The sequence below is a fragment of the Rhinoderma darwinii genome, chromosome 6 (assembly GCF_050947455.1).
Source record: "Rhinoderma darwinii isolate aRhiDar2 chromosome 6, aRhiDar2.hap1, whole genome shotgun sequence".
Classification (NCBI taxonomy): Eukaryota; Metazoa; Chordata; class Amphibia; order Anura; family Rhinodermatidae; genus Rhinoderma; species Rhinoderma darwinii.
In genome coordinates, this window is record NC_134692.1 from 41107699 (window position 1) to 41179787 (window position 72089).

Below are 72089 nucleotides of genomic sequence, written 5' to 3' on the forward strand. Positions count from 1 at the left end.
TTGTTAACAACCCCCCACCCCTCGTGTAATGACATCTATATACCTTAGTAAGGCATATGGGGAGAAGTTGATTTCATGAGGGGACCCCTTTAGCATTTCTATAGAGGTATAGGATCTATACCGGTAACAAAAGATACTAGTTGTAAACCCATATATCTTCCAAATAGAAATATACAGGGTGGGCCATTTATATGGATACACCTAAATAAAATGGGAATGGTTGGTGATATTAACTTCCTGTTTGTCGCAAATTAGTATATGGGAGGGGGGAAACTTTTCAAGCTGGGTGTTGACCATGGCGGCCATTTTGTATCCAACTTTAGTTTTTTCAATGGGAAGAGGGTCATGTGACACATCAAACTTATCGAGAATTTCACAAGAAAAACAATGGTGTGCTTGGTTTTAACGTTACTTTATTCTTTCATGAGTTATTTACAAGTTTCTGATAAAGATAGTGGGGCCATTCTTCATCAATGGAAACCTCAAGGCCACGGGATATCTGAAATTGCTACATGATGATGTGTTTCCCTCTTTATGCACTGAAGCTAGCACGTTCCCTGAGTTTTTAGAGCAAGATGGTGCACCACCACATTATGGGTGTCAGGTCCGAGCATTCCTAGATGAACAGTTTCCTGGAAAGCGGATTGGTCATCGTGGGCCAGTTGAATGGCCCCCTAGGTCTCCAGATCTGACCCCCTTAGACTTTTATCTTTGGGGTCATCTGAAGGCAATTATCTATGCTGTGAAGATACGAGATGTGCAGCAACTGAAACTACGGATACTGGAAGCCTGTGCTAGCATTTCTTCTGCGGTGTTGCTATCAGTGTGTGAATATGGGAGAAGAGGGTTGCATTGACAATCCAACACAATGGGCAGCACTTTGAACACATTTTATAAGTGGTCAGAAACTTGTAAATAACTCATGAAAGACTAAAGTAACATTAAAACCAAGCACACCATTGTTTTTCTTGTGAAATTCTCGATAAGTTTGATGTGTCACATGACCCTCTTCCCATTGAAAAAACTAAAGTTGGATACAAAATGGCCAACTTCAAAATGGCCGCCATGGTCAACACCCAGCTTGAAAAGTTTCCCCCCTCCCATATACTAATGTGCCACAAACAGGAAGTTAATATCACCAACCATTCCCATTTAATTTAGGTGTATCCATATAAATGGCCCACCCTGTAGTATAAAAAATTACAATAAACAGGCATATTATGTATGTACAGTCAGTTAATGATTTACTAGAGCCTTCATTTACTTTAGCAGCTTTTCAAAAGCAAAATGTTTATTGTCTCCAATAAGGGTTACGATACAAGAAAAATTCATGCTGTGTAGCAATATTTTCAACTGAAATTTTAGACTATTTAGATAACCTTTTGCATTATTTTTTTTTCTCTAATGAATCTAAAACAAAAATTAAACAACTTTGAAAACATCTTCAATTAAAAATATTCTGTTTTGTGTCCACAGCTCTTATGTAAACCTTTGTGTCCTCATGATTGCAGACCACAAACAAATCTGTGTAGTCTGATTCTACAGTCCTGTTACTCCCTGCCATCAACCCATTTTTCTAAGGTACAGACAATAGAAGAGGGAGCAGATAGAAAGGAGTAACACATGACTGCTAAGTCAGACTACACAAGATTTTTTTGTAGTCTGTAACCATGGAGACATATAGCTCTGTATAGAAGATGTACACACAAAAGTGTAGATTATTTTAAGCTTCATTTTTTATTTTAGACGCATTGAAGCAATAAAAAATATTTGTTGCAAAAGTGCCTATATCCTTGAAAGCTTTTGATAAAGTATGATGTCCTTTGCAAGTTCTAAGACTTCATATCTCACAGTCTCATTAAAAATGTTAAGGACTTTACCACCTTGTGAGCCCCAAACGTTCATACAACATCAAACAGTGCATTTCTGGAATCAATTTGACTGTTTAGGAATTCCTCTTTTTAAAAGCCTGTAAAATGCATGTGTCCACCATATTATCACGGTATCCCATGATGTACACTTCTATGCAATGTCAATTATACCAGTCCCCAGGGATACCATGGCCACAGCAAAGAAAAAAAGAGAAAACTGTAAAGAGCTCCATAACCTCTAAAGTGACAATAATATGCAACATAGGAGCTTAATAGTATATTTATGTAGCAGATCTTTAATTTACAAACAAAAAAAACAATATCATGAAATTAATAACAAAAAGTCCTACAAGAGGACGGTTTTTGGATGTATACAAGCAAACATATTACTGTTTGCAGCATTCCAGAACATTTGTGGCATGCATTTTATCTATCATATATGGAGACGGAAGAAGTGTATAATTAGAAATCATGATGCATCCGGTTGCGCTCACACATACGGCAGTAGTAGAAAAAATTAAATACATGCCAAAGTGCCATTATACTGTTTATTTGCATATGAGTGTATATAAATGCTAAATGGGTACTTGATTGGATACACTTGGATACCTGCTTCTTCATGCAAATATGTAATGAACCAATCACGTGGCAGTAAGGTCCTGTTCAAATAACGTTTTATGTACATGTTTAGCGTGTATGTTGGGAAAACTCTTGACTTAGATGCCATAGGACTCCATTGTCAGATTGTATGGGTTATTATACTGCAAAAAAAAGGTATGCTATAGCGCAGTAGACAATGCTATTTCATCCCACAGCGTCCATAACTTTTTTTTTTTTAGCATGGTAGCCTATGGTTAATAGACGCCACTGTATAGCATCCTGCACAGGCATCCGTTAAACAAATATGTCATAAGCTTTTCAGTAACTTTTCATGCCGTATACGTTAAAAAGATACCATTATAGTCTAAGGGCAATAGATGCCTGTGACAGAAGCCTATCGGTGGCATCCGTCACCAATAGGCTATAATGCAATTCATTTAACATATACGTCATGAAATGGGTCATTAAAGGGTCACCGTTAAAAATATATCACTATATCCTATGGGTGACGGATGCCACTGTTAGGCATCCGACACAGCTTACGTTTAAGATATATCTACCGGCCTATATGTTATAAAACCAAAAAACGTGATGTAAATGTAGCATAGCTCAAGGCACAAAGGCGCGCATCATGGTCCAGAGATTCCGCGGCTATTCAGCTCAAACGCCAGAATGTAATGATATGGCTTCAATTGAGGTGATTTGAGAAGCAAGGACTGCAGGTTAAACAGACAATGGTGCACAAAATAAAAATATATAGTGAGCGCCAGTTTAGTGGGCAACCGGCAGTGAATTGAACAGAATGCGCCCGTGGAAAGGCCAGCAGCAAAAAAATACATTGGATGTCACTCTTGTCAGGGAAAATAGGGAGCTGATCGCCCCACTAACCTCCCCCCCATTACCTCCTAACCACCCCTTCTAACTCCCTTTACTCATTCCCTGCCTAAAACCCTGATCATGGTGGCCTCCCCCTATGGCCTTCTGCCGGGTCCGGCCTGTACTAGGTTGGAAAATGAATCGTGATTTCTACTGCACAATATATATGATAAGGTAAAAATTAGGCATATACCACATGAATCCATAGATGAGTCCTGCCTTGTGTACACAGTTTATGCAGGTGCTGCAATGTTGTGGGGACGGAGCATTGTTAAAATGCCACGATCTTTGTGAATATTGTTGCTGGCCACTTACATCCCTTTATGGCCACCGTCAACTAATCTTCTAAGGGATATTTCCAAAAGCATAACACACCATGTCATAAAGTACTTGTCATCTCAAGATGGTTCCACAAACATAACAATGAATCTAGTATCTTACAATGGCTGCAAAGTCACTGAACTCCATTTAATAGAGATCCTTTAAGAATCGCACAACTGTGCAGATGACAAATTACATTATTGCCTGTGCATGCAGAATGCCCTAACAGGCACTAATACTGGACGACTCCAGCAATTGCAGTGCCCGATCCCCCTCTCTTAGTTAGTGCAGCGATCAATACCGATTGTGCTGCACTAGGGGTTAAACGGCTGGGAATGGAGTTTTCTCCAATCTCAGCTATTATTGCTGGAGTGTGACTGTCAATCACAGCCACCCTCTACTGGTGATCACGTGGGCACAGCTGTCATGCCTGAGAAAACACATGAATGGCAGGTAGTATTCGGCAGTTAATGGTCCAGGAAAATTATCTGATTGCCATGTGCGATTAAGAAGAATTTTTTTCCCCCATAAGGTAAAACTGGCTCCCATTACCCAGGAGGTTTTGTTTTGCCTCCCTATGGATCAAACAGATACATCTGAGAAAGGTTGAACTTAATGTACATGTGTCTTTTCTCAACGTAAACGTTCTGTCCACCTTCAAAACCAAATTGTTTTATTGTCCAATGCATCTAAAATGAAACAACTTTGCAAACAGTCCTAATAATTAAAAATCTACAGTTTTGTGTCTACAGCTCCTGTGCAGACCTATATCTTACTATAGTAATATGGCAATATAGCAATTTTTTTTACTTCTATTCCCTAATATGTACTAATGACTGAAAATTCTCACTTTCAGAACCGAACGATCGTGATCGCACTGACCATACAGCTGCAAGAAGATATCGATAATCCTGCAATGCCTTTCATTTCTCATCTCTAAATATAGACTGTTATAAAACATGATGTACCTATAGTCAAAAGGAGGGACGACATGTATTTGTTTTGCACAGAATATACATAAAGGATAGGGGGGGGGGGCAAAGCAAAAGTAAAACTGTGCCCCCTTCCTTTTTCTGGTTCATGCCACCACCTCACTGCACCTTCCCTTGACCATCAGGCAGTTTTCCTTTACCTTTGTGTGCTAATGATTCAGTGTCTGTAGAGCAAGAGAGCCCCTATGTTCATACCACCTATGAAGATCCTGAGCTGGGCACCCCTTCCCATGGGCCCCATTGCAGCTGCCTAGGCTGCCTGTATGGTATGTAAATCCTTGTCTCTGTACACAGGCTGTCATAAAACAGTCTATTTAGCATAATCCTAGGTAGAGAGTCAATCACTGATTGTGGAAAACTGCATCCTGATCTAGAGGTGTAGTCACATACAATCTCTCCTACTCACGTTATCAATGTATGTAATGGTGTCCTGTTCTCATGCCTTTTATCAGACCACCCTCTGATAGTGTCACTATACAGGGCTACAAATCACACTGAACTAATCTCAATATAAAAAAGTATGCTACAAGAAATTACTCATGTGCAATTCTAATAGATCAAATATTCTACATCTAGAAACTGGCAAATGCCTACTTAGAAGCCAGGGCATTCTGTGTTTTTACGGATGTTGCCATCTTTATCTTGACTCTGATAACTTTCTGCAGCGTGATATCATACAACATAAGCCATTGAAAAGTCATTGAAAATTTCAAGATAAAGGATCTTAACACTGTGTATTTAACGCGTTAAAAGTCAAGATAAAGTCGGCTCCATCTGTAGTTCTACAACAATCCACAGTATAGGATTCACGACCCAGATTTTAGTCATTCTTTTTTCTTCATTTTTTTTTCTTCATTTTTCACAGGAAATAAAATCATTGTGGTATAAAAATATGACTTTTCTCATGTAAAAGAAAGGATTCTTTGGAAAACTCTTGCAGATCAAATACATTCCACTAGCATGAAGCGCTGAAGAGTTCCACACCCTTTAGTGGAGCCACAGTGCCACCCCATGGTAAGAGTTGTCATGGCACTTACATATAACATGCATGACTCCAAGGGGCTGACCTAAACTTGGCTAGAAAAAAAAATTGCACAGTTAGAGGGAGCTTGGGTGTAGGAAGGAAACTTTTCTGTCCTGAGAAGAAGGTCCTACTTCAAGCATCTGCTTCTCTCTTACTACAGAGAATGCACAGGTCCAACCAGCAGCTGACAGTATAGAAAACATTAGCTTTGTTACTATCTTTCAGGTAAGATTTCTAATGTTTTATGGAAAAAATTAAGGTTTTGCTTTGGGACATCAGCAAACAATACCAGGGATCAAACCTATATGTAACATAGTGGATGGTTGCTTTGGCATGCTTATAGTTAACAAAATCAGTTGTGAATATGTCAAGTAAATTGGGTTGAAACTTGCAGATTTTGGTTTTTTAGACTGATATTATTGGAATAAGAATCTGACCTGGCCAACACTCAGGGAAAATTGTTCCCATTGTAGCTATATACAACCCTCCTATTTCCTTTAATGGAGTCTTCTGTATCCATCATAGTTTACGTGTTAGAATTGTAGCAATAATGATGATCATATAACGGAAAAGATTTAACAAGTCCGATCATTTTCCAGTCTGATTGATGCGATGATAACCCCTATCGCTGGTCGTTTTGGTTGGATTCTAGAGAAAATCCTTTATGTGTGAGATCAGAAGGAACAGTATTTTTTCCACTATTGGGAAGGGATGACCACAACACATGCAGAGTAGAAGGTTTACAGTTTTATCAATTGAGCATGCAGCTTTTAAATAATGTTTTAGTATTTTTTTCAATTTCATAATGTAAAATTTGGATGACTATTGTGTATACTGTAGACCAGACCTGGAAATCCTATATAAAAAGTAGCTGTGGCTCCACAGTAACAGTGGGGATAATAGCATGTAAAAAAAACAACACATTATTTCTAAGATGTTACATTTCCATGCATTATACGCAGTGTTTCGGATTATCTGCAATATCCAACTGTAGCCTGTCAGAACACAGTGATTGGATGTTACCATGTGAGACCTACCCCATCAATCATTTGTTATCCCAAAAATGTTATATTGTTGATAAACTGTCATTCCAAATACTGAAATATAATGTAACAAGCTATTCTAGGTCTTCTGCCTGTGTGGTACTACAACTCCCAGTACATGTTGGCATTTGTAGTCTCACAACAGCTTAATAGCCTCAGGTTGGGAGTCAGGACCACTGGGCTATAACGTGTTGTCTAAAGGCTGACAAACAGAAATTGCCATTTTTAGATAACATAGTACATAGGACACAATTGTGGCAATAATCATTGGTACAATAATTAATCTGTGTGTATATATTGCCTTTATGTTTGCATTCCTGCTTCATTTCTACCTATATTTACCGTATATACTTTCAATTAATTTACTGACATTTGTGACATAAGATAAATGATACGCTTTGTCAGTAGCGGTGAGGTCTGCACTTCATCAGTATCAGTCAGTGGAACCATTTATAGAACACCATATCATTATGTTGGCCAACCAGCGATCACAATGGGTGGGACTAATGTTTCCCAAATCTTAAATTGAACGTTATTATAGCTCCCATAGTGGACATAGTGTTGTATGGTGAAACAATATCAGTAATACAATAGCAATACCTTGTAATTCCTTATTTTTTCCACATGTGATTAACATTCCCACAATTATCTACTGGTTAACTTAGTGTATTGCGATTTTGTTAGCGTGGCCATGCAAAAGAAGTAAAGTTGGAAGAAGTTGCAGGCCTTTTCTTCTGGGTGACCTCTTGCTCAATGACCAAATTTTTATATATCTCCAATGCATCTTGATTTAAAATATCCCACCTTTTTGTGTATACAGCCCCTAAGCAGATCAATGTGCCACCATGGTTACAGACTACAAACAAAGCCTGTGTGTAATCTGCTTCTGTAGTCATGCAGAACTACACTCCCTCTGCCCCTCTTCTTAATCTACAGACAGGAGAGGGGGCAAATGGAAGGGAGGACCATGAAGGCCGGATCAGACTACATACGGTTTGCTTGTAGTCTGTAACCATGGGGACACAAAGGAATACTTAAATGGGTTTTCCAGGGATACAAAATTTTTGTACTAATACTTTAGGTCAAAATTACATAAACTTCCAAATATGCATTGTGTCAAAAAATCGGAACACATTCGTTCTTATTCCCCTTACCTCTGGCCGGCCGGAAGTTCCGCTTTTCATTCTAGTGGTTTTTAGCTTCGACACACGCTCGTGCACAAGAGTTAATATGCAGACAGACCTGTGTCGATACCTCACTGAGTATGGACATAGGTCTGTCATTGAAGTATAAGCAAAGAATGAACGGCGCGGGCATTGAGGAGGCTGTGGACCAATAGGATGCCTCAAACCCGGGTGTACGTCAGAAGTCCCGGGTTTGAGGCATCCTATTGGTCCACAGCCTCCTCAATGCCCGCGCCGTTCATTCTTATCGACACAGGTCTGTCTGCATAATAACGCTTGTGCACAAGCGCGTGTCAAAGCAAAAAAAACAATAGAATGAAAAGCAGAACTTCCGGCCGGCCAGAGGTAGGGGGGAATAGGAACAGATGTGTTCCGATTTTTGACGCAAGGCATATTTGGAAGTTTATTTAATTTTGACATAAAGTATTAGTACAAAAATTTTGTATCCCTGGAAAACCCATTTAAGTATTCCTTTGTGTCCCCATGGTTATAGACTACAAGCAAACCGTATGTAGTCTGATCCGGCCTTCATGGTCATCCTTCCATTTTCCCCCTCTCCTGTCTGTAGATTAGGAAGAAGAGCGGCAGAGGGAGTATAGTTATGCATGAAAGCGGGACTTCTGACGTACACCCGGGTTTGAGGCATCCTATTGGTCCACAGCCTCCTCAACGCCTGCCCCGTTCATTCTTTGATTATGCTTCCATTCCCGCCCCATTTTCTTCATGTTTCTTTATATAACTCAGTCATGCACTGCCCACCGCAAAAAAAATTTGTCTTCCTGGAAAACCCCTTTACGAGCTGTATTCACCAATTGGCACAATATTTTTATTTTCAAAACAACTTTAAGCCCTGTTCACACAGGGTTTTTTTGCAGGCAGAAAAATATCTGCCCCAGAATTCCTGCAGGAATTTTGAGACAGATTTTGAGCTGCCTGCTCGTATTTTTCTGCATTTTTTGCCCGTGGCCATTGAAGCTAATAAAAGGACCACAGGCAGAAACGCCATGAAAAATGCTCATAAACGAGTGCCACAGGTTTTTCTGCCTCCCATTGATTCAATGGGAGGTCAAAGGCGAAAACCGCAGCAAGAAACAATATGCCGCTTTTTTTTCCCTGCGAGTAAAATCAATGGGGGCGATTTCTGAAGTTTTTTGGTGATGATTCCTATGTGGTTTCCACGTCAAAATCAGCGTAAGAAAACTCTGTGTGAACTGACCCTTGTAGAATTTTTGTCAGAAAATAAGTACCACATTTCGCTAAATAGAAGCCCCTCACAGGGGGGAGGCAACAATCATACAAAACATTCTCAAACAGTGAGGACTGGTGCAATATAAAAGTATTAGACTATAACAAAATAAACTAATCTGATGTGTGATCAGGTAGAAATATCCACACATAGATTTTTACAAGAAGTATACAGTAGTCAAAAACATAGACGAGCGGGGCCTCTCATGATCGAACCAATTATACAGCGGCTCTGATCTACAAATAGAAGGATATTTTTAAATAAGACCTTTTGAAAATTGCTTTATTTATGACATACAATATTAATATTAATTATTTGCAAAGGTATACAAAGGCTTTTAGGCTTGGTTTACCCAGCTACTGGTGAAGAAGAAAGCGACTACAACATCCAAAAAAACAGAAAGATAATTGTTAATATATGCAGTTTTGAAGGGAGTCTGTGAGCAGTTTTGAGCTCTCATATACAGGAGGTGGAGAGTAGCGGAACTATACCTTTGGCGTCAGTCTTGCAAGTTGCATGATTGAGAAGTATACGTTTAACTATCCCCGGCGCCGTAATCGCTAGTGACTCGGAGGTGCCACCTTCATATTCAGTGCACTAGGATCTCTTCACTGATCGCTGCCCCTCCCCTCTGCTTTGAGTCCATTTAGAAGACCACTAGAGCCGTCACTCAGAGCAATTGTGGCATGATGTCCTACATATAGCTCTGATAGAAGTTATGAAGGTTCAAAACTGCTAACAGATTCCCTTTAAATCAATCGGCAGCGTTGATTTTTAAAGGGCTATTCACATCTTAAGAAGTAATGGCGTATATATCGCTAGTATATTCCATCACTTCATGATTATGGGGGTCAAACCTCTGGGCTTCCTCTTGATCCTGAGAACAAAGGTGCAGTGTCTATGCATTGCACTACCCCATCCACTTGAGGTGCAGGAAACTGCCTCAGAGCTGTATTCAAGTTAATGGGGCGGTGTTGCATTTTCCTGCACAATGAGATGGGAGTAGCACTGTTATTGGAAAAACTATGAAGCACTTAATTAGTGGCCCCTTCATTCTGAGTATCGTGGGGGCCCGGCAGTCAGAACCTCACCGATCACAAAGTAATGGCATATCCAAACAATGTATCATTCATTACCTTTCCTTGTGGGGAAACCCCCTTTATAGAAACAGCTCTAGGAAATGTTGCGAGAACTACTTTTATGGGAAACCATAATTGTGATTTTATTTGCACTTTTCCCAGCCGCATTCCTTCCTTATTAAGGACAATACTCGAAAAAGCACACAAACCAAGCCAGTCATATGGCATGCTGCTGATAACAACAAATACAAACTCCTAAAGAAAAGTTAGTCCAAATATTGCTATGACCTATTGCTTACTCTACAGTATGTCTGTGTATTTCTCTACAGGGTGGCCATGGCCCAGCTACAAGTTCTGTGTTTGCTGCTCTGCTTTGCCTTTGGCTCCATCTCAGCGCAGACCGATGACAAAAAGACGTGTGAAGGTAACCTATTAATATATATAAAATGTTCTAAAAAACTGAAGGCAGGCAGACATGCCATTTTTATCCTGGTGTGGTAGCATATTACAATATATTTAGTTTGGAAATTTATTTTTCAGCCATTTTGAAATAATTTGCACAATAGTTTCTGCTACAACTTTTTGGGGTAGTGTGGGATTTTATTGAATCAAGGGGAACACACAGATCATATGGAACTTTTCTCACTCTGCTACATTGACTTTTTTGTCAACATTTCTTGTAGACAAGGCCAAATGTCCAATCAATGTGTACTTCATCATTGACACATCTGAGAGTGTAATCCTTCAGACCGCTCCTATCCAGAACTTGCTGGATCACATGAAAAAATTTATTCCTGCCTTCCTAGCAAAGTTGGAGAATGAGGCATACCTAGATCAGGTATATATGAACTGGCAATATGGAGGTCTACATTATTCAGATGAGGTCCAAATCTTCAGCCAACTCACAACTGACAAGAATGAATACATTTCAAAACTACGAGGAGTCCAGTATATTGGACGAGGCACCTTTACAGATTGTGCCATCTCTAACATGACCGCTCAGATAAAGGCACAGATACAGACCCAGGCTGGGCAAGGAGGACGTGAACCGGTGAATTTTGCTGTGGTGATCACTGATGGTCATGTGACTGGTAATCCATGTGGAGGAATGAAGATACAAGCAGACCGAGCACAACTTGCTGGTATCAAACTTTTCTCAGTAGCTGCAAGTCGTGATGTTTATGAATCTGGCTTACGAGAGATCGCTAACATGCCACATGAGCTGTTCAGAAATGCTTACTCAGTCACCAACCCTGATGACCAAACCGAGATTGATCAGAGAACCATTGATAAAATTATTCAAGTTATGGTAAGTACATAGAAAATGAATAAAGTTTAAAATAAAAAAATATTCCAAAAAATTCACATTACCATAAATGCTACACATGCCAAAATGAAGGGACTGGAACTAAAATACAACACTTATTTTTTAGTTTGTTATATTCTATGCTATGTATGAAAAAAAATCTCTATTACTGCCTGGAAACTGAATGTTCCAAGGATTTTTCTGGTTGACATTTAGGACCCCCTGCAAACTTACTTATTAACTCATAGGTTACAGGGCTATCAGGGTTTTCCTGTGTTAGGGATACATAAGGTATTCATATTAAGGAGCCTGGCTGAAAAAGGATCAAGGTAATAATGAGATAGAATTGGGCCAATTAGACCCATAGCCCATTCAGATCAGTAGAGTAAGATAAGTCAAAAGCAACTGCCTACTTGTTGATGGTTTCAAGGTAGAAATGGAAGATTTTGCCATTACTCACTACATAGACATGGTAGTCAAAGACAAAGCTTTGTTTTAAATAAATTGTACACACAATAATGAAATCCTAAGATTTAAAATAACTTTACTGCTGTCAGAAACTGTTCTACTTAAATTTTAACTCAACCTTAAAATGTATTTTTCACTTCAGTTTACTATAATATTACATTTTCCCAGGAATCTGGGATATGGAAATTAGTACGACAGGCCTGAAACTGCTGGTGGGCATGTGTAATTTGGTTTCATCAACAATATATTAGATCATTCTCTCAAGTCAAGTTTTTCACTGATCTATATTTGAAACATGAGAAGTTGGAAATTGCAGTCAAAGCTAGATTGTCACGTTTTTATCTTGCAAAACCAGCGTTCACATGAGAACGCTCATTCCCAAACATTGCCCTGGGCAGCGATCAGCAGAGAATATTATCATTGTCAGCAGCACATCTCCCTTTGTGAACAAGGAGATCTGCCGCAGACATGATAGAAATATATGAGGACGAGCGATCATAGTAACGATCGCTGGTCCCCAACCACAGCTCCTTGTGAAAGGATCAAACGAGCGCCGATCAACGAGCTATCTCATTGATCGGCGCTCGTTTACACGGCCCATATCCCGTGTAAGAGGACCCTAAGCGAGACAAGTTAACTAGACATATCTTAAAAATTGATTTATTGGAGGTCTAACTGCTGGGACCCTCACTCATCCTGACTGTAGACAGGTCCAACCAACATGCTTACATGTGTTATCTCTATGCAATTAATAGATGTGGAAACATCCAAATGAGTGACTACCGTAACCTCCATAAAACATGGAGGGGAAAACCAATCATTAGTTCCCTACTCAACACAAGAGATGGGAAGGCAGTAAAAGATGAACATGGGACAGGCCAGAGGACCCTATTTAAATTTTTGCAACGGGTCCAACAACAAATATTATAAATGTTTTTTAACATCCGTATCTAAACTAAAAATCAAGTTGCAGATAGGAGGAGAATTTGACACTACATCATGTTACTGGTTCTTCTATTTTACAGACTTCCATGTATAAATGTGATTTTATGGATACAGAAGTATTTGTACATACTATGTGCCTCATGTAAAAATTGTATATGTCTATGACTCCTAGGGTATGTTTACACGCTAGACTAAAAACGTCTGTAAAATACGAAGCTGTTTTCAAGGGAAAACAGCCTCTGATTTACAGCAGTTTTTTATACATGAAGCGTTTTTTGATGCGTTTTTTACGGCCGTTTTTGGAGCTGTTTTTCTATTGCTCAAGAAGTGACATGCACTTCTTTTTTACGGGGCGTTTTTGTTACGTGCCGTTTTTAAAAACGGCCATGTAAATAACACCCCCTGGGAACGGATGTTTGGAGGCATTCAGCCCCATATTTACAGCACGAAAAATGGCAGAACATATGCAGTGTGAACATACCCTTATAAACAACCATTTAATATCTTTATGTCTAACTACATTTTTACGTTTTTTTTTTTTCCACAGAAACATGAGGCCTATGGAGAGGTATGTAAACATTTATGTGACTTTGTCAGCTTTCATTAGATTAGAATTTATGACCGATTTTAAAACAAGACATCACTATTTGAACACTGGTCCCAAGACAAATAACCTTAAATAAGTTTTCTAACATTATTTATTCCAGCCATGTTTATAAATTAAATAGTCAATGCATAGGGATGTGGCGAGCGCACATACAGGCAGGACGCAATGTACTGCAGCTCTGCCACTGACCTAAGACATCCATAGCCATCCAAACCCTAAACGGATGAAAGATCCCCTGAGAGCACCCAAATCCGTTCCCAAAATTTCAGACTGCAAAACAGTTCACCGAGCTCTGCACCACATTGCCCGGGCTTCACAACCCATGGCTTTCAGCGAAGTAACCACCGACCTTTGCTCTCCTTGCTGAGGAGTGTAGCTTAGCCCTGTGTGGCATATACAGTATATGTTGCAGCCTACTTAAGTTTCCGGAGCCATGGCATTAATTATGTCCTGCGTACGGATGCCATCTTGCTTCCAGCGCTGAAGCACTGTTCTATAACACTGATCATCACCCCATCATACTGCACAGGATATTACCCAACCCCCGACTACAAGGGAATACCACTGTGACCGACAGCTGGATTAACAAAGAGAAATACAGTTACCCATACCATCTGGGCTCCTGAAGTACTGGCCTTCATTTTCTTAACTTCTCCTGTTACAGGTTAGTTTATCTATCACTCTCATTGGGACCCTATCATCTATAAGCTCCTACTACATAACAGAGGGACTTTGAAATACAGACATCTAGGGCTTGGTCACTTATCCTGCTAAAGGCCACTGACTTACCACCTATTTAGAGGGAACAGACCCAATATTCCCAGTGCTCACAACCAGTCTGTAGGAGAGCCAAAAGACACGGTCCTGACTAAGGGGGCTTGATAACGTATGAGGAGCGCGTCTGCCAGTTAAATCAGTGGTGACCCAATCTATTATATATTTTCGAAAGTTTGTTTGTTTGAAGCCCGATTTTTTATTGGTTTCAAATCAGGGAATAACATCACGTGTCCATACCCGTGTCTATGAGCTTCGTTACTAGCCGGCTTAGAATCTATTGAGCGTAGCTTGTAATTCATTGGTTGAGTGACACGTCAATCCTGTAAATTCCACCCCTTTTACGTAGCCAGAAATTTACTGTGTGTGTTAGTGTGTTTTTTTTATTATTCTCTACGCATTTCTAATTTTCAGCGACTTATTTATTTATTTCCTGCCCGTAAACTTAAATGACCCTAGGGAGTAACTGACAGCTGATCGGACCTATGGGAGTCCGTTATTGGAGTGACGTAATGCGGCAGGTCAGCCTATGGGAAGGGACGGCTGACAGGAGCAGCAGCAGGTAGATGAGGTCAGAAGAGCGGAGAGGATGTGCGGCCGAGGAGAGAGACAGAGGACGGCTCCCCCTACTGGCTGATCTATGCAGGACACTGTATAACCGCGATAATAATAACAATAGAAATATAGTGTAGTATTTCCCGCGCTTTTATCGTCATCACACTCTGACAGGAAAATTACAGGAATTGTCTCAGGTTTAGTCATCATCTTCATTCCTGGGACTAGCAGGGGTTATAATGAAATGTATGTGTCCTGAGGAATGTATAACTGTTATATATTTACTATATATATTTTCGAAAGTTTGTTGGTTTGAAGCCTCGGCGGTCACGTGCTGTGCATGTTAGCAACACCACTGTGGCCAGTAATTGGCTGCAGTGGTCATGTAATGATTGGCTGCAGTGGTCACGTAGATGAATGGCATATTATCGCTGCGCCAAAGTAAACAAAGACGGACGGGAACCACCGGAGCATCTGGGATGAATGCACGAAATAGTGAGCTTTTACTCTATCTATACCGTAAGTCAACCTCCCGAGCAACGCCGGGTATAAAAGCTAGTAGAGCTATAAATCAAAAACTTCATACACAATGGAGGGAGCACCACCCTATGATTGGTTATAAATGATTGTCGACAGAGGAAAGCAACTTTAAAAGCAGAACCTGCTGCAACTATCCATATGGTCAAAATAAGAAAATACTGGGGTACAAGTTCAGGACCCAGTACGACCAGCAACATCGCTCTCTCTTAGGGGGACTTGAACAAATACTTTACGGAACAACTTCGGGTTAACACAGATATGCCTTTAACTGCACGGAAAGGCACCTCAAATTGCTCTCCTCCTGTGCAAGTAGATATGAACAGTGAGAACGAAGAGGCGGCAACCAACAATGACCCCCCTATCTCATGTTCGTTTATTTCCCAGGCTCTATCTAAAGCCCTCCACCCAGTTCTAGATGAACTTGCAGATATCAAATGTGAAGTACGCTAAGTAGGCAGCAGAGTGGAATAGTTTGAGTATACGCAATCTGAAATTATCTCCTACACTAAAGCAGCCTCGGAAAATATTTCTAACGGCCACCATTATATTCATCGCCTCTGTGTTTACATAGAAGATAAAGACAACCGTGATAGGCGGAATAATCTACGAATCTGAGGTATCCCGTAATCAGTAGCTCAAGCCATTACCAAGGCATGTACGGAGATATGTCAAGACCCACAGGGCCGTCTTACACTGAACCATTGATAATTGAGAGAGCCCACAAAGCTGTACGCCGTGCTCTGAAAGCAGCTGACCCACCTAGATATTTAATGTGCAGCTTTTTAAACTTTCAGCAAAAAGAACATATTCTGAAGAAGGCAAGACAATCGGATGCTATCAAGTATACAGGAGAATCAATATCCCTTTTCCAAGACCCTTTTTCAAGCTCCTGCTACTCAAACAAACGCAAAGCACTTAAACATTTGACGAACTATCTAAGAAACAAAATAATTATCTTTCTAAGCTGTTTCCGTTTGGGATTCTCATTTGGTCTGCAGGACGTAAGTTAATCGTCAAATCACCCGCTGACCTCAAGTCTACAATGCGTTGGACATTGCTGATCTACATATTGTCAACTAGTCAGCTGTTAATGACGCACCGCCATTACCAGAAATAGAACCTTGAACGCCATGGAAACTGGCAAGCTTTACAAGTGCTCAAAAAATAAGAAGAAATCGGGCAAGCGTACACCTAAGAGGCTGATCACTGGGGACTGACTTTCAAGGTATGCAACCTTTTAGGTCACCAACAGTTTGCTAGCTCTTCCGGCTGGAAATTAAAACAGACCACCTAGGCATCATTGGATAATACTAGCAGTCTGTCTTTACTTTAAGGGCTTCTATATGTTCTGCTGTATGCTTAATGCTTTGGTAGTTTGCAACGTTGTCGATTTGTGTAGTGGATACTTCGATAATTAATTGGTGGGCTGCGGGCCCACTATGACGATGGCCTAGTCAGTGAGGTGAGATAGCATTTGTATTTTACCTGATGAAGGGGCCGCTCCGGCCTCGAAACACGTACTAAATAAAACAATATCTGATATTACATTTGCTTGTTTTAAATCCTCACTACTCAAGAAGGGTTTTACCAGTTAGCGATGCTAGGGAAAATCCATTTTTTCCTCAAACTTCTCAAATTACTAGTCAGTGAGGTAGCCCTGCATCTGTTAGGTTATCTGTTAGGTTATCCAACTCTGAGAGTACAATTTCAAACCTATTTTAAGGTGTTATACAGTAAAGTACGAGCCTCTTCCTTTTACTCAGTTACTCATCAACTGATATATTCTTCTCTGTATTAGTAATGTTTCCTCTGTTGACTTTAATAAATTGTTCTCTTCAACCGCACCGGTTTTCAACGAGAAGCACATTCTCATTTTTGGTATACTCATCCCGGACTCTTTCAGGGTTACTTCACCTAAGACACTTCCCAGTACCCACCTGTTTATTACATATGCCTCTGAGTTTAATTTCCAGCCTACTCCTGGCCAGCCACGCAAAAACCTTGCCTTCTGCTCTATCCAACATGTGCGATTCTATTAACAATGCCTAGCTGAACCAACAATCTTCCCGTTTCTACAAAATTTATTATGCCTCCAATATGTATAGTGACATATAATGCGAGGGGCTTGAACTCACCATCTAAAAGAGGTCAAATATTGTATTGTTTCCAGAAGGAGAAGACACAAATAAGCTTCTTACAAGTAACACACTTTAAACACAACCAGTGCAGATTCTAGCTTTTCTGCTGCCTGAGGGGAAAATTGAAATGGTGTCCCCCAGATCTTGATTGACATCCCCCTGGCTGGTCTACATCACTAGCAGCCTCCTCCAATTCTTGCAGATGCATCTTTGCCTTGTACTCCCCTGGCATGTACGGTGCAGCGATGAAGCCGGGTAGAGTACACCTCGCTGCACGGTGTGTGCCCAAGTAGTACAAGGCAATGCTGCATCCAAGAAAGTTGGAGGAGACTGAAAGTGATGTATAACAGCCAGGGGGATGTCAATCAAGCATGGAAAGGTGGGTTTGGAGGCAAGACGATGTGACTCTTTAGGATAGCGGCACCGCCCCATGACCCTTTAATGAATAATTAGCATAAAGCACATGCCATTTTAGAAGTTTATTTTATAGATTTTGCTGCATCTGAAAAAAACATACAGGGGAATGTTTGGAAATATTGTCAGGCCACCTCTGGGACCCGCACCTACCTCTAGAACGGGGCCCCCTAAACCCCGTTTCTATCAGGCATAATAAGCTTCCCCCTTAGAATTTCTAGATCAAGAGGGCTCCCTACCTTTACTTTCAAAAGCAAAATATATTTTTAACGTCTTATAACACAGTTATATGTGCAAACATATACATGCTTATCTCCCACCCACAGGTCAACTTAGAGAATTGTCATGGTTTGAGAAACTTTGGACACAGGCGCAGCACCTAAGAAACTGAAATAAGCTACTAGATTATACAACTTGATACTTTATACACGCCATCATTTCTAAAAGAGTGGGAGAGGGATCTCATACAGTTTTCTGCCACAGACATAACCACAATGTTAAAAACTCCCTAGTCAATCTCTAGATGTATCAAAATCCAGGAGAATGCTTTTATGGTACTTTCCAGGTGGTACTTAAAAAGGCTCTGTCACCAGATTATAAGTGCCTACTTTGGTAAAGTTTCTGTGAATGACAGCACAGAGTGATCTTGTGAGATCACGCTGTGCTGTGTGACTAAGTCCCCAAAAAATTTACCGAAGTGTCGGGAATGTGAACAGACATCGCGTCCTGGCTGGAGGTGATATCTATTCACTCTCAAGACACTTCGGTAAAGTTAATGTGGGAATATGTGACTGCACAGCATGATCTCGCGAGATCACGCTGTGTTGCGAGTACTGCTAAAAATGAATTGAGAGAAGTGTATGACGCTGATTGGTCAGCATAATACACTTCTCTTTACAACGCCCAGCTGGTAAAAAAAGTAAAAACACGCCTATTAAGAAAGACATTAGCATAAATCTAAAATAGGTCATAACTTGGTCAAAATTTATCGTTTTTCTAAATAAAAACCACTGCTGTTATCTACATTTCAGCGCCGATCACATTATGTAGAAGATAGGCCACTTATAATGCGGTGACAGAGCCTCTTTAACTTGGTTCCTAGTGATGTACCTAAGAGATCTCTGAAACTGATAATGGTATTATTAGCTGCCGCCTGTCTGCTGATTCCATTACACTGGAAGTGGACAGAATCTCCCTCAATCCTGCATTGGCTGAATAAAGTTGAACAAATTGGTAGACTTGAAGAGCTTTCGCACTGGGAGCTTAGAACACACCACAACTTTTCTCAAATTTGGAATAGATGGCTCGTGAATAAATCTAGAGAATCTATGAGATCCCTAGTGGTTAGTTCTTGCATGTGAAGTCTGCAGCTACATCTGACACATTTAGGTATCAACTGGTACATAGGAGTACGCACCTATCTTGTTACTAGGCCCTTCCTACCACCCCGCCCCCCATTATACTCTTTGTTATAAATATTGTTATATGTATGATATACTGTTGCAATGATCCGTATATAAGATTTTTCGGTCTGTTATATACAATTGGTCTGATATGCAACCAATATACTTGCTCAGTACCATGTGTTGCCTCAAGTTCTTGACTCACTTGTACATTTATTTGCTGCCATTTTGGCAGTATTAAACATGTATGTTCTTTTAAAACTTAATGTACTCTTAAAACTTAATAAAAATATATTTAAAAGAAAATAAATAGTCAATGCATTACAATTTCAAAGATGGGATTTGCTGTTCCTCTTTGTCTAGTATCATACTAAGCAAAGCATGTAAGTGCATTTTCTCTACAAAAAATAAAATATTGTGAAAAAATGTGCCAAGGTGCAGGTGTGGCGAACAAATTCAAACTCAATAACGGTTGTACATATTGACAACCTTTTACAACTTTCCGAAATTGTGGAAGGGTTTTTGATAGAGGTCATTCTTTGGATATAGAAAGGTTCATTGGAATCATTTCTCATTTCTGGACATTTTTCGACAATCGAGGTTTAATACATTTATATGGCTGTAGACATGTAGGAAAGTTAAGATGCCTAGACATAGAGGTCTCGATAAAATTGTAGGAACTACAGTATATATGAATGTAGAAAAGAATCATAGCTATAAACTTAATGTTGTACAATTGTTTATTATTACATCTAACCTGCATTTATTAATGTTTGATTTCTTACAGTGTTACAAACTGAGCTGTTTGGAGATTCCAGGACCTCCTGGTCTGCATGGTCAGAGAGGACAAAAGGTGAGTGAAAATTGTTTAACTCTGTGATACTATTATACACAGAGCTGTATTTATATCAGATGATGCCCTGAACACTATAGGTACATACATCTTAAATGTTCTATTGACACCTCAACATACATATAACCATTTACCAGTCACATCCTCAGAAAACGTAGCACTGACTAAATATTTCTGTTGTTCAACCTGATTCCCATTTTTTCAATAATATAATGTTGTACCACTTAATAATTTTGGACGTGTTGTTTTTGTTGTTGACAAGAAAACAAAATTGGTTTCGCAAGTGGAATTTCAAAATGGGCTAATGTTTCACAATTGGCCAATTGCAAATATAGTTAGGAACTATATGTAAAAAAAATCAAACAATGCTTAAGAATAAAATACATTTACAGATCTGATTAACTATTAACAGATGAACATAATAATTCAAATAATTAAAATAATAACAACAAGGCCCTGTTCACACGGCGTGTATTTGACGTAAAACACGTCAAAATACACATGATTAAAGCTTCCCATTGACATCAATGCGAAAGCACAAAAAATGCTTTTTTTACACGCACGTGTCTAAAAAACACGTCGCTTAAAAGAAGCGTCAGTGCACTGCTTTAACGCGTAAAATGCGTCGAAAACACGCTAATTCCCATAATCAGAGTCCTAGTTATGTTCCAAGAAAAGGCAACAAAAAAGCGTCAAAAACGCCATTAGTTTACACGTCGTTTTTTATGAGCGCCGTGTAAACAAGGCCTAATAATAATATTACAGTTTGATAACAGCAGATGCAGCATCTCCATACACCCTTCAGTCTCTAAAATAACCAGAAACACATATGTAAATACATACACTACCGTTCAAAAGTTTAGGGTCACTTAGAAATTTCCTTTTTTTTTAAAGAAAAGCACAGTTTTTTTAAATGAAGATAACATGAAATTAATCAGAAATACACTCTATACATTGTTAATGTGCTAAATCACTATTCTAGCTGCAAACGTCTGTTTTTTAATGCAATATCTACATAGGTGTACAGAGGCCCATTTCCAGCAACCATCACTCCAGTGTTCTAATGGTACATTGTGTTTGCAAACTGTGTTAGAAGGCTAATGGATGATTAGAAAACACTTGAAAACCCTTGTGCAATTATGTTAGCACCGCTGTAAACAGTTTTGCAGTTTAGAGGAGCAATAAAACTGACCTTCCTTTGAGCTAGTTGAGAATCTGGAGCATTACATTTGTGGGTTCGATTAAACTCTCAAAATGGCTAGAAAAAGAGAGCTATCATGTGAAACTCGACAGTCTATTCTTGTTCTTAGAAATGAAGGCTATTCCATGCGAGAAATTGCCAAGAAACTGAAGATTTCCTACAACGGTGTGTACTACTCCCTTCAGAGGACAGCACAAACAGGCTCTAACCAGAGTAGAAAGAGAAGTGGGAGGCCCCGCTGCACAACTGAGCAACAAGACAAGTACATTAGAGTCTCTAGTTTGAGAAATAGACGCCTCACAGGTCCTCAACTGGCAACTTCATTAAATAGTACCCGCAAAACGCCAGTGTCAACGTCTACAGTGAAGAGGCGACTCCGGGATGCTGGCATTCAGGGCAGAGTGGCAAAGAAAAAGCCATATCTGAGACTGGCTAATAAAAGGAAAAGATTAATATGGGCAAAAGCACACAGACATTGGACAGAGGAAGATTGGAAAAAAGTGTTATGGACAGACAAATCAAAGTTTGAGGTGTTTGGATCACACAGAAGAACATTTGTGAGACGCAGAACAACTGAAAAGATGCTGGAAGAGTGCCTTACACCATCTGTCAAGCATGGTAGAGGCAATGTGATGGTCTGGGGTTGCTTTGGTGCTGGTAAAGTGGTAGATTTGTAAAAGGTAAAAGGGATTTTGAATAAGGAAGGCTATCCCTCCATTTTGCAATGCCATGCCATACCCTGTGGACAGCGCTTGATTGGAGCCAATTTCATCCTACAACAGGACAATGACCCAAAGCACACCTCCAAATTATGCAAGAACTATTTAGGGAAGAAGCAGGCAGCTGGTATTCTATCTGTAATGGAGTGGCCAGCGCAGTCACCAGATCTCAACCCCATAGAGCTGTTGTGGGAGCAGCTTGACCGTATGGTACGCAAGAAGTGCCCATCAAGCCAATCCAACTTGTGGGAGGGCGTTCTGGAAGCATGGGGTGAAATTTCTCCCGATTACCTCAGCAAATTAACAGCTAGAATGCCAAAGGTCTGCAATGCTGTAATTGCTGCAAATGGAGCATTCTTTGACGAAAGCAAAGTTTGAAGGAGAAAATTATTATTTCAAATAAAAATCATTATTTCTAACCTTGTCAATGTCTTGACTATATTTTCTAGTCATTTTGCAACTCATTTGATAAATATAAGTGTGAGTTTTCATGGAAAACACAAAATTGTCTGGGTGACCCCAAACTTTTGAACGGTAGTGTATATAAAGTTAATACAATCAGTCACATTAAACTATATCATGAATAATAAATAATAATACATACAAAATAATGGGACAAAGTACCAAACAGATAAATAAAATAGAGTTACACATTTGATATAGCGACATCACCGGAGTGGGGAATACAGGATAAGCACATGTCCAAAGCAAAATGGATACAGCTGATATATAAAGTGCAACGTGCTAAGTGCTATGTTAATGCATAGACAGATGTACCAAACATGCTATAAGTAATCTTAAAGAAGTTACAAAATGCGTAAGGACATAGGCAAGAAACTTGATGTAAGCACTAGTGCTAAATACAAAATAAGTACAAAGAAATGCAGCATCTGATGTATCATGCCTCAATACATACCCATCTGTATGACACACAACCGGGGTTGTGCCAACACCAAACTATACATTAAACTATATAGAAGACGATAAAGAAGGTGATTGATCCTCCCTGACCCAAAAATTTCTCCATTTGATTTTAATTCTTGCTGTATTTCAGGGCGCCAAAGGTAATGCTGGTGTACCTGGAGATCTTGGACTCAAGGGACGGCAGGTGAGCAGTGTTGCTTAGTATATAATTTGTCCTCCAAATAACTTTTTGTTTAAAGATCTCACACTCATGTTTTATTTTCAGGGAGATCCTGGAATTGAGGGACCAATTGGATATCCTGGACCTAAGGTCTGTGGTAATTTGGCGAAGTATACATAGCCAATATGTTGTTTCTTCTTACATTACTCAACGGTGTCATACTTTATTTAACCTCTTTCTCACTTGTATTTTAGGGTGTTCCTGGTGGTAAAGGTGAAAAGGTAACTACCTAATCTGTGGACAGTCATATGTGATTTGGCATCCATATTTGCTCTCCACTAAACATCTTGCTTTTGTTCTCTAGGGAGATTATGGTGCAGATGGAAGGAAGGTAAGTTGGATTTGTAATGTATCTATATACTTGTTTTCAATTGAATTGTAAACTAACTGCTGTATCTCTCTTTATGCCAGGGTTTATCCGGTATTCATGGAAGAAATGGAACACATGGGCAAAAGGTATGTTAAATGGATATATTCATAGTTAGACTTCCATCACTTAATAGGCGTAAATCATATTGAGAAATATTTAATTAAAAGATGCCATGTTACATCTCTATAAACTCTCTGAACATGCAGTACATTGTATTGGGAAAGGTTAGACAGCTCTTTTATAAACAGTTTAATTTCCAGGTGGTTGATGTCAAATTAATATCGCATTAAGGCCCCCTTCACACAGAATTTTTATAGCATTTGTTTTGGGCTTGAAAAAAACGCCATGAATTTTATGCATTTTTAGAAATGTTGTGGCGTGTTACATTTCAAGCCTTTTGGAAATGCAAGAAAAAATGCTGAGGAGCCCAAAAACGTGGCACAAGTGAAGAAAAATGCCACAAAAAAAACAAAACAACATTATGGGGTTTTCCCACGGTAGATATTTATGACATATTCACAGTATATGACATAAATGTCTGTTAGACGTATGTCTCACCTATAAAACCCCTATCAATTGAGGCAACAGGGATCCCATAACCCCCGTTCTGCCATGGTAAAGCTTTCACATCCAGGCAGACAATGAATGGAGCGGTAGCCACGCATCTGCGTGTCTTTCTGCACCAATTTGTTTGGGAGTAATGGAAACAGCCAATCATACCTTTAAAAACAACTTCCCCCTATATATACGTCCTTGTTTTCCTCTTCTATCTTATTGTTAAATATTCTATTCAGCCTCTTAGTTATATTGTTTGCTGGTCAACATGGCATTGTTATTGTCACCCAGCTTTATCAGATACCTGGTTACGCATCAGCACTGAGACAGGGGATTTGTCACTGTGTAGATTTAACAGGACAGTTTAATGATTTATTTTTACCACTGGGGGAAAATAAACTTTAAAGGGTAACTAAACCTTCAACAAACTTCTGACATGTCACAGTGACATGTCAGAGGTTTTGATTGGTGAGGTTCCGAGCACTGAGACTCCCACCATTCGCTAGAACCAAGCGGGAGAAGCACCCGAGTGAGTACTGAGCCGCTTTGTTTTTGATTGGCTCTTTTCGAAAAGCCGATGTAGTGGTGTACGTGCCCATAGACTTTCTGTTGAGTCTGTACACCGCTACATCGGCTTTCGCTTCTGCCGCTTCGTTCTAGCGATCGGTGGGTGTCTGAGTGCTAGGACCCTCACGATCAAAACTTCTGACATGTCACTATGATGAGTCAGAAGTTTGTTGAAAGTTTAGTCACCCTTTAAATCTTTATAAGTTTAACTTTGAATTGCTAATTGAAATATTGATGACAAATAGCAAACTTTCGATACTACTTAGGTTTCTTCATCAGGCAAACTTTTTTAGACAAAATCCCACTTTTGCATATAATGTAAATCCCCTTTGTGAGCCCTATCATTTCCGATGGGCATCCATTCCAGAGTAAGTTACCCTACCCAACAACATTCTTCTGCTGGTTGGAATGCAAAGCGCCACCAACTTTGATTAAAGGGTCACTATCATTTAAATTGTTTTTTTACAATTGAACTGCATATTTTCAATATGATAACTTACTAATGTAGTATATTTACAAACTATGGCTTAGTACCTACTTTCTTTTACTCTCTATCCCCCGTTGCTAAGTGGCAATCTACAAGTAAACAAAACCTCAGTTGACCATTGCTATGCAAAATCCGGGTGAAAAAAAAACAAAAAACAGGGAGACAAAGTAAAAAAAAAAACCTACACGGAATTTATTGTATCCCGTTTTAACACAGTAAGAGGTTTTTTTTTAAGTGGGGGAATGATAGGTACAGTGGAGTAATAGTGGAGTAATATTTTGATGTTTCTTTACAAGTTCGTATTCCAATATTTTCTTCCTTCTGTGTCGGGTGTTCATTCACACAAATTGTTTGTCTCTGTTACATATGTTTCAATAAAATATCTAATAAATTAAATGAAATAAGAAAAAATATGATAATATACATATTCTATGTCTTCATTTATAGGGTAGAACAGGCCGGATTGGTGCTCCTGGATGTAAAGGAGATCCTGGAGAGAAGGTAAAGTTTCCCTATGGTTCTGTTGATGACCATGGTCTTGAAAGAAGCAATGTTAGTACTAACTGTCTTGCAGTGGAGGCACATATGGTAGTATCATTCATTCCCCAGTTAAACATATAGTGCCCAGAAATACATTGCATTTAATTCCTAGATAAACAGTGTATACTGTGTCAAGATAGTGCCCAAATAAGTAATTCCACACAGTGCCCATATGGTATGAACAGTGTATACAGTGCACTGATGAAGTTGACCATATAGTGTTGCACAGTACCAAGATAATTAATACCTATAGTGCCCAGATAATTAGTGCATACAATCTCCAGATGGATAGCTTTATACATACAGTGCCCAGATAAATACCATCATAAGGTACCCAGATAATTTTTGTCATATTGTTCCAAATGAATATAGTAATACAGTGGATAGTGAGAGTGTAGCCTTACTCTCACTACCCACAGCCTGTGGGCTAGTGCCAGCTGGTTGAGTCTCCATGTGTATATCTAGTCATACAGTACAATAGTATCATATAGTACTAAGTTGAATCGTGTAATGTAGAACCTAGATAAATAGTGTGTAAAGTGACAATAATTACACATATAGTACACAAATAAATAGTGCATACAGTGCCTATGAAAACAGTTTATACAGTGCCCAGATAAGGAGCTACAAGCAGGTACCTAGTTAAGCAATTGTATGCAGGTGCCTCGTTAAGTAGCTGCATGCAGGTGCCCAGATAAGTAGTGCAAAAAGTTGTCCAGATAAGTATAACAAACTGTGTCCAGATATGTAGTACAGACAGTAGACAGATGACTAGTGCATTCAGTGAAAGCCCTCCATGCCGCTTCTAATATTACCAAGGGTTTTACAGTACTACAAAAAGAAGGAATTAATATTTGAATCTTACAAATAATAGTATCAATTGCTACTAATGCAGTGAATCGTGATAGAGGTATATAGTCAGCATTATTACTCTGACTGTTATATGTAGATACAGAGTTTCAACTTTTCAATTAGCAGATGACCTGTGAACAACATAACACATTTAACATTAACACAAGTTTGACATTTTGAGTCCATTGTTTTTTTTTTTGTTATTAATCTTCAGTATGTAAAAGCTTTATTTTTATTTATGGTGTAACTGTGTGCTGAATACAGCCGTATTTTATGGTAATTTATTTTTCAGGGTCCTGATGGCTATCCAGGAGATGCAGGAGACAGAGGAGAAGATGGAGACAGTGGAATTAAAGTATGAAGCTTTAATTTAGTACTAATAATTAGTGTCTAATAATATAGAATTTTTCCAAAATTAAATGTAAAGATCGCTTAGTAGATGGACAAATGGAGAATGATCCCACAATTTCAATTTTGTAAAGTACAGTATAGATGCAAATGTTGCATAGGGTGGAGAGTTACATTTATCTTGAATTATTTAGCCATGTTCTGTAACTATAATTTTAGAAGTAAATCATCCCCTTCCGCCATAGTCATTTAAAAGTAATTTATAATTGACTATTGGGCCTCTGACTACACACTGCTGTAAAATAACCAGTGTTTGTAGTCAGTAGGGTAAGGGCAACCAGGGAGGAATTTAAAAATAAAACATTTTCTCACTGGCCAGTACAGTATAGTACAGGTCAGTAGAGGGATCAAGCTGATGTCATAAAATGTAAAAATTATTACTAGGAAATTCTGTAAAAGTTGTGGAGCTACATGTAATATTCTAGCTGGTAGAAATTCAAAAAAGTTATCCATCTCATATTAATTGAGGCGATTCTATGTACTGTGAAGGTAGCCATTGTGTGGGCTTGACTAGTGTTGACCTATAATTAATTTATAAACCAGAGACAGTAATGATACTGTAGAGTTAAAATATTGGATCTGCCTACGAAGTGACTGCAGCAGTGATGTAATCACTCAGGATTTCTAACGTGAAATGTAAAATTCTACTTGTAACATCATTGTAGTATTGTATTACTTTAGAATAGGTATATAATAAAATCACCTGAATTATTTTTATTTTAGGGTGACCCTGGCCGTCCTGGATCTAGTGGACCAGCTGGGTCTTTTGGAGAGAAAGGAGATAAGGTAATAAACATAGTAAAAAAATTCTTAGGCTCTGTTCACACCGGATTTGTGGACGAAACATCTGCAGAGAAATGCAGTAGCAGCAAAGTGGATAAGATTTGATCAGATGTCATCCACATGCTGTGGAAATTTCCCACACAGAAATTGACCTGCTGTGTGGATCTTTAAATCCGCAGCATCTCAATTTCTGTTGCGCAAAGTGCACAAATTTGTTGTGGATATTCCTTGTGGAATTCAATGGGGAAGTAGAAATCCGCTAGAAAAATCCTCAAGTCCAGATAGTTTAAAATATAATAAAAATTATTCTCACCTCTCCTGGTGCTGCCATGGCAACGCTTCCCTGTTACTCGCCTTTCTTTTTATACCTGGCCTCAAGCGATGACTTGTCGTGTTGACACATTACCGCTTCAGTCAATCACGAGCTGCAGTGGTCATATGTGACCACACGTCAACGCTGGAGTTTGGGTATACAGAGACCGCGGGGACCAGGGAAGAGTTGCCATTGAAGCGCCAGGGGAGGTGAGCAGGGAAATAGGCACAATTCACTGTTGTAATTTTCTGTAGCAAATAAAGCGTCTGTCCCCTCTAATTACTTAGATAATAATTCATTGATGTTGATGTGTAGGAATTGCAGTAAAATGATACACAAGTTACACCTCCACAAATGTCAACATTGGCCAAGGATTCTGTGTCTTGGCGTTAAGTTTTTTACATGTTCTCTCTCTCTCTATATATATATAATATATTAAAATTCCTTCGTCTCCATTACTCTCAAGATTCCATTAACATTCATTAATTGTTCTATATGTATCTCCACCCTGACCCTCTCTTTTCTATTGTTAGGGTCCTTCAGGAAATATTGGAGCTCCTGGGTCTCCAGGTGAGAAAGGGAATAAAGGAGGACTCGGAACCGCAGGACCAAAAGGGGAGCCAGTAAGAAACCATTTGTCTTTATCACCATATGTTTCTTTGCTTCTGGTTTACATACGTGTTTGTATGATTTTGCTACTAACACTTACAGTATGTTATCTATTTTCTCTGGCTTATACTATAGCTACCTTAATATACATGGTCTATGATAACCTATTGTACTCTTTTGGTCACTTGGACACTTTTTTAGAATTTGTTTTCATTTAGGGTCGTAGAGGAGATCCTGGTATAAAAGGAGGTGCAGGAACTGATGGTTCCAAAGGTGAAAAGGTAAAAAAAATTGATGTCTTCAACCTCTTTGTTTATTCTGTTGATTCAGAATAGTTTTATCTCTCTTGATGGTTCTGTTTACTAATCTGTTGTTTTTGTATTCAGGGTGATCCTGGGCCAGAGGGTCCACGAGGTCTTGGTGGAGAAGCTGGTGTGAAAGGAGGAAAGGTAAAATCAAAACGATTATTGGGGTTACCATTTGACCTATAGTTACCAAACATACACACACTAATAACCAACCTTTAATCAAGATAACACACTGATTGAGTTACCATCCAGAGATGAAGCCCAGTATCAAAGTATATTTATATTGTACAAGCTATACGGTTTTTGTGATCTTATAGTACAATATAACCCTTATTCACTATCAGGCTTAATTTCATGAACATTAGGCTTTGTTCAACTTTAGAAATTATGTAATTTTGTATTGACCGACTATTGTTCCTAAAGGGTGATCGTGGATCTCCAGGTCCAAGAGGAGTTCAAGGAACTGTTGGGGTGCCCGGTAGGAATGTAAGTTTATCCATTAGTATTTTGTTTTTTTAATCCATTCTCTTTGGGATCTAATACCTAACAGTATAATAATAAAATCCAAATACCAGCATGCGGACTGCACCTGGCCCCCAAAACAGTACACACTCTCCTTTTGGCCATAGTAATTCTCTTTGGGGTCCTCCACAAAGTTACTTATATTTTTTGTAGCATATTGGGGCAGATTTATTAATACTGTCTTATATTCAGACAGCTTAGAATTAAACTAAGGGGGAATTGATTAAACTTTCTACGCCAGTTTTCTGGCTTAGAAAAGTTGCAAGAGAGCCCAAAAGTCGCAATTTCCGGTGCAAATTGTGACTTTTGTCCTTTTTACGTCACCCTCATCACTTTTGTGGAAAGGGGACATATCTCTACAAAAGGGGGCAGGCTTACAGTGGCCTGACAAATGTATTATAATTTACGCTAGCTCCTAGTAAGGTAAAGTCTCATGTTGGGCTTCGTGCCTTGCCCTCCGTTCCCAAATCAGACTACCCCCAAAAAATATGCTCATCGTTTCTCTTCTCCCCTTTGTTTAGCCTCAGCATGATGTGGCTTATACAACATACTGACGCTGGGCAGCGTCAGGACGTTTTATGTGACACATTACTTATGACAGCTGTCAGTTTTACTCTTCAAGTAATTTTGATGAAGGGAAAATTAAATGAGAAATTTGCTCTCTACCTTGATTTTCTCTTTACTTGCCCTACAGGGGTTGTCCCAGAATCTAGAATAATCACCTATCCACAGGATAGGGGATAATTGTCTGATCGCTAGGGGCCACGCAGCTGAGACCCCCACCAATTGCAAGAGCAGGGGGTTCCAAACCCGCAGATCCTCCTCCCTGCGCCCTCTGCAGTGAGAAGAATCTGGGGGTTTTGGACCCTCCACAGTGGGGAGCAGCTTGTATGAAGCAGCAATCGAGCATGCACCCGCCACTCCATTAAATGTCTATAGGACTGACGTCTCTGTCATTCCCATATACTTCAAATAGAGCAGCAGCGCGCATTCTTGTCCGCTGCTCTATTTAATGTCCTCTTCAATGTGGTCGAGAAAAGAGAAGGAACTGGGGGTTTGGAACCCCCATTCTCGTGAAGGGTGAGGATCTCAGCGCGTGGGGCCAAAAGTGATTAGACAATTATGACGTATCCTGTGTCCTACCTTGACTTTCGAATAATATTGCTTATTTTTGCTTTTACATAGAAAATGATTATGGCATGGTAACATGAGGGAATTTGTATTTCTATTTGTTGTGGAATTATCCTCAATCCAGACATTAAAGGGTTGTCCAGTTTAGAAACCCCATTTTTATATATCCTATTAGGGAACTCTGAGTTAATAAAACTGGAACTTTTGTTCAGGACCCTCATCTTTTAGCCAAAATGGAGATCAGTTACATAGAGCATCTCTTACTCTGTAGGACCTATCCTGTCCTGTATTACACAGATAACCTATTAATTTAAATAGGATTTGTGTAATACTGCTCTGGTGGCGCTGCAGGGAAATTGAATACTCACTGCCAGGTTTCCCCACAGATTATGCCTGATTGCTGGGGGTCACAGCTTGGGGACATTATATTTAATGACAAGGCACACGTCTAAGAAGATTGTCCAAAGTAGATAACTTTCTTAAGTTCTTTGCTTTTCATTGCAGGGGTCACGAGGAGACCCAGGTGACATGGGAGAAAGAGGAAATCCAGGTTTAGCCGGACCTAAGGTAAATAAGTGTTATAACATGATTTTTTCAGGATTCTTTCATTTTAAGTCTTTTTCTATTAATCTTTTAATAAATTAGTTAAAAGCATATATTTTTATTTGTTCTTGGCATTTGTAAATTATCTAAAAAATTTTATACAAGAATTTTCTTCCAATAATACAATTTAAAAAGTTGTTTTTTTTTTGACGGACATACACAATTTTTGCATAGAGTATTCTACATAAATGAATTGTATTAATGTTATGCTGTTTTCTTACAGGGAGACAGGGGGAGACCTGGTATTAGTTACCCAGGACCACGGGGGACTTCAGTGAGTACAATATCAAGGTTTTAAAAAACTGAAGTTGAAGTAGTGGCAGATTATTTTTTATTTTATTATTTATTATTCTAGGGTGATAAGGGAGACCAGGGACTTCCAGGACCACAGGTGAGACACCATATATTCTTTAAACAGTAATACCATCTTTAACGGAAAATTCTGTTTTGTAAAATTAATATTTCTGCCTGTGATCCCTTTGTCTGGATCTTCACTGTTGTCTTAATGCAAACAGTAACAGGTATTCTTCAAGGCACATTGACCCATTCAGTGACGGTGAAATATTTCAGTAAATTCCACGCTGTGTTTGTATGACAGCTACAGGCTTACTGATGGATTATACAACCAACTAGGGTAATATTTGTTTATTCTCATAGATGACCCTTCTTCATATTTTTTTTGCAGGGAGGACGAGGGGACTTTGGTTTTAAAGGAACAGCAGGAACAAAGGGACTAAAAGGAGAGCCCGTAAGTCGCCATTGATCTAAGTATGATTACCTTAGCAATCTCACTATTCTGTTACATTATCTGCGCTCTCTTTTTATAGAAAATAGAAATATAGTACAATTACAGCATTATAGTCATAATGTACTTATGTTCTGAACTTTCTCTTGTACAGGGTGACCCAGGACCTCTAGGAGAACCAGGCCCTCGTGGACCAACTGGAGGATCTGGACTTCCGGTATATTTGTCCTTTATAGCTATATACGTCTTTTGTGTTCGCCATTTATAAGTACTGGTGTAACCAACTTGATGGTGACTGGTGTAACCAACATAGCATGGTATGTCTCATGCTATGAAAATTGCTTAACTTATGACATCTTGTTTTCTTCTTTATTAGGGTGATTTAGGCCCTTCTGGTGACCCTGCACTAACAGTGAGTATTGCATGATCTTACTCTAGTGAAATGGATTATTTATGTTGTAATTATGTAATAATAAGCATGTAATAGTACCACAATTTGAAACTATTGGAATGTTTTACAGAAGACTTGTTGTACTGCAATAATATGACACAATAAACTATCCTTAATTCAACTATTTTTTTTCCCTAGGAATGTGATGTAATGAGCTACGTTCGCGAGACATGTGGATGCTGTGGTTAGTTATAAAATATAAAAATGCTACTTATTATTATTATACCTGGAATTTATATTTTTTAGGAATATCAAATTCTTAAAGGGTTATACTTATCGCAGAAACTCTGAAGTAAGTAATTAAGTAAGTGGGGCTGCGTTCCCTGCAGCAGCACTGTGGCCCCTTCAATCTCAGGATCGGTAGGAGTCCTGGCAGTCGGTCCCCTATCGATCAGAAAGAGATGGGATATCCTAGCTATATGCCATCACTTTCTGTGATTCGAATAACCCTTTTAAGGCATAATCAGTTCAGTATGATAAAGATGGTCACATCAACACGTAGTTTTGTTTTTTATATTGCTTTTGGTGAAACTTTATTTTTAACTTCTAAAAGTGAATCTGTATTGTAACTGCTTCATTGCATGACATTAGCTTTACATGAACTAATCAGGTTACAACATGAAGTAAGGGTTCTCAACTTTGGTTAAAGGCTTCATCAGCCTGATTCAATGGTTGATAATGATTACCAAGTTCTAGTTTATTCTGTTGTTACATGTAATTTAGTACATACATGATTATAATGTTGGTGTTTTATCTATTGCATGGCATTAACACTCTCATTTGCTCCACTGCAGACTGCGAGAAGCGTTGTGGTGCTCTGGATATTGTGTTTATTATTGACAGCTCTGAAAGTATTGGCTATACAAATTTTACTCTAGAGAAGAACTTTGTTATCAATGTTGTGAGCAAAATTGGATCTATTGCTAAAGATCCAAACTCTGATATAGGTAAGTTATAGTTCTACATGTAAGAAACAATTTAGGTACCCAAACTAAATTGGATTTGTCTGTTTGCCAAGTGTCTAAATGCTGTGATTTTTTTTTAAGCCTCTTAATGCATTAAGAGACAAGATTTCATAATTGGCACTGAAAGCGTACATAACTTTTCCTTTTCCTTTTCAGAATAAGTTGACATATGTGTGTACATGAGGAATAACACTATTTCTGGCCCCTATATGACTTGTATTCTGCATTTTTTAGCAGCTTTTCCCTCTTCAGGATCTCTCTCTATTTCTCAGTTCTCTCTGAGCTGATGGAGCCTAACTGCTATCACGTCTGCCATATACTGCACAGATAGTGCAGAGAAAATTCTGCTCCTCTATCTATCTATCTATCTATCTATCTATCTATCTATCTATCTATATATCCATCTTCTGCACATCTGTGTGGGCCTGTGTCTCTCACTTTGCTCCCTCCTCCTGCTCCTCCTCCCCTCTCCATAGACTTCTATTCGCAGCATGTACGTGTGTCTTGCTCTCTCTCACTCTGTATTTCGTCTCTCCCTCCCCTCTCCATAGGCTTCTATGGGCAGCAGTGTCTGTGTCTTCCTCACTTTGCTCCCTCCTCCTGTTCCCACCTCCCCTCTCCATTGATTTCTATAGACAGCATGTCTGTGTGTGTGTGTGTGTGTGTGTGTGTGTGTGTCTCTCTCATGCTCTGCTCCCTCCTCCTGCTCCTGCTTCCCCTCTCCATAGACCTTTATGGGAAGCAGTGTCTGTGTCTTTCTCTTACTCTGCTCCCACCTCCCCTTTCCATAGTCTTCTATAAGAAGCATGTCTGTGTCTCTCTCTCACTCTGCTCCCTCCTCCTGCTCCCCCTCCCCTCTTCATAGATTTCTATGGGCAGCATGTCCGTGTCTTTCCCTGCCTGCTTCCTCCTCCTGCTCACCCTCCCCTGTTTATAGACTTTTATTGGCAGGCAGTAAAGAGGCACCCCCGCCCCCACTTCCTGCAGTCCGTATCCTCTGCTTTGTTACTAGGCACAAATTTTGTTTGACAACAGGAGGTTTACAGTAGATTACAGGATAGGAGACACTTATTGGCAGTTAATTCACACAGTATTTGCATGCATAAATCAAATATATTTTAACAGTAAGCAAATTATAACGTTTTTCTATATCAGATATACAATTAGATGAACATAAATTGTTTGAAAAGTTAGGATTCAAGTTAATTTACTGTTGCAGTTGTTGCAACAGGGGCTAATGTTTATATTTGCCTAGTAACCATACAACTAAGGCTTTATGCACACGACCATAGTTTTTAGATCCATATTTGTGGTAGGCAAAAAGCACTACGGTCGTGTGCATGGGGGCCTATGTACCATATATTAAAAATATACAGTTCCTTTTTTGCTATTTTAAGCCCTTACCATTGCAGCCAGTTTGATGCTGCATTCGTTTTTGATTGCAGCATCTTCGGGGTAAAATGGTCAGGGTCGGGGGTAACTGCTGCAGTGGGATGTCGACTATATGTTACTGCCGGCACCCACTGCGGATGGGGCAGGCACAGCTTTGTGATCACGCAATCCCATGGACATAACTGTATGCTCATTTGCAGCGAATGTTACATCAATTTTCTGGAAGGGGTTAAAGGACCTTAGCAAGGAGACATAAAGTCCCCTTTTATTACCCCCAATCATCAACCATCATACACAACCCTCTTCCAAATGGCAGAAAGAAATCACCTACAGTAGTAATCCACACTTCAATTCTTGAGAATATTGGCTATCTGCTTGATTTAGCTGCTGGATCAATGAAGTTACCAATAGTCTTTCTCCAACGAAGTGAGTAACAAAGCGGGATTTCCACAGGAGTATGGAGGTCCAGTCATGTCAACCACTGGTAGCAGCAGCTGTGACTTAACAATGATGGGTCATAATAGTACATTAGGCAGTCTGAAGGTCTCCTAAATCAATATCTACAATAAGAAACAAGAACATTTTCTGATTTTAAAACTTTGGCTACTTTTTGTTTTCTGTTTTTGTTTTTTTGTTTTCTTAATAAATATTCAGAGAAATCTGAAAATGTAAAAATGCATCAGTTGACCAAGGAAGATTTTATCCTGCAGGTACTCGAGTTGGTGTTGTTCAGTACAGTCATGAAGGCACATTTGAGGCCATTCATATGAATGACCCCCGCATTGACTCTCTATCAAGCTTCAAGGAGGCAGTTAAGCGCCTTGAGTGGATTGCTGGGGGAACATGGACCCCATCTGCTTTGCAGTTTGCATACAACCAGCTGATTAAGGAGACAAGACGAGACAAAGCTAAAGTCTTTGCTGTGGTGATTACTGATGGACGTCATGATCCCAGAGACCCTGATGATCGTCTACAGTCACTGTGTAACCGCAATGTCATAGTAAATGCTATTGGTATTGGTGATATGTTTAACAAAGTTGATGACTCTGAAACCCTGACGTCCATCGCCTGTGACAATAAGCAGCAAGTCCAGAAGATGAAACACTTCTCTGAACTCGTAGCTGATGAGTTTATCGACAACATGGAACAACTTCTGTGCCCAGGTACATGACATGTCTTAGGAATTGTCTGTATAGCTATAGTTTACTGCTATATGTATAACGATAGTTTTGAAATGTAATGTAGAACAGACTTGTATATCAATAGAATAATTGAGCTTTAATAAATGGTGTCACTGCTGCCTACATTTTGGACAAAAATGTCAAACTGCATATAACATATACCCTCAACTTATAGTATTTGTATTGCTGAATATAATTACTTAACTCTTTACTCTTGTCTTCTTTTCAGACCCTCAGGTTGTATGTCCGGATCTGCCATGTCAAGCAGGTAATGCGTTTTACAGTTGTCATTATAGTTGTAGTAACGGTTGATTCTGGAAACACATGTTCTTGTGTGTATGTGTGTAAGCCATTGTCTTATGTCCTTTGATTGTATTTCAAATTTTGGCTTTATATGTTCCTTTGCTTTGCTGCAACTTGTGAATGGGATACCAAGTCTATTACATGGCAGTTCTATAGACCAGTATATCTATAGACCACTCTTCCTTTTATGATCTTTCACACTTCCAGCCATAAGTTAGTCCAACTTTACTTGAGGTACTTAGTTTTGAGTAACTCTTTTTAAGAACAGTTTTCCAAAATTAAAAAGGGCCATTTATGAACTACAAAAAATTATTAATACCCACCTAGCATATATCAAGATGCTTATACTTTAGCTTAACCGCATTTATTCATTCATTTAATCATTAATTTATTCATTAATTAATTTATGATTCCAACAATTTACCTTAATTTCTCAAATAAAAGGAATCTCTCAGCAGGACAAACCTCTTTAAATTAGGGTCTACTTATGAACAGTATATGCACATGACCTGCCACCTTTTACTGAGCACATTTAGCCATATTTTGGGTGGTGTGAACTCATGCTGTCCCTCTATCTACTCTAGATATCAGGTAGAATGAGATGGCAGAAGAAAAGTTACAATAGTTACAGCATAGTATAGCTGCATACACAGTTCTTTTACATTTCTGGTCATTCCATCTGTTCCTAAAATTCCACAAATTTCTACTGCATGTTATTGTGAGCTACATTAAGTTTCCTACCGTTTCCGATATTATTGATACCTATTTGATCTGGGTAGTTTGAATAAGCAGAAATGACAAACTAAACACATAGTGGGCAAGGATGATATTATAAGGAAGGGCAGAAGGGACTTCTTTATTTAATAATCCATTTAATGTTTATTGTCTCAGGGGAAAGGGAACCCTGACCCTGTCCTTCTGGCACTCACTTGCAGGTGGGAGGGGACATAACCCCGAAACTATCGTTAATTACGACCTTAACGAAGAGGGTGTGGAGATCGCCTTTCCTAAAACCTTCCCTCAGGTTGCTGAATTCCTTGTGTCTCAGAAGGCGAGTTCCGAGCCCCCAACGCAGTCCCAGCTCATTGCTATGATGGTTTATACGGCTGAGAAAGCCAAATTCTCCAGCGGAGAGGAGAGGCAGAACTGGACCGAGCTGTTTGTTGATGCTTTTAGAAGGGTTCATACAGATATTGTAGGCGATGCGAAGGCACTGACTGGATTTTGTTAAAGCAGTGTTCGTATTTCCCATTTGTCATAGAGGCAGTGTGTACCTGTTACAGGTTTAACAGGCGTATATGATGAGGTTTATGAGTTTTCTCAGTGTAAAGCTTAAAGAGGCTCTGTCACCAGATTTTGCAACCCCTATCTGCTATTGCAGCAGATAGGCGCTGCAGTGAAGATTACAGTAACGTTTTTATTTTTAAAAAACGAGCATTTTTGGCCAAGTTATGACCATTTTTGTAATTATGCAAATGAGGCTTGCAAAAGTCCAAGTGGGTGTGTTTAAAAGTACAAGTCCAAGTGGGTGTGTATTATGTGCGTACATCGGGGCGTTTTTAATACTTTCACTAGCTGGGCGCTCTGATGAGAAGTAACATCCTCTTCTCTTCAGAACGCCCAGCTTGTGACAGTGCAGATCTGTGACGTCACTCACAGGTCCTGCATCGTGACGGCCACATCGGCAGCAGAGGCTACAGTTGATTCTGCAGCAGCATCAGCGTTTGCAGGTAAGATCGACTTACCTGCAAACGCTGATGCTGCTGCAGAATCAGCTGTAGCCTCTGGTGCCGATGTGGCCGTCACGATGCAGGACCTGTGAGTGACGTCACAGATCTGCACTGTCACAAGCTGGGCGTTCTGAAGAGAAGAGGATGTTACTTCTCATCAGAGCGCCCAGCTAGTGAAAGTATTAAAAACGCCCCGATGTACGCACATAATACACACCCACTTGGACTTGTACTTTTAAACACACCCACTTGGACTTTTGCAAGCCTCATTTGCATAACTACAAAAATGGTCATAACTTGGCCAAAAATGCTCGTTTTTTTAAAATAAAAACGTTACTGTAATCTACATTGCAGCGCCTATCTGCTGCAATAGCAGATAGGGGTTGCAAAATCTGGTGACAGAGCCTCTTTAATAATGAAGTAGATGTACATACAAAGTACAAAAATATAAAGTTATATCCCAGACAGGACTCTGGTATAATCACATAAATAATAAAAAAAAATATACAGTATATTACATTTTCTGTAATGTAATTTATTACACTTACATAAAATATAATATAGTTACAAATGAAAGGTTTAGTGAAAAAGCTATTTATTTAACCAGTGCATTTATTCTCTGTTCCATAAAGAGGCTCTGTCACCAGATTTTCAAACCCCTATCTCCTATTGCAGCAGATCGGCGCTGCAATGTAGTTAACAGTAACGTTTAGTTTTTTTCAAAAACAAGCATTTTTGGCCAAGTTATGACCATTTTTATATTTATGCAAATGAGCCTTTCTTTAGTACAACTGGGCGTGTTTAAAGTTATGTACAAGTGGGCGTGTATTGTGTGTGTACATCTGGGCATTTTTACTTGTTTTACTAGCTGGGCGTTGTGAATGGAAGTGTATGATGCTGACGAATCAGCATCATCCACTTCTCTTCGTTAACACCCAGCTTCTGGCAGTGCACAGACACACAGCGTGTTCTCCAGAGATCACGCTGTGACGTCACTTCCTGCCCCAGGTCCTGCATCGTGTCGGACGAGCGAGGACACATCGGCACCAGGCGACAGAGGCTACATCGACTTACCTGCAAACGCCGATGCTGCTGAAGAATCAACTGTAGCCTCTGTCGCCTGGTGCCGATGTGTCCTCGCTCGTCCGACACGATGCAGGACCTGGGGCAGGAAGTGACATAACAGCGTGATCTCGCGAGGACACGCTGTGTGTCTGTGCACTGCCAGAAGCTGGGTGGTAATGAAGAGAAGTGGATGATGCTGATTCGTCAGCATCATACACTTCCATTCACAATGCCCAGCTAGTAAAACAAGTAAAAACGCCCAGATGTTACACACAATACACGCCCACTTGTACATAACTTTAAACACGCCCAGTTGTACTTAAGAAAGGCTAATTTGCATAAATATAAAAATGGTCATAACTTGGCCAAAAATGCTCGTTTTTGAAAAAAACAAAACGTTACTGTAATCTACATTGCAGCGCCTATCTGCTGCAATACGAGATAGGGGTTTGAAAATCTGATGACAGAGCCTCTTTAATCCTGAACTCCACTCAATATCTGAAAATTAAGGTTTCAACGCAGGTAACCTTAATGTAGCACTCTCCTTTCCTTTCAAAATAATGTTCATGGGGCTTCAGGAAGCTGAGGAATTTAATGGTGTTTGCATGGTTTTTGAACTGAATGGCTGCCTCAGCTCTGTCTGTCTGTGACATTCAGGAATATTGGTGCTTTTCTTTCTGTCCCTAAAAAATTGGGACAGGCAAAGGGACAGCTAAAGAAGCTATCAAGTTCTAGAACCTTGCAAAAACCTCCACATATTTCAGATTCCTATTAACCTGTGTTAAATATTTGTGTGGAGTTAAGCCTCTAAACAGGTTGTCTAATAAAGACAACGCCTTTGAAAATAGAATATGGCCCAGCAATCAGCTAATCACCCCTGATCTGGCTTCTCTAACCCCTGGCGATCAGCTGTTATCACCGGACAAAGCCGCATATGGCTATACATTTGCACTGCAGGGCAAATGGACTATTACATGATGGCCAAATGAATGGCCAACCATGTAATACATGGGAAGGGCGGGCTGCCAGAGCGAGAGCTGCTCTTTGTGAATGGCTGTTCGCTCCGTCTCATAGTGGAGTGGACCCCTCTCCTATGAAGTTCATGTGCCTTAATAGGCCATATGGAAATAGGTTGTTGTCATGACTATTCACTATTTGCTTTCCAACAACAAACCCACGTTTACCAACCAATTTGTATCATTAAAACTGTTATTGTAATACTAATTAATTAATAAATAAAGAAACATTGTGGTGCAAATAATTTTTTGATTTAAAAAGACATAAAACTGTCACCTCCTTTGTTATTCCATTCTCTGTAATTATTCGTTAAAGTACACAACTTATCACTATAAATCTCAATGATGAATTTCACCTTTTGCACAGATTAATGTTCATCTGGACTCTCGTTCTAGGTCAATATATCATTACGACCTCTACAAAAATCCTGTTATTAGCGTGTAAACAATAGCGGCCGCATACTATCTATATACACTTGTTAACAAAGTGACAGTTTCAGCTAATTAAAACTAAGAATGCTCAATCTCCCCGACATGTTTCGCCAGTGCTCCGGCGTCCTCAGAGGTACATGAGGCTACAGAAAATTACAGAGAATGGAACCAAAAAAACTTATTTGCACCACATTATTTCTTTATTTATTAATTAGTATTACAATGAAAGTTACATTTTAACAATACGGATTGGTTGATAAAAGAGAATGTTTGTTGCTTGAAAGAGAATAGGGAATAATTTACATTTGTTCCCTTAACCAACCAATAGGGCTCATTATTATTTATAGTAATTATCATACGTCAACCCTTTTAATTTAAAATGAATAATTTAATTTTAAAACAAAAGCGTCTATTTGACTAAGTGTAATCTATAAAATGTATAAACAACAGTCTTTTCGTCCAAACTTTTAGATCTGTTTCTTAGTAAGAAACCTTCATTATCTACTTTTTTTTTTTTGCTTTTGTCATGTCGTTTTGTCTTCATCTCACTGCTCTATGAAATGTTTTAATGCTTGCATGTGCGCGTGTGTGAATGTGTACAAAGAAATACAGTTTGCTAATTGCAACATACACAGAAAAGGCCATTCATACAGTTATCATTTTACTCTGTGGTACGCCCGTATAGTTCTGTTGCAATCCACTCACATTATTGGCTATAAATATAGGGATGTTCACAGAGGGAAAATATGGCAGTGTGAATGGCGCGTGTAATATTATAGCATTACACATTTCTGTGTGTTTTATGTAGCCGTCATAAACATTGTCACAAATGGCTGCTGGCCTACTATTGCCGCAACCTCCTATGGTATGTTATAAACAGTGCTGTCATAATTTAGTTAACATCTTTTCCTACATTGGTATAAAAGGGCATTGCATTAATATTATCAGAATAACCTTATAGGTAAGAGCAATTCTTAGGGTATGTTCACATGCTGTGTTTTCAGGTGTATTTTGTGGCGTAAACGCCGCTGTTTTAAAAAACGGCACGTAAAATTACACTCCGTAAAAAGTAGGGTATGTTCACACGCTGAGTCAAAAATGGCTGAAAATTACGGAGCTGTTTCCAGAGAAAACAGCCTCTGACTTTCGGTCGTTTTTGAAGCTGAAAACTTATTTTCAGGCGTTTTATGGAGACATTTTTTAAGCTGTTTTTCTATTGACACAATAAAAAACAGCTCCAAAAACGGCTCAAGAAGTGACATTCTACTTCTTTCTACGGGGCATTTTTTTACACGCTGTTTTTTAAAATGGCCGCATGAAAAACGCCCCGTCTGAGCGAAACGCCGCTTTTTTACATTGAATTCAATGAGCAGATGTTTGTAGGATTTCAGCTACCGTTTTTATGGGCGTATATGCCTGAAAACACAGCGTGTGAACATACCCGTAGTATGTCACTTCTTGAGGCGTTTTTTGGAGCTGATTTTCCATTGAACACTATGAAAAACACCTCAAAAAACACCTCAAATTAAGCCTCAAAAGAAGCTTCAAATTAAAAGAAACTTAATTTTCAGCTTCAAAAATTGCAGAAAATCAGAGGCTGTTTTCCCTTGAAAACAGCTCCGTAATTTTCAGCTATTTTTGACTTTGCGTGTAAACATACCCTTAGGCTATGTTCACACGCTACAGTAAAAACGGCTGTAAAATACGGAGCTGTTTTCAAGGGAAAACAGCCTCTGATTTTCAGCCGTTTTTAAAGCATCAAACGTTTTTTGATGCGTTTTATTAGAGCTGTTTTTCTATTGACACAATGAAAAACGGCTCCAAAAACGACTCACGAAGTGACATGCACTTCTGAACAGAACGCCGTTTTTCCCATTGAAATCAATGGGCAGATGTTTGGAGACGATCAGCTTCCGTTTTTTTCAGGCGTTTACGCCCTTTAAAATGGCTGAAAACACAGCGCACGACCATACCCTTATAGGTAAGAGCAGTTCTGAGGAAATCATACTTGCAAGGGATTCCCTGCAGCGTGAAAGCTTGTATCTGCTGTGCCAGTGTGGCTTTTTTAGGCTGCCCAAAAAAACTTTCTACAACAGCGAGGAATATGACTTCCCCTCCACTGCCATTCTCTTATCAAAATAACTCCCATTAATATAAATACTCTGCTACAAGATGTTTATTACGGAAATATTGTAAATGCAATTCCCTGAAAATAACCGAACCAACACTTTAAGTGAGCTATATACATGCATGCAGGTTTAATTAGTATATTTAGTGAGTATATCATCTGTATACATAGTATATGTACACCTTTTTCCCACAGAACTTGCAGTTGCTCAATGCACTCAGCGCCCAGTGGATGTTGTCTTCCTTCTGGATAGCTCTGAACGTATTGGAAAGCAAAACTTCAGACAAGCAGCAACATTTGTCGAGGAGGTATCTAGACGCCTGTCTCTGTCAAGGACTGACGATGACTCCAACAATGCCCGTGTGGCCCTATTACAGTATGGTGGAAAGGATGAGCAAGCTGTGGTATTTCCACTTACCTATAATCTAACAGAGATTTACCAAGGTTTATCACGTCTTACTTACTATGACTCGTCCTCCAATATTGGAAATGCCATTTTGTATGCCATCAATAATATCCTGGAGACCCGCACTAAAGGTGCAAGAAAGTTTGCAGAAACCTCATTTATCCTAATCACTGATGGTGTTACTGGTCAGGAGGGTCTGGAGGAGTCTGTGACAGCCATGAAAAAACATAACGTTGTGTCTACTTTGGTGTCTGTTGGATCAGACCTTGATGCACAGGTGCTAAAGAAGCTCAGTTTAGGTGAGGGAGCCGCCATTTTTAAAGAGAGGGATTATGGAAGACTTACTGAAAATTCATTTATGGACAGATTTGTGCATTGGGTTTGTTAAACACAAGCCTAGATTTATCAAGAAATGAGAAAACATGGATCTTCCTACATGATCCCATTTATCAGTACACACTGCTATTGAGATTGACGGTAATTGTACGACAGTGGCGTCTAGAGGACCACTGAGTCAAATGAAGTTTCTGTAACAGAAAAATATCAGTGTCCTGTGAGCTTTTTGTACTGTGTAAATTGGCCCCATGCTAGAAGATTCCTTTGGAAATATCTTTAGTTACTTTGAAACTTTACAAATCAGAATTCCTAGAACCATGCAAATAGTAATGGAAAAAAAAGTTCTCATGTCTCGATAAATCATGACCCATATTTCAAATTTCACACTAGAAACACATAGATATACACCACTACATACATGAACAGGCAGACACAGGCTTCAACAAATTGGGGGTATATTTCTTCCAAAGTGAATAGTGAAACACAATGGGGGTTGGGAAATGTACACGTATACATATACATTCATAGCAGGTTAATGGGTATCATTATTGTTGTTTCTAAAATTGGAATCTTTTGTGTTGTAACTGTCTAACAACAGGAAAACATGTGTGTGACATGGATCTCCTACTGTACAACAGCATAATTCATTGTCTCATGCGCAAGCGTGGTCAGTGTCACATTCATGCGGTGCTAACTGCAGGTCACATGTCGTGGTGTCCTGAATCTTAAACCTGTGGCAGGGGAGTCAATAGGGCAGAAGGGTTGGTAACATAGAAGTGTATTTTTGTAAATCCACAAGAGGAGATCTCGCCCTCACAACAGTTTGATGTCAAATGATATAGCAACCCAGGAATGTTTTTGTTTGTCCTGGAATATCCTGCTGTAAAGACAATAAAATGTTCTCCTGTCATGTTGTGTCTTCCTTTATTCATGAAGTACTGTATTTTTAATAAACAACAGTTGAAATAAAAATGTTTTATAGGTTTGTAAAGTTTAAAACGACCCCCCAGTCCAAAAAAATAAATGGACTATACTTTGGAAATGTATACACAACTTACTTGCTGCCCTGCACTAGAGTTATCCGGTCTCCGTTCCTGTGTTTCGTCCTCCCATTTTCCATTCTCCAAGATGGCCACCGCAGTCTCAGATATCATTATGGAGATCTTCTTTGGAAGTCTGATACACGCCATCAACCCCTCTACTGCCCTCCACTGGATGAGCACTGATGACGTCGGCGCTGCAGCGACGAAACATGCCGATGTCATTAGCGCCCGCCCATCGGAGGGCAGTGGAGAGGGTGTCTCTGACTTCCAAAGAAGATGTGTATAATGAAGTCTCAGACTGTGGTGGCCATCTTGGAGAAGCGGAAAACGGGGGGAACGGAGGCCAGATCATTCAGAAGCGGACAGCAGGTTGGTTGACTATACATTCAAAATGTATAGTCATTGTTTTGGGGAATTGAGAGTCACTCTAAGGGGGCACATGGGAATTAAACTGTACCTACTGTTTTTAGGTAGCCAGTATAATTTACTACCTAGGAGTGGCATTACAGTAGTCCCTCAAGTTACAATATTAAGTTATTCCATTGTAACTTGAAAATATTGTAACTTGAGACCATCTGTAATCTGATAATTGGTTCCAACCCCTTAAAAGGCAACCTAAAATAGGAAAAAAATGGAGATTATAGGAAAATTTGCAGATAACTAATACAGATAAGGCAAGCCCTTATATATAAAAGTCACTTAAGCTGCTTAAAGCTGGTGAATCCCTTTCTATATTGAGGACTTGACCATTTTCATGTTCCTGTGTACAGTAAAAACCTTATCTTTTGTCCAAAGGAGCAGCTCCTTCTGGCACGTGTAGACCGCCAAATATATAGCATTGTACTTTTCTGCAGAGAAGCGCTAGTTCCCACTAATTGGCTTTACCTGCCCCTAATAGAATTCTCTGACGCTCACAGGCGTTTTACCAGTAACGTGCCCATGCTGACAGGGTGGATTTCCGATACAATGGCCTAAGAAACACCATTGTATGCTGAAAATCTTGTAACTTGAGGAATCACTCCAATTCCTTAATATACTTTTATTTGCTTAATTGCTCCTGCTACATGCAGTCTACAGACTTTTGCAAACCATTGAAGAATTGCAGGGAAGCCACTGAGAATTTGGTTCGCCTGTAGATATCTTACTGTAGCTGCACATAGTTCTGCTCATATAAAAGAATGATTTATGTAATGAAAATATATTATAGTGCATTAGAAGACCCAAAATCAGAGGTACACATTAAGCTGAATTAGATCATTGCTGATAAAGTGGAGCATGTGCTCTTAATCCCCACAGCACCATTTCAGGAGCATCCAAATGTGTTTGAGACCAAAAATAAGTGGTAATATAAAGCAAGGAGCAAGGGCTATTCCTAGCCCCAGAGTGTTAACAGGCTGTGCTGACCAACCGACCAGCTAGAGTCTTTTTTTTCTCATATGGGTGCACCCTATTCCTTTTTTTCACGATCTCTTATGGTGTCTGAATGGGCACCCTTGTTCCAAACTGTTTGGGTTAATTCTATACCCCCTATTATTACATTGTCCTGTTGGTATTTAAGACATGACCTTCTATTGAGCATATCTCATTAAAATACTACACACAGACTTAAAAATTCAGGTTTGAAAGCTAGTCCTACTTTTTTGTTCCTTCATCATCATATCCATATACCCGCCAACATTTAGTAATAAAAAAAAATACCCTTTTTAGAGGCCCCAAAGTTTCAGAAAATAAGTCACATATGCCTTTATAACAGTGTGTCAGTCACAGATGGCCCCATAAGAGTGTGTCTGTCATAGATGGCGCCGTAAGTACCTACCAAAGGCCCCCACAAAAAGTGTCAACCACAGATGCCCCAAGAAAGTTTTTCAGTGGAGTGATACCTTTTGTGACAGCAGCATATGGATATTCTACATCAGGATCTCTTGACGTCTCGACTTTCTGGCATGCCACTGTTCAGGACTTCCAGCATTTGCGTTTTATTTATTTTTTTTAAAAATCTGAGATTTAGGTAGGAGTGGATTTTGGCTTTAAAGACCAAATAAATTGGCAACTGTAAGAAAAGAGTTAATATGTCTGTATGTGATTGGTTAATTTCTTGAGTAAGGACAACAAACACATGTTATTAGCCAAAATGGCCAGGAATGGGCAGGAACTTTTATTGAAGTTATGGATTAACTGGACCATGGATTATAGCAGTGCACAGAGGGCTTGTCACTTGGAGAAGACAATGGGGCAGATTTACTATTCAAAATGCTAAAATTGAGCCAAGATTCTGGTGCACATGCTATGCACAGTGGCGTGTTAAGTAGACCAAAGTTCCTGGGCTGTTCCCCAAACTTGGGCCCCCCCTTCTCCACCGCCATTCTGTGTCTATAGTTATTACCACCTTCGTGTCCCGAGCATTGATAAGTATTACGATTACACTTTTCAAAGGGCTATGTCCCTACATACTGACAATAGTCTCCAACCATTGCTGACAGCATCACACTGTGTAGGGACACATCCTCCTGAGAAGGGGAATGGCAACACCAATTTCTCTATTAGTCCTGGACTACACAAAGACTTTTTTTTTAGTACGAGAATTTCCTATAACAGACATGTCAGGAGCAGTGACATCTCCATTTTCTTATGTGTATTTCGGCACGTGCAAGGCGCCAAAATACACGTCAAATACAAAGCCGTGTGAACGGGGGCCTTAATTATTTTGGCTGGGATGCACTCGACTAGGGGGCGTGTTAGCGGGAAAGATGGTGTGGTCTAGTGAAAAGGAGACATAATTTTAAATATGCCAATGTGCACTAATATTGCACAAAAATTTTTATGTAAAAAACTGGCATTAACTAAGCTAACCAAGAGGTGGTACAAAGAAGAAAAATGTGTCTAACATGTCTAGCAAGATATGCAGCAACCAGGGGGAGTGCAGTTTGACCCAGAGAGACAGCTGGCAGCCAGGACGCTGGGAGTAGTAGCCCCCTATCACGGTTTGGTCACGGTGGCAGGACCCATTTCCACTAAACCTTCCAGTCTTCGATGTGAGGCCCAGGGAAAACTTCTCCTCGCATACTGTTCCTCTGTGCTCCTCAGCCCATCTTAAACTGAACTCACACTGGACAAGGAGGGGACAAGCCCATGCTATTTTAGCTCTGCCCCCTTTCAGAACCATCCAGAGATGCTCAATAGAAAAGAATGGGACCTACTCCAGCCGCAGCAATTCATACCCTAAACATCTTAAAAGTACATTACAGTATTTCTCAATTAATAAAGTTCGACAGTGCAAATAACATTGGAAACAACACTTGACTGGCAACCTTCAGACACTTACCTCTAAATTCATAAATATGTAGAATCATGTAAAACAGTTTCAAACATTAACCATTTATCCAATAGTAGTGTCCTAGTGGGACACCACAGAAGTGCCAAATTTATCATACAGCATGCAACACTTGCTGTACACTGACTCCCTGGTCTAGGTTTACACTGTTTTCAACTTACACAATATTTGAAAATCTGCCTCATAGTGTTAAGCCTGGCCTGTGCAAACTTCAAAAGATGGGCAAATGGACATCCCCTCATTAAGACTAGGGAATCATAGTAAGGGCTTATTTAGACGAACGGGATATACGTCCGTGCAACGCACGTGATTTTCACGCGCGTCTCATGAACCTATATTAGCCTATGGGGCCGTGCAGACAGTTGCGTGATTCTTACGCAGCGTGAGTCCGCTGCGAAAAACTCACGACATGTCCGTTCTTTGTGCGTATTTCACGGATCATGCACCCATTGAAGTCAATGGGTGCGTGAAAATCACGCATGCCACACGGAAGCAATTGCGTGGGACGAGCGTGATTCGCCCAACAGCTGTCAAACTATGAATGTAAACAGAAAAGCACCACGTGCTTTTCTGTTTACAAACATCCAAACGGAGTGTCATAATGATGGCGGCTGCGTGAAAACCACGCAGCCGCGCATCATTCGGGGCTGACACACGGAGCTGTTAAGTGCGAATCCGGCCTTAGGTGAATAATAGTTTACTGACCTATTTAATATGATATTTTACCCTCATTAAATCACTGTCCATCACAAATACCTAATTGGCCTAATCAGCTGGTGGGTAGCAGTGGAAACCTGACCCAGTGACTAAGGCTATAAAATATGACTAAATAGTGGATTGCATGCTGAAGGTCAGATTCCAGTCTCAGGCGTGCAACCTTTGTTCTTTCCTAACCTTATAGGGGTTGTTATAAGGGTCCCTTGACATTTATCAGATCACAAAATGTCTCCCTGTTGGGCCACCCAACAATCAGTTGTTATCTGTGGGAAGACCAGGCAGTGAGTGTTTAATTTACGCTACAGTGCAACTGCAGGGGAAATTAAGCATTGCACAGTGCCTATGCAAATCTATAGATTGTCTGTATAATGCAGGACAGGACAGAGTAAATTCTCTCCACTCTGGCCAAGAGATGATCCTGAACAGAGGACCCTTCTCTATTAAATCAGATATCCCTAACAGTATATATGAAAAAGGTTTTTCTAAACTGGAAAACCCCTTTATGGCTTTCTCTGTCTGGGACGTATTTCATAGGAAGCACTTCAGTAGCAAAGTAGCCTAACATCTGATACATCCTTGCTACTAAATTCTCCAGCTCAAGCTAGATAATAACTAGAGTTGCAATCTTGGTCTTGTTTTATACTTGCAGTTCTCAAGCTCTCATTTGAGCTAGTGTAGAGGAGAAGAGGGGGACAGTGGGGAATGTGCTGGCAGCATGTAAAGAGAGGAGGAAGATCTGTGATCCTTCGCCTGTCCCTGTATGGCTGTAGATGACTCCAGAAGAAGGAGTAAAATTTTGTTCATGTTATCACTCCCCTTATCAATCAGAGTGCATACTTGCTTGTCACATATGGGGGGGTCTTTTTTTCCATTAAAGGAATAAGAAGATGAGCACTTGCTTATCTAATCACCCCTCTGTGACTAATTGGTCGATTTTTTTATGTTTAGCAGCGTCTGGATCGTGGCGTCCACTGACTGCTTTTCTAGCAATACCCGCAATAATATGCTACAATTATCACTAGAGGTGGGGGCACATGTATAATCGCTGGATGTGATAGGTCAGCACCGTGGGTGATGTAATAGGTTAGCACCGTGGGCGGACAAGGTGTGTCGACAGCTGTCGATACGCTAGCCGCTGCTGATCACAGTGTCCTCATTATGCCGCATATGTAACTGATTGGGATGAGGGGATACTTAAGGGTAGGTTGGCGGGTAGGACACCACCCCCTGACGAAGCCTCTGCGAAACGCGCATCGGGTCAGCAGTGGTGTCCCCGGTCTTAGTTTCCCAGCTATCGTTGTATCCTGCACGTCTGAACATGCCCTATAGCTAAAAATAAACTTCCTTATAATTGTTCTGTCTATCTGCAATATGTGGTCCTAACAATTGTCATATAAAGTAAAGGAGTATTCTGTGTGCTGTAAAAATATTGATTTTGGTAACATAGTAGCTGTTTAGTGTGTGCACTATATATTGTTATCACATAGGCTGATGATGTCCAAATATTGCAAGGACTCTGTTTCAGCATTTTGAGAGCACAAGCTCTTGTTGATGTAAATGCTTGTGGCATTTATGAACTTTGCACACCTTGATCTATAATTTTTACAATGTTCTTGTGTATAAACCTCGGACTGAATGTGAGTTTTAGGCGGAAATGTAAGATTTTAATATTTTTTCTCTGTTTGTCACAATGTTACGTGAAGGTGGACTGGGCTGTCAACAGTACGTCAAGAGACAACTGCAAAGGTCAGACTGTCTGCTTTCGGGAAATATATAGGCTTTGGAGGCACACTATTTAGGGCATTTAATCCTCGTGATTTATAAAATTGTTACTTTAAAATAAAAAAAAAATTCATTTCTTCAGTTATGGTGGTTTTATGAAGATATGTGCATGTAGACATAGACATAAGGCCGGATTCACATGAGCGTGTGCGTTTTGCGCGCGCAAAAACGCAGCGTTTTGCGCACGCAAAAGGTACTTAACAGCTCCGTGTGTCAGCCCCGTATGATGTGATTTTCGCGCAGCCGCCATCATTATGACACTCCGTTTGGATATTTGTAAACAGAAAAACACGTGGTGCTTTTCTATTTACATTCATAGTTTGACAGCTGTTGCGCGAATCACGCTCGTCCAATGGAAGTGCTTCCGTGTGGTGCGCGTGATTTTCCTGCACCCATTGACTTCAATGGGTGCGTGATGCGCGAAATATGCACAAAGAACGGACATGTCGTGAGTTTTTCGCAGCGGACTCACGCTGCGTAAAAATCACGCAACTGTCTGCACGGCCCCGTAGACTAATATAGGTCCGTGCGACGCGCGTGAAAATCACCCGCGTTGCACGGACGTATATCCCGTTCGTCTGAATAAGCCCTAAGTGACATGTACAGTATAAACTATGCACATCATAAACTTTTATTTTTAGGAGGTGTTGTGCATCTAATTTTCTGCTTTGGTCAGACTTTTAGCCAAAAATGTTGTGCATTTTTTTAGTGAACAATTTTAATTTGACGCAAAATTGCATGAAGGTTCCTGTGTGTATAAAGTATGGAGTGGCATGCTAGGTTAAAGCCTATGTACACCATAACTTAGATGTGATTGATAACTGCTTGATCATGCGTGTCAGGGATACGCAGGACCCGCTGTCACTGAACCCGTCAGTCCTGCGGACCTGACGAATTCAGGTCTCAGCACACGATACAGCTGCTCTTTATACAGAATACAAAGCAGCTGTATCTCAAAAAGTAAAAATAATTTTTAATAAAAACTAATTATAAAATTGCTCCAAACAAACGGATACACATTTTTTTTTTTTTTTTTTACGTTTTCAAAGGTATATACAGCCTTTAATTTTGATAAACTTTATCAATGGTGGTCTAGGACGGTTTATGGGTTAATATCTAATAACTTTGGAGGTCTGGTGCTCTTTAGCGGTTACCACTTACTATTATTATATATTTAACTCATTGTTTTCTCTCAAAATACTCAGAGGGGGGGTTTTCAGGTAACTTTGCACAAGTTTTCTTCTGCCAAATTTATAATTGTGTCCCATTATCTTTAGGGTATGTTCACACGCACTGTTTTCAGACGTAATTCGGGCGTTTTACGCCTCGAATTACGCCTGAAAAAACGTCTGCATTACGCCTACAAACATCTGCCCATTGCTTTCAATGGGTTTTACAATGTTCTGTTCCCACGAGGTGTTTTTTTACGCGTTGCTGTCAAAAGACGGCGCGCAAAAAGACACCCGCGAAAAAGAATTGCATGTCACTTCTTGGGACGTTTTCAGAGACGTTTTTCATTGACTCCATTGAAAAACAGCTCCAATAACGTCCGTAAAATACGGAGCGAAAGACGCGAGTCGCTACAAAAACGTCTGAAAATCAGGAGCTTTTTCGCCTGAAAACAGCTCCGTATTTTCAAACGTATTTTGCTACTGCGTGTGAACATACCCTTACTGGAAATGTATACTAAACAGCAGTAAAGTGCTATATCAATACATTTCCCGTGTACATGATAAGTATGAGCAACATGTAACTATGAAGTGAAGGGATTAAACTGTCTCTCTCTCTCTCCATTCACTTCTATAGGGCCTAGTGAAATAGCCGGGCACGCTGTATGGCACTGTAATTTGGGTACCATACTCACTTATAATTACAAACTGTAAGATATAGTTATTTTCACACCGTATTAGGCGGGATTCACACGACCGGGTCCCGCCCGAGGCCGAGTGTCGGCCGGTAAAATCGCCCATTTTGCCCGACCGGTTTGAATAAAGTTTTGCATCCATTCCGTGCCGGGCAGATCTGGACAGTGACATCAGCGGCAACTCCTGAAGGGGAATCCCCATGTGTTCGGGGATTCCGCTTCAGGAGTTTCCCCTGATGTCACTGCCCAGATATGGACAGAGACATCAAGCGCTCTGTCCAGGAGCGGAATCCCCGAAAACACGGGGATTCCGCTCCTTCAAGGAGCTAAAGTGGGGCTAGCACATAGCAGAGCGGGGAGATACCTCCCTGCTCAGCTATAGTGGCGTCGCTACAGTAGTAGCAGCCGCAGCAGCAGCAGCTGCTAGCGGCGCCATGGAAGGTGTCGCCGGGCCAGGGCGCTTTTAACAAGCAGGGGAAGGGAGCCAGCGCAGCGCTCCCTTCCACCTGCTGTACACCCCGGCCCTGCCACACAGTGTACAGCGATGCCATTCGTCCAAATGGCATCAACTCCTCCTCCTCACATGCACTCTGCGCTGTGAGGAGGAGGAGATAGAGCGCAAGCCACGGAAAACCCGGCCATCACTCGGGACACATTCCGGTGATGGCCGTGTATTACCCGGCCCCATAGACTTCTATGGGAGCCGGGCGGCTGGGTACCCGGCCGAAAATAGAGCATGCCCTATTTTTTGACGGCCGGTTTTCCCGGCCGTCAAAAAATCGGTCGTGTGAATAGCCCCATTAGGGGTCTATTATTCCTAATGCAGCCGGGTGCCGGCCGATTTATGAACGGCCGGCACCCGGCCGGGAAACCCTGTCGTGTGAATGAGGCCTTACAGTACACCATATGAGGGGGGGCATCAAATGAAGGTACCATACAGTATATCATTGAATGTAAGGACGGCCCTGTCCCTCTCCTTGCTAAACAGTGAAATGAAAAACTAAAGATATCTGGAAATAATGGTTGGAGGAAGGAAAAGAGAATGCTATATATAAAAAGGCATCTCACACACCTCAGCGGTACTATGAGTTATGAGAAAGGAATGCCAGTATGAAAATAGAAGCGCGTAGAGGAGATGTTATCAAAGGGTTACTATCAACGTTCTTAGCTCACTGGTCTATATACGGAAAAATGTACAATTATACCAAATGGAGGCGCTTCTCTTAATAATAAGTCATCAGAGAGTAATTGATTGATCAGTTTGTTTTTAAGGGTGTATTCACACATGCTGGATTTGTGGCACAATTTTATTCATGTATTTACAGACTTTTATTTGTAGTTATTGCAATAATACATTTATTATATCAAAACTACAATTGAATTTATACATCACAATCAATGTAGCCTAACAACCTCCTTGCATGTTGTTGGCATGAATATTTTCCTTCCACTTCAGCTCTGCAAATACAAACATGAAATAATACGTGTAAGTGCAGAAGATAATTTAATAAATAAATAATTTAATAAATTACTAAAAGAGACTCTGTCACCACATTATAAGTGCCCTATCTCCTATATAAGGAGATCGGCGCTATAATGTAGGTGACAGCAGTGCTTTTTATTTAGAAAAACAATCTATTTTAAACCATTTTATGAGCGATTTTTCGCTTTATGCTAATGAGTTTCTTAATGCCCAAGTGGGCGAGTTTTACTTTAGACCAAGTGGGCGTTGTACAGAGGAGTGTATGACGCTGACCAATCAGTGACCAATCAGCGTCATACACTTCTCTCGATTCATTTACACTGCACTAGCGATAGTTATATCGTTATGTGCAGCTACATACACAGACACTAACATTACTACAGTGTCCTGACAATGAATATACATCACTACCAGCCTGGACGTGATGTTTATTCAGAATCCTGACATGTCTGTAGCGTCTCTGTGAGATTTACAGCAAGGCAAGCGTAATCTCGTTTGAAATGAAAGGTTACATCGTAATATCGCGAGATTACGCTTGCCTTGCTGTAAATCTCACATAGACGCTACAGAAGTGACAGGATTCTGAATACACATCACGTCCTGGCTGGAGGTAATGTATATTCATTAACAGGACACTGTAGTAATGTTAGGGCTTGTGTATGAGGCTACACATAACGATATAACTATATTGCTAGTGCAGTGTAAATGAATGGAGAGAAGTGCATGACGCTGATTGGTCAGCGTCATACACTCCTCTGTACAACGCCCACTTGGTCTAAAGTAAAACTCGCCCACTTGGACATTAAGAAACTCATTAGCATAAAGCTAAAAATCGCTCATAAAGTGGTTTAAAATAGATCGTTTTTCGAAATAAAAAGCCTCTTTAATCTGAGTTATCCCAAACATGAAAAAATAGCCAAGCAAGACACAGGTTTTTAAATGATCGAATTTACAGCAAAAATGCACCAAATGTTATTCCTTTTCATGCAATTTAATTATGTAAATCACAATTTCAATAATTGCAAAATTCACTATTAGGGGAGATTCACACGAACGTTGCGTTTTTGCGCGCGCAAACAACGCAGCGTTTTGCGAGCGCAAAAACCATTTGACAGCTGCGTGTGTCATGCGTGTCTGATGCGCGGCTGCGTGATTTTCGCGCAGCCGGCATCATAGAGATGAGGCTTGTCAACGCCCGTCACTGTCCAAGGTGCTGAAAGAGCTAAATCTTTCAGCACCCTCGACAGTGAATGCCGAACACAACAGCGAAAAACCTGTAAAAAAAAAAGATAAAGTTCCTACTTACCGAGAACTTCCCGGCCGTTGCCTTGGTGACGCGTCCTTGGTGACGCGTCCTTGGTGACGCGCCTCTCTTGACATCGGGCCCCACCTCCCTGGATGACGCAGCAGTCCAAGTGACCGCTGCAGCCTGTGATTGGCTGCAGCCTGTGCTTGGCCTGTGATTGGCTGGAGCTGTCACTTGAACTGAAGTGTCATCCCGGGAGGTCGGACTGCAGGAAGGAGACAGGAGTAATCGGTAAGTTAGAACTTCGTTTTTTTTTTACAGGTTAATGTATTTTGGGATCGCAAGTCACTGTCCATGGTGCTGAAACAGTTTAACTCTTTCAGCACCATGGACAGTGACTATCTCCTGACGTCGCGTACCGATAATTTTTTTGCCGGGATCGGCCAAAACGAGTTTGGCCGAACCCGGTGAAGTTCGGTACGCTTGTCCGGCTTCGCTAATCGCAAAGACACTCCGTTTGGATGTTCGGAAACAGAAAAGCACGTGGTGCTTTTCGGTTTTCATTCATCCTTTTCACTGCTGTTGCGCGAATCACGCTCGTTCAACGGAAGTGCTTCCGTGTGGTGCGCGTGATTTTCACGCACCCATTGACTTCAATGGGTGCGTGATGCGCGAAATACGCAGAGTTTTTGAACCTGTCGCGCTTTTTGCGCAGCAGACAAACGCTGCGCAAAAAGCACGGACTGTCTGTACTGCCCCATAGACTTGTATTGGTCCATGCGTGCCGCGTGAAAACCACGCAGCCCGCACGGACCGAATACACGCTCGTGTGAATCCCCCCTTAAAAAGACTTCTTTATTCCCTGCCAATTATAAGAACAATGCAGGACATGTTAAGCAGGATATACACTAAGGGTATGTTCACACGGCCTATTTACGGACGTAATTCGGGCGTTTTTGCCCCGAATTACGTCCGAAAATAGCGCCTCAATAGCGCTGACAAACATCTGCCCATTGAAAGCAATGGGCAGACGTTTGTCTGTTCACACGAGGCGTAATTTACGCGCCGCTGTCAAATGACGGCGCGTAAATAGTGACCTGTCACTTCTTTGGCCGTAATTGGAGCCGTTATTCATTGACTCCAATGAATAGCAGCGCCAATTACGTCCGTAATTGACGCGCCGTTCAAGCGCCTGCACATGCCGTTACGGCTGAAATTACGGGGATGTTTTCAGGCTGAAACATCACCGTAATTTCAGCCGTAACGGACGCCCTCGTGTGAACATACCCTTAAGGTTGATTTATACACGGCGGTTGCGGTTCGGTTAGAACTGCATCGAAAAACCGCATCCAAAAATCACATGCGTTTTTAGCACAATTTTGTGCATTTGTTATTGTGGCTGCATTTTCTTTAACCGTCACTGCATCTAAAAACGCACCAAATGGCAATGAAAACGCATGCAGTTTTCGGATGCAGTTTTTTGATGCGGTTCTAACTGCACCTCATCCGCAACATGTGAATGGACCCTAATAAAAGTTGCTGCAGTGGAAAAATATGTATAATAACCATAACATGAATATTAAACCTTCTAACAATTTAACCCCTTAAGGAGATGGCAAATTTTGGCCTTGTGGACAGAACTATTTTTTTATATTTTCCTCTTTGCATCCCGGCACTTATAAATTGTTATTTTTTGTTCGACGTAGCAGTGTGAGACATATTTTTTTGTGGCCCGAGTTGTACTTTATGTAGGTGGCATATTTTAGTACATTTATCGTATCATTTAATTTATATAAATTTTTATTTTGGCAAAAATGCAGAAAAAAAGCAGTTCCATTGCATTTTTCTTTTTTTTTTTTATACCATACTCAGACCATTATAAATAACGTTAAACGTTTCCGTACAGGTTATTATGGTTGTGGCGATACCAAATATGTACATAGAATTTCATGTTTTGGGACAGTGATGTCAGGGAATTCCACAGAGTCCCGGAGCAGAGCCTATACTAGCGCTCTGCATGGGACTCCGGCTCTGCGGAAGTCCCAGACATCGTGTGTCCAAACATGGACACTGATGTCAGGGAATTCCACAGAGTCCTGGAGCAGAGCGAATACTAGCGCTCTGCCCGGTTCTCCGCTCTGGGGAAGACCCTGACAACACTGTCCATATATGGACAGCGATGTCAGGGAATTCCACAGAGTCCCGGAGCAGAGCCTGTACTAGCGCTCTGCCCGGGACTCCGCTCTGGGGAAGACCCTGACACACTGTCCATATATGGACAGCGATGTCAGGGAATTCCATAGAGTCCCGGAGCAGAACCTATACTAGCGTTCTGCACGGGACTCCGGCTCTGGGGAAGCCCCAGACAACGCTGTTCATATGGGGACAGCGATGTCAGGGAATTCCAGAGTCTCGAAGCAGAGCTTATACTAGCGGCTCTGTGTCCCGCGGGTCGCAAATGACAGCCCCAGGGGCCGCATGCTTGTGACCCCTGAGTTAGGCTATGTTCACACAGAGTTTTTTGCAGGCGGAATTTCTGCCTCAAAATTCCGTTTGGAAGTTTGAGGCAGATTTTCCTCTCCCTGCACGCCGATTTTCGCTGCGTTTTTTGTGCCTTTTTCGCACGCGGCCATTGAGCGCCGCGGGCATAAAATGTCGTGAAATACGCTTTCTCTGCCTCCCATTGAAGTCAATGGGAGGTCAGAGGCATAAACGCCCGAAGATAGGGCATGTCCCTTCTTTCTCCCGCGAGGCGGTTTTACCGCTCGCGGGAGTAAATCACCCCCGCCTCCCATTGAAATCAACAGGATGCATTTTCGGGCCGTTTTTGACGAGTTTTACAGCACGGTTTCCGCGTCAAAAAACTCGTCAAAAAACTCTGTGTGAACATAGCCTTAAAGGGCTTTTCTGTATTGATATAAATTAAGGTTAATCAGTGTATAAATAATACAGCTTTGTAATAGACTTTGTTTTTCAGTTCCTCACCATTTTCAAAATATTTGTTTGCTGTCAGTGAAAGAGAACATGTTATTTAAATTAACAGGCCAGAAACCCTGCACAAAGCTAGACAATTGTATCCAGTCTAGGAAATGCACTGTGAGATAAACAACCTAGACTCCAGACTAAGGCCCCATGCACACGACAGCAAAAAACCTCAGTTTTTGCGGACCACAACTGCGGTCCGCAAAAACGGAGCCATTCACTTTCATTGAACACTGACACCTTTCCGTAGCACTACGGAAGGGTGTCAGTGCCGTGGAAATGTTCCGGGAATTATGGAACATGTCCGTTCTTTCGCATTTTGCGGGCCGTGCTCCCATACTTTGTATGGGAGCACGGCCCGAAAATGCGGCTGTCAGTCAGCGGCCGGCCGTGCCCGCAATCGCGGGACGTGATTGCGGGCACGGTCGTGTGCATGGGGCCTAATACATTGTAGTAAAGTAACAGATAGATCTGTGCAGCGCCCTACTCCTTGCTGAAGTATCCTTTTAGTTTAGTGTCCTGAGCCCTAATTTGCCATTTTGAAGTCAACCCCTAATTTCAACCATGCTCTATTCTGTGACAGCGGGTCTGCGGCATACGGGCAGCTTAGCAAGGAAATGGAATATGATTACGTTGCTGCCATGAGAGTAAAATGGTTGTGTAGGATGTCTTCCTTTGTATGTGAACACATCTCACGAAACTGTGCAGTTACCAAATCTGAAAATGTCTACACTCAGCAGAAAGTCCTGTTTTAATGAAATGAGTAATATAACACAAACTTCTGAATCAAGACTCACCTAAACAAGCTTAATGTTTGCCATGATGGCCATGATGGCCATGATTCCCATGATGTCCATGTGGTCCATGGTGTACTTGTGGCCCAACATGCCCAGGATGACCATGGTGTATATGTGGACCTATATGATGAGGTACAGGAGGTCCTGGGTGGGGATGATGGTTATGGTGGTGGTGATGGTGGGGGTGTCCATGTGGGGGGTGACCATGTGAACCTAAAACAAATCATTCAATATGATTTTTAACATACCAAATAGTTATGTACAAGAATGTAGAATAGTAACATTTATAGAGAGACAAACCAGATGACAAATAATACTGTATAAAAGCCCTACAGTGATGTCACAGTACAGGGTAATAGTACGCAGTGATGTCACAGATTAGATATAGTGTCCACAGAGTTACTAGAGTACAGTGATAATCCACATAGCAAAGTTACAGATCCTTCAAACACTGATGTCACAGTGGTGGAATAATGCATAGCACAGCCACAGGAATAATGTCGTTTCCTTGGTCCCCCAGTGATCTGTATTAAATTTTCCATTCTCTCATTTCTTTATCCATAATGACAACTCACCTTGTTGAAGTAGCCCCCTTAATATTTAGGCCAATGCTTGATACCCTAATAGCTATGCGCATGCATATATACATATAATGTATAGGTATTATAACATACACTTTATGGACAAAAGTATTGGGACACACCTCTAAATCTTTAAATTCAGGTGTTTCATTCAGTTCCATTGCCACAGGTGTATAAAACACCAGCACCTAGTCATGCAGTCTGCCTTTACAAACATTTCTGAAAAGAACGGGTCGTTCTAAAGAGCTCACTGAATTCAAGCATGGTGCTTGTTATGGCAGGAAGGAGGTGAAGGGAACAAGTGAGCCCTAATCTACCCACCGCCCTGTCAATGCCTACTTGCAACGACCCGCCCTAGGCGACGGGGTACAACTTGGCGGTGGTCCCTACGCTGACTAAGTGCAAGGGGATACAAACAGGGAACAAGCAAGGGAAGGGGCAGTAGCCCACGGAACACCGTGAGGAAACGGAGTGGTGAACGAGCCAGTCAGGATCAGGATGTAGTGGAGTATACAAACGCAGAGCACGGAGCAGGAAGCAAGCCAGGGGCAGAGCGAAGCAGGATAAGCGGAACTGAAGCAAGGCAGAAGCACGGCAGAAGCAGGCTGGAGCAAGGCAGCAGTGGGGCCAAGAATCCAAGAAGAATCACAAGCAATGAGGAAGAGAAAACGGCAGGTATAAATGGACAGGGGGCGGAGCTAACTCCGACTGACCAGGCCGCGATAGGCTCTCCCACTCCTGAGCCTGCCACCCTGATTGGTGGGAGCCGGTGTCAGTCTAAGAGGTCTGGCCTCAGGTGTCGACTGATTAATCCTGGGAGTATCCACAGACGTAGTGCCTGGCAGATCCTTTACAGTGCTGATATAGGATGCCAAGGTTGTAACAAGTCAGTTCGTAATTTTTTTTCCCTCCTAGATATTTCACAATCAACTGTGAGTGGTATTATTGCAGAGTGGAAGCGTTTAGAAACCACAGGAACTCAGCCATGAAGTGACAGACCACATAAAGTTAAAGGGCGAGGTCACTGAGCGCTAAGACGCAGCTGTATTCAAGCCTTTCATCACAATGCACAATGGTAAGCATCGTATGGAGTGGTGTAAAGCATGCCGCTACTGGACTCTGGAGCAGTGGAAACGTGTTCTGAGGAGTGACGAATTACGCTTCTCTATCTGGCAGTCTAATGGACGAGTCTTGGTTAGGCGAGTGCCAGGAGATTGTTACCTGTCTGACTTCATTGTGCCAACTGTCTAGTTTGGTGGAGGAGTGATAATGCTATGGGGTTATTTTTCAGGGTTTGGCCTAGACCCAGGGGCGTAACTAGGAAAGACTGGGACCCATAGCAAACTTTTGACTGGGCCCTCTCCTCCCCTGGGTGCCACACACAGCCCCCCTTGTAGATAGTGCCCCCTGTAGATTCTGACACACGCCCCCTTGTACATAGTGCCCCCTGTAGATAGAGCCACACCCACTTGTAGATAGTGCCCCCATCTCCCCTTGTAGATAGTGCCATACAGCCCCTCCTGGAGATAGCGCCATACAGCCCCCCCCTTGTAGATAGCGCCATACAGCCCCCAGTAGATAGTGCCATACAGACCCCCGTAGATAGCGCCATACAGCCCCCTCTTGTAGATAGCGCCATACAGACACCCTGTACATACCGCCATACAGCCCCCTCCTGTAGATAGCGCCATACAGCCCCCCACCTGTAGATAGCGCCATACAGCCCCCACCTGTAGATAGGGCCATATAGTCCCCGCCTATAGATAGCGCCATACAGCCCCCTCATTTAGATAGCGACATACAGTGCCCCTCCTGTAGATTTCGCCATACAGCCCCCCCCCTCCTGTAGATAGCACCGTACAGCCACAACCCCTCAACAACAAAAAAAAGAAGGCCTTTAGCCCAGTTAAAGGGGTTGTCCCACAAAACACATGTATCCCCTATTCATGTCCGGAAGCTCCATAGAAATGAATGGAGCACCGGCCACACATGTGCACAAGCCCCCTGCAGATTATGCCACACAGACCCCCTGTAGATGATGCCACACCCCCCTGTAGATTATGCCACACGCCCCCTTAGATGTTGCCACACCTGTAGATCAGTAGGTGCTCCTGATGTCACTGCCCTAATGTAGACAGTGAAGTCATGGGCTACTTCTGGAGCGCCAGAATCCCCTGTAAAGGATCTGCCAGGCACAGCTTCTGTGTCAACGGCCATAGGTAATCAGTCTGCACCTACTTCTATGTCTGTGAGACTGACTCCATCTTTCACCACTCAGGATGGCAGGCTTAGGAGTGGGAGAGCCTATCACAGTCTGGCCAGACGGAGCTAGCTCCTGCCCTCTGTCTATTTATACCTGCCTTTCCTGTTCCTCCTTGCTTGTGATTCTTCTCGTTTGGTTTCCTGGCCCTGCTGCAGCTTCTTGAACTATTTGTCCCTGCTTCATACTGACCCTGGCTTACTGACTACTCTCCTGCTCTGCGTTTGGTACCTCGTACACTCCTAGTTTGACTTGGCTTGTTCACTACTCTCCTGCTCTGCGTTTGGTACCTCGTACACTCCTGGTTTGACTCGGCTCGTTCACCACTCGTGTTGCTCACGGTGTTGCCGTGGGCAACTGCCCCATTTCCCTTAGCTTCTTTGTACCCTTGTCTGTTTGTCTGTCGTGCACTTATTGAGTGTAGGGACCGTCGCCCAGTTGTACCCCGTAGCCTAGGGCGGGTCGTTGCAAGTAGGCAGGGACTGAGTGGCGGGTAGATTAGGGCTCACTTGTCTGTTTCCCTACCCCCACCATTACATAATCACAAGCCCATATACCTAGTCTACCCTGGTCCCTGACACTACTATGGACCCCCTTGAGACCCTGGCTCAGCAAATGCAGGTTCTCTTCCTACAGGTCCAGGCCCTGGCTCAGAGGGTCAACCAGCCTGATGCTACCATGGTAGTGCCCCTCACCTCACCTCTTGAACCCCACCTCAAGTTGCCTGACCGGTTCTCAGGGGACCGGAAGACTTTTCTCTCCTTTCGGGAGAGTTGTAGGCTCTATTTTCGCTTAAAGCCCTACTCCTCAGGTTCTCAGAGCCAGCGGGTGGGTATAATTATGTCCCGGCTCCAGGAAGGGCCCCAAGAATGGGCCTTCTCCTTGGCTCCTGACGCCCCTGAACTTTCTTCCGTTGATCTTTTCTTTTCTGATCTCCGACTCATTTATAACGAGAAGAATCACAAGCAAGGAGGAACAGGAAAGGCAGGTATAAATAGACAGAGGGCGGGAGCTAGCTCCGTCTGGCCAGGCTGTGATAGGCTCTCCCACTCCTATGCCTGCCATCCTGAGTGGTGGAAGATGGAGTCAGTCTCACAGACATAGAAGTAGGTGCAGACTGATTACCTATGGGCGTTGACACAGAAGCTGTGCCTGGCAGATCCTTTACATCCCCGGCCAAAATGTTGCTGGCCCCCTGGCCGGGAATTCCGCTCATAGAGAGAACCCTGACTTCACTGTCCATATAAGGGCAGTGAGGTCAGTGCAACGCTTTGGCTGGGGATTTCGCTCCCGAGGAATGAATGGAAGAGCAGGAAGCGGATAGTTTCCTGCTCTGCCATAGTATTCAATTGTATCTGCGTCCTGAGGACACAGATACAATTGAATGTAGCAGTTGTCGGGACAAGTCCTGGGACAGTAATTTGCCAGGACTGTCTCTGTAAATTCGGGATGGTCCCGGCACATTCGGGACAGTTGGCAAGTATGCACAATTGTCCCCTATCCTGTGGATAGGGGATACATGTGTTTTGTGGGACAACCCCTTTGATGGCAGAGCAGGGAGATCAAAGGGTTTTTTTCTACTTTGAGTGCTGCAGTCTCTTCTCTCTATATGGATTTAAAATGGGATGTCATAAAAGCTCCTGTAGGTGTAATGTGTAGGTGTCCCAATTATTTTGTCCATATAGTGTATATTATTTAGACCTAAACCAGAAAGTGTTAGCAAATCTTGAAGTAACAGAATGTATGTTCTTGCAATGTGTAACAAAACAGTTTTAAGAAAAGAACCTGGCAATCCTATGCAAGAAAATATAGTAGATAAATTACATGGGCATAAAATATTTTTGGATCCTAACCTTGGTTTGAATTTCCCATTTGGACTTGGGTCTGGAAAAAGAAAAAAGAAAAAACAATCATGATCCATAAACTTGCTTTTCTACCACTCATAGGAACTGTGTATACAATAAAATATACATTTTATATCAATGTTTTAAATTTAGAACATAATATTATTATTATCGACTACGCTATTGCTTCCGGCAAAACGACGGATCCGGTGCACAACAGAGACAAACGGAAACCACGGGCATCGGATCCGTCACCATTGACATCAATGGTGATGGAAACGGAACCTCTCGTTCGTGTCAGTTCGTGTCTGTTCAGGGTCCCGTTCTGACGAAAAGCTTGACGGAACGTCAAAACGGGACCCCAACGCAGATGTAAACAGAGCCCTAATTAGATGTGCTGGGTGTGTCAAATAGCAATTTGTTATATATCTCCCTGCAGTAGAAATGTAGAATAATATGTAACCTTTGGAATTTCACAACATTTTTTACTGTCAAGTCGGTTTTACAGTATTAGATATTTTCTGATCTAGTCTTATAGCACATTGGAAAATATGAAACACACACAAATCATCTCTGATATACCCTAAAAATATATTTTCATTTTTAGTCCACTTACACTGAGGTTCATGCTGGTAATAAAGAAATAAGGGCATGACCACACATGGCGGAATTCCTCCGCAACTGTCCGCATCAATGCCGCACAGAATCTGCGTTGCAGATTCTGCAGCGGATCTGCACAAAATGTGCAGAAAATTGATGCGGACTGGCCGCTGCGGACTGCAGGAAAAGTGCTTCTCTTCTCCCTATTCAGTGCAGGATAGAGAGAAGGGACAGCACTTTCCCTAGTGAAAGTCAAAGAAATTCATACTTACCGCCCGTTGTCTTGGTGACGCGTCCCTCTTTCGGCATCCGGCCCGACCTCCCTGGATGACGCACCAGTCCATGTGACCGCTGCAGCCTGTGCTTGGCCTGTGATTGGCTGCAGCCATCACTTACACTGAAACGTCATCCTGGGAGGCCGGACTGGAGACAGACGCAGGGAGTTCTCGGTAAGTATGAACTTATATTTTTTTTTTACAGATACATGTATATTGAGATCGGTAGTCACTGTCCCGGGTGCAGAAACAGTTACTGCCGATCGCGTAACTCTTTCAGCACCCTGGACAGTGACTATTTACAGACGTCTCCTAGCAACGCTCCCGTCATTACGGGAGCCCCATTGACTTCCTCAGTCTGGCTGTAGACCTAGAAATACATAGGTCCAGCCAGAATGAAGAAATGTCATGGTAGTAAAAACAATACGCTCCGCAGCACACATAAGATCTGCGGACTTCATTGCGGAATTTTGACTCTCCATTGAAGTCAATGGAGAAATTCCGCCATGAGTCCGCAACCAGTCCGCCACTGCTCCGCAACAGACAGAGCATGCTGCGGACACCAAATTCCGCTCCGCAGCCTATGCTCCGCAGCGGAATTGTACGCATCGTGTAAACGAACACTGCTAAATTAAAGTGAAAGTCAATGGAGAAACGGCTCCGCTGCGGATTAACGCTGCGGAGTGTCCGCAGCGGAATTTAAGTGAAATTCCGCCATGTGTGAACCCGCCCTAAAGATTTACAAAATACAAAAAACATTCTGATTTTCATTTGTAAAATTCAGTTGTTAAACATTTGATCTTAAATTATGTAACAATTGTTTTAAAAATAAAGTAAATTAAGTATTCTAACATTTCATAAAAATCTTTATATATGATCTATTCAAAAGGCATGGTGAACTTAAAAAGTGATACACTTGCTTGGAAGGACAACATGGAAAACAATAGAGAATGGCAGCACTCCAGAATAGTAAAAACATAAATACTTTTTTTTTATTCACCGATGTTGTGATATTTAAGCTCCTACTGAAGCCGTTCTCAAGCTTGGAAGGAGGTTTCCAGAACATAGAATACAGGCCTACATTATTGCACATACCTTGCACTGGTGCTGGGAGATCAGTGATCAGTGATTGCTCCGGAGTGATCGGTTTGCTTTGTAGTCAAAAAGAAGAGCAAGAGGATATATCAAGCTAGGGTAAACCAAATGGAATAGTTTGAAGAAAATATCCGTTTGAGGTTTGCACTGACATTAGGCTTGCCATTGTTGTTTCAGCAACAGTCCACTCCCTGACAAGACACTCCCTAACACTCTCCATGACAAGTTTCCACATTTAATAGTGTGTAGGTAGAAACAGACCTGCAAATAGACACTACTAGGACAAAGGTCCCGCAACAAAAATATGACGACATGATCGGAGGACAGGAACACAATTGTGATAACTGTTGTCTATACAGATTTGTATCATGTATAAACATTATATAACTATTTACTATAACTATGGCATGGCAAGTCCACAATGTTTCTGATAGATTTGTACACCTGAGCAACAAATGCAGATTACACTCTAGCGGTGGAGCTATTGGAGGTGCAGAGGTAGCTGCCCTGGTGCCTGTGGTGGTAAGGCCTGCCACCAGTATTTTGGGTAGCTGTCATGATCGGGATCATTGGAGCCACTAAAAGAGTGACTCTGTTTAGGATTTGGGATGATGTTATTACAATTCATTTATACAGAGAGTGTAACAGAGGTGCTAAAATAATACAATCATACAGTGTGCAAGTAACACTGCCAAACAATTGCCTTAATAACATCTAACTGCCAAACCAATAAGCTAGGTAATGAAGCTGCATCCCCATGAGTGATTGGTAGTACAAGCTTCAGGTGCCCAGGACATCAGGGCCAATGTCTTCAGGGTAGGTGTTGCACTATTCATTATGACAGGAGATATACCCTGTGCATCTGCACAGTTTGCACGCTCCTCAGGCCAGCCCTGATGAAGTCACAATAGAGTTTGTCTTTTAAGCTAGGCAAAGTTCCATTGTGATGATGTCACAATATTGTTTGCCCTAATTATTGTCTGTGTTTTATTATTATAATGTCACAATATTGTTTATCTTTATTCTTAGCAAAGTTCAATTATAATTATGTTACAATAGAATTTGTCTTTATACTTTGGTTGTGTTGCATTGTGATGATGTCATAATAAAGTTTTCATTTTTTTTAAGGCAGATTTCCATTATAATGATGTCACGGTTATGTCACAACAGATATCATTTGTATTTATATATTGTCTCTGCCCCATTGTGATGATGTCACAATAGTGTTTGTCTTTGCTCTGGCTGTTTTCATATGAATGTTAGATCATTAGGCTCTGTTCACAAATGCCTTTATTTGCCTCAGCTGGGGTTTTGCTTTGTTTTTTGTTGTGGTTTTTGATGCTTTTTTAATTAAAAAATTTACAGAAAATGCAGCAAAACCGTTGAAAAAATGGCATATGTGCAACCAGCCTTATGGATTAATTTCCTCTTCAGCCATTAACTACCACCAAATTTGCACAGTATAGATAAAAAAAAAGGTAACATACCTCTTAAAATGAATACAGTAGAAGGGTTTGCCAGTGTTGACCCAAGGACAAGGAATGGGAGAAAATAAGCAGCACACAAGTGGTGCCATTATGGATCACAATGAGATGCGACTTTAACGTTAATAATATTAGGAGGGAATAATTGTGTTATAAATTATTTGAGTAGAGTTTAAGCAAGACCAACAGCACGTTATCTAATAACGGTGCAAGTAAAAGTACTATGGGGTGGACATGTCATTGTACCTTTATGTAACAACGTCATCATGTGACAATGTTGTCCAGGGGTGGACTTTCCATTCACATTTTGGCAGTGCCCAAGGCCGTACCTTAGAGGTGGAACAAGTAATCCTGGGGCCCCATAGCTAAACCTGTAGTTGTGCCCACTGCACTATAAACACCATCTACAGCAATTCAGTTCAGGATATTAAAATCTTTTGATTTTATTGGTCTCTACCCTCTTATTTTTTTTTACCTTCGTGGGTGCCCTTATAATCGCATTTAATTTTCCACTGCTCTTTTCACTCACCCCTTCCATCAACCACAGTGATCACTTACTAGAAATACAATAACAAAATAAGCACATAAGGATCAATGTATTATTATAAATGGAAAAGGTGACCCTGAAAAAGAGAGTCCGCAAATATCTTAAAAATATCTAAATAATCTCCTTTCAACCACCTGAAGCAAACGTATAGATGTTGAAAAATAATGTTGCAGTATCGCAGAAGTGATCGCAGTCTTGCAGGACTGAGACCTGGAACTCCACTTATTAGGCCCCATGCACACGACCGTGCCCGCAATCGCGGGCCGGCCGCTGACTGACAGCCGCATTTTCGGCCCGTGCTCCCATACAAAGTATGGGAGCACGGCCCGCAAAATGCGAAAGAACAGACATGTTCCATAATTCCCGGAACATTTCCACGGCACTGACACCCTTCCGTAGTGCTACGGAAAGGTGTCAGTGTTCAATGAAAGTGAATGGCTCCGTTTTTGCGGACCGCAATTGCGGTCCGCAAAAATTGAGGTTTTTTACGGTCGTGTGCATGGGGCCTTATTAGCTGCTTCAAGACCGGATTATTTTCCTTCCTATGCACAAAGGTGGTAATCGTGCGGTTTTAAAGCTGCAGATAACAGAGATAAAATCAGTGTATCTCTGTAAAACTTATATAATAAAGGAAGCTTTTATTATACTCACACACTCTTGGTTAAAAAAGTGCTTTGAAGAAATCAAATATGTGGAACGCCGAGCAATTGCAAGTCCGACCCTCAGCATCTATAACATTGGGGCTCATGAAAACATGGTTACATAGTTACATAGTTAGTACGGTTGAAAAAAGACATATGTCCATCAAGTTCAACCAAGGGATGGGAAAAGGGATGGGAAAAATTTCTACACATTGACATAGGAGCTGATATTTTTTTGTTCTAGGAAATTATCTAAGCCTTTTTTAAAGCCATCTACTGTCCCTGCTGTGACCAGCTCCTGCGGTAGGCTATTCCATAGATTCTCAGTTCTCACGGTAAAGAAGGCTTGTCGCCTCTGCAGGTTGAACCTTTTTTTTCCAGACGGAGGGAGTGCCCCCTTGTTTTTTGAGGGGGTTTTACATGGAAAAGGATTTAACCATATTTTTTGTATGTGCCATTCATATATTTATAGAAGTTAATCATGTCCCCCCTTAGTCATCTTTTTTCAAGGCTAAATAGGTTTAATTATTTCAATCTTTCCTCATAACTTAGATTCTCCATGCCCCTTATTATTTTAGTTGCTCTTCTTTGTATTTTTTCCAACTCCAGGGCATCCTTTCTATGAACTGGAGCCCAGAACTGAACTGCATATTCTAGATGAGGCCTCACTAATGCTTTGTAAAGTGGTAATATTACATCCCTGTCCCTCGAGTCCATGCCTCTTTTAATACACAACAATATCTTGCTGGCCTTAGAAGCAGCTGATTGACATTGCATGCTGTTATTTAGTTTATGATCTACAAGTACACCCAGATCCTTCTCAACAAGTGACTCCCCCAGTATAGCTCCCTCTAGGACATATGATGCATGCAGACTGTTGGTACCCAGATGCATAACTTTACATTTATCTACATTAAACCTAATTTGCCAACCGGATGCCCAAACACAGTGTCCAAATCAGCTTGTAATTTACGAACATCTTCTAGAGACTGAACTATACTACATAGCTTGGTGTTATCTGCAAAAATAGAAATAGTGCTATTAATCCCATACTCTATATAATTAATAAATAAGTTGAATAATCGTGGTCCCAGCACTGAACCCTGGGGTACACCACACATAACCGGGGACCATTCAGACTAGGAATCATTGACCACAACTATCTGGATATGGTCCTTGAGCCAATTCTCAATCCAATTACAAACGATACTTTCTAAACCTATAGTCCTTAATTTACCCATTAGACTTCTATGGGGGACAGTGTCAAATGCCTTTGCAAAGTCCAAAAGCACAATATCCACAGCGGCCCCTCTGTCTAGGCTTCTGCTCACCTCTTCACAAAAACAAATCAGGTTGGTTTGACAACTTCTGTCCTTAGTAAAACCGTGCTGGCTGTCACTTATAATACTATTTTTTGTCACATAATCCTGTATATAGTCCCTCAATAGCCCCTCAAACATTTTCCCCACAATGGATGTTAAGCTTACTGGTCTATAAATACCCGGGGAAGACCTAGAGCCCCTTTTGAAAATAGGCACCACATTTGCCCTGCGCCAGTCCCTTGGCACTATACCAGTCACTAGAAAATCTCTAAATATTATGAAGAGGGGGACAGAAATAACTGAACTAAGCTCTTTAAGAACTCTAGGGTGTAACCCATCTGGTCCCAGGGCCTTGTGCACATTTGTTTTATTTAACTTAGCTTGGACCATATCTACATTCATCCAATTCAGTATATTAATTAATGTATTAACAGCACTGGCACCGGCTACATCAGCTGCTCTTTCTTCTGTTGTATATACAGAGCTAAATAACCCATTTAGTAACTCTGCCTTCTCTTGATCCCCTGTGACCAACTCCCCAATACCACTATTTAGGGTCCTACATGTTCAGACCTTGGCTTCCTTGCATTTATATACTTGAAGAATTTTTGGGGATTTGTTTTACTATCCTTGGCCACCTGCCTTTCATTTTGTGTTTTTGCTGATTTTATTAAGCTCTTTATAATTTACAAAGGCTACAGATGTACCCTCAGATTTGTATTTTTCAAATGCCCTTTTTTTTGTCATGCATTGCCCTTTTTACAGAAGTCGTTTATACTTGTTACCTATAGGCATATATTTTGCACTATAATTATACAAAGTGGATTTTAAAATCTCCCATTTATCATTTGTACCATTATTTGACATTAGTTCTTCCCAGTCTATGTTCTGAATTGCAGCCCTCATCCTGGGGAAATTGGCCTTCTTAAAATGGAGTGTTTTTGCCCTCCCAGCCTGTGTTTATTTATTACAGTAAAGGTAAAATGTAACTATATTGTGGTCACTGTTACCGAGGTTTTCACGAACATCGACATTCCCAACTAGCTCTGTATTTCTAGAAATGACCAGATCCTACAGATCGTCACCTCTAGACGGGTTTTCCACAAACTGGCCCATAAAATTTTCCTGCAACAGGTTAAGGATATTTCTCCCCTTTGCAGTTGGAGTTAAACCATGATACCAATTAATATCCCGGTAATTAAAATCTCCCATTATCACTACAGTGCCCGCCTGTGCAGTCCACTCCATCTGGTGTTAATACACAGTGTGTGGCAAACGCCTCTCTGTGGTGTATACTTGAGTGGGGTGTATTACTCAAACGAGCAACCCCCTCATGGCCAGGGGGTCACATACATTTGGTGAAATAACCCTCTCTCTGCCCTTTCATCAAACCACAAACGAGGTATAGCAGTGTGAGACTACGGAGGCTTTGGGTGCAGGCATATTTTCTTGTCCTGACCCTCACTGGTCACAACTTTGTTAAAACCCCTGGGAGGCCCTTCTTAACAAACATTTTTCTAATATTCCCCAACATTCTCGTGCTTTAACTTCTTTTGTTTTCTTGGCCATCAAATAAATAATTGCAAAGTCATGACAGAAATAATCTCTTGACTTTGCAGAAGTTAAAGAGGCTCTGTCACCAGATTTTGCAACCCCTATCTCCTATTGCAGCAGATCGGCGCTGCAATGTAGATAAAAGTAAAGTTTTTAGTTTTTTTTAAAACGAGCATTTTTGGCCAAGTTATGACCATTTTTATATTTATGCAAATGAGGCTTTCTAAAGTACAACTGGGCGTGTTTAAAGTTATGTACAAGTGGGCGTGTATTATGTGTGTACATCGGGGCGTTTTTACTTCTTTTACTAGCTGGGCGTTGTGAATAGAAGTGTATGATGCTGACGAATCAGCATCATCCACTTCTCTTCGTTACCACCCAGCTTCTGGCAGTGCAGACACACAGCGTGTTCTCCAGAGATCACGCTGTGACGTCACTTCCCCAGGTCCTGCATCGTGTCGGACGAGCGAGGACACATCGGCACCAGAGGCTACATTTGATTCTGCAGCAGCATCGGCGTTTGCCGGTAAGTCGATGTAGCTACTTACCTGCAAAAGCCGATGCTGCTGCAGAATCAACTGTTGCCTCTGGTGCCGATGTGTCCTCGCTCGTGCGACATGATGCAGGACCTGGGGCAGGAAGTGAGTGACGTCACAGCGTGATCTCTCGAGAACACGCTGTGTGTCTGTGCACTGCCAGAAGCTGGGTGGTAACGAAGAGAAGTGGATGATGTTGATTCGTCAGCATCATACACGTCTATTCACAACGCCCAGCTAGTAAAAGAAGTAAAAACGCCCAGATGTACACACACAATACACGCCCAGTTGTACTTTAGAAAGCCTAATTTGCATAAATATAAAAATGGTCATAACTTGTCCAAAAATGCTCGTTTTAAAAAAAAACAAAAACGTTACTGTAATCTACATTGCAGCGCCGATCTGCTGCAATAGGAGATAGGGGTTGCAAAATCTGGTGACAGAGCCTCTTTAAGAGACGGATGTGCTGGTACATGACAGATGACAGAGTTGCTCTCACAGGTAGATCAATTATCAAGTATAAAACAGACGTAATTTAATATACGGCCGGAGAATAACCCATACACACAGTGCTTAGTGTATCGCGCAGATTCTGCAAAACCAT

The 72089-nt window shown here is 41.1% G+C and overlaps 1 protein-coding gene across 1 annotated transcript; it reads left to right on the plus strand.

Moving 5' to 3' along the window:
- The first annotated feature begins 5770 nt into the window (after positions 1 to 5770).
- Positions 5771 to 44409, plus strand: COL6A2 (collagen type VI alpha 2 chain). Its single transcript, XM_075829551.1, has 28 exons — positions 5771 to 5909; positions 10566 to 10660; positions 10920 to 11545; positions 13503 to 13523; positions 20174 to 20239; positions 23214 to 23267; positions 23349 to 23393; positions 23498 to 23524; positions 23608 to 23634; positions 23715 to 23759; positions 25730 to 25783; positions 26967 to 27029; positions 27806 to 27868; positions 28712 to 28801; positions 29006 to 29068; positions 29174 to 29236; positions 29519 to 29581; positions 31253 to 31315; positions 31575 to 31625; positions 31707 to 31742; positions 32037 to 32099; positions 32251 to 32313; positions 32473 to 32508; positions 32686 to 32731; positions 33342 to 33494; positions 35615 to 36067; positions 36315 to 36353; positions 42955 to 44409. Exons 2-28 carry the CDS (start codon positions 10573 to 10575, stop codon positions 43551 to 43553), a joined length of 3060 nt encoding a protein of 1019 aa, XP_075685666.1. The 5' UTR covers positions 5771 to 5909; positions 10566 to 10572; the 3' UTR covers positions 43554 to 44409.
- Positions 44410 to 72089: the final 27680 nt, after the last annotated feature.

What these genes read in the sequence shown, in the direction of transcription:
- COL6A2 (XM_075829551.1), top strand. Translation starts at nt 10,573, where the DNA reads ATGGCCCAGCTACAAGTTCTGTGTTTGCTGCTCTGCTTTGCCTTTGGC. An exon ending in TGACAAAAAGACGTGTGAAG is followed by an intron (nt 10,661 to 10,919) that starts GTAACCTATTAA and finishes CATTTCTTGTAG; the next exon opens with ACAAGGCCAAATGTCCAATC. An exon ending in CGAGACATGTGGATGCTGTG is followed by an intron (nt 32,732 to 33,341) that starts GTTAGTTATAAA and finishes GCTCCACTGCAG; the next exon opens with ACTGCGAGAAGCGTTGTGGT.